General features: G+C 30.9%; 3 protein-coding genes across 4 annotated transcripts; all 3 read left to right on the top strand.

Annotated features, from left to right (window-relative positions):
* Positions 1–973: 973 nt before the first annotated feature.
* LOC148301988 (uncharacterized) lies at positions 974–3,232 on the top strand (the record flags this gene model as incomplete). The annotated part of the gene is made up of 3 exons (XM_088272351.1): positions 974–1,090; positions 2,080–2,137; positions 3,094–3,232. Coding segments are annotated over 3 exons (291 nt in total), but the record flags the coding sequence as incomplete, so codon positions are not given.
* Positions 3,233–14,192: 10,960 nt separating this feature from the next.
* On the top strand, positions 14,193–42,259 carry LOC148301987 (trypsin-1-like). Of its 2 annotated transcripts, XM_088272358.1 has the most exons (8): positions 14,193–14,760; positions 28,421–28,553; positions 31,483–31,548; positions 34,814–34,976; positions 36,058–36,266; positions 37,327–37,487; positions 38,986–39,076; positions 41,839–42,259. In XM_088272358.1, exons 1-8 carry the CDS (start codon positions 14,698–14,700, stop codon positions 41,958–41,960), a joined length of 1,008 nt encoding a protein of 335 aa, XP_088128484.1. In that variant the 5' UTR covers positions 14,193–14,697; the 3' UTR covers positions 41,961–42,259. The 2 variants fall into 2 exon arrangements, with proteins under 2 accessions (XP_088128484.1, XP_088128485.1); XM_088272359.1 differs by lacking the exon at positions 31,483–31,548.
* A 9,566-nt stretch (positions 42,260–51,825) lies between these two features.
* LOC148301986 (trypsin-1-like) lies at positions 51,826–67,787 on the top strand. The gene is made up of 7 exons (XM_088272366.1): positions 51,826–52,361; positions 57,489–57,624; positions 58,962–59,124; positions 59,908–60,113; positions 62,583–62,788; positions 66,046–66,103; positions 67,521–67,787. The coding sequence occupies exons 1-7, from the start codon at positions 52,215–52,217 to the stop codon at positions 67,640–67,642; spliced, it is 1,038 nt and encodes a 345-aa protein (XP_088128492.1). The 5' UTR covers positions 51,826–52,214; the 3' UTR covers positions 67,643–67,787.
* The last annotated feature ends 4,302 nt before the right edge of the window (positions 67,788–72,089 follow it).

Below are 72,089 nucleotides of genomic sequence, written 5' to 3'. Positions count from 1 at the left end.
TATAATTTAAAGAACAATTTTACATTTTATATTTTTAGTTATTATTCAGACCTGACGATGGAAGTTTAGCTTCCGATACTAGAAGTCTTTAATAAAACTCAAGTGGTATAAAAACAAGTGTTTCCTTAATCATTGTAACAAGACATTGTCTTACCACAAAGTTAATGCCGAAACAATAAATAAAATGGCAATACCATGTGTAATAGTATTTTTCTCGCCACAGGTCAGCTGTATTTTTAAACTTTAGTTGGAGAACTATAATTAATAATTGTGACACATTTAGACTTTAATCATCTCAACACACCTTTCTTAATTGGTTTGAACGTGTGAAACAACAACAAAGAACAACAAAAGAACAACAAAGCATATTTTTAAGGCGAATGAAAATTAACTTCCATTTAGTATGACTTCCAAAATTTTAGTAGTGTGGATGTCAATCATGGGTAGAATGGTACATGTTACACATTTGTAAAGTGATCACTTAACTAGCCTTTGACAGGTCGTAAGTCCTGTAAACACTTAGTTATCCACATTCTTCTTTATCTATGCTGATATGTTAAAAATAATCATTTAGAAATAACAAATAGTAAATAGTTCAGTAGGTCAGCTAGATCTGGTTAGCCAGTACACATTCGAACCCTCATCCGCACCCCAATGGTGCATAGGGCACTGCATCATATAAACGCAGTGTTATCTTGATCGTTAACACACGAAGGGAAGGTTATCAACCCTCCGCTTCAGGTACCAGTCATCTGGAATAAATATTAGAGTAAAAAAAATATTTATATTTATTAGACCCCTCTCTGGGAATCGAACCCGGGTCCTCCAGAACGGTAGCCGAGCATTACAATACGGAGGCGGATAAACACACGCCTCCACAACCCCGACCAGTACAGCAGGCAGACGCAGAGCAGTGCCAAGGCATTTGCAGAAAATTTTCAGTCAGTTGTATAGGTGATTTAATTTTTTACAGGCTTTGGTACAAGTTTGGGCGAGATCGAAGTGTAGGGGCGCTGGATACCCCGCTAAGAAAGTAGCCGGCGAGGTAATCTGCGCTGGACTGCCCAAAGGAGGTGTTGACGCTTGTCAGGTAAAACTATATTTTTTAAACTTAACTTTTCCGGGAGTACAAAAATTTATGTCCGAATTTCTCTGGGGAGTGGGTTCTTTTTACATGAAAAATATTTTTTTTCATTAAATTGATGAAGATAGAAATTATGTTAAAATAATTTCAATTATGACTAAATAACACACAAACACAGATATCATTGCTATAAAGTTACATCATACTAACTGACAGACGGACTTCGACGTTCATTAACGTCCATACTCCTTTAAGGAAATATCGCACCGACGCGACGTTCATTTACGTCCATACTCCCGGAAAGGTTAAGCCTTAGCATTCGTTAAGTCGCATCCATTCCACCGGAGACCACCGGAGAGGTCACATTTCTGCTCACGCCCGATTATTTTAAAGAATGTGTATGGGTTATTTTTTATTTTAGAATATAAGTAAGTATATGGAAAAAATAATTTTATAATTTTTTAAAATCCTTATCTTTCGATAACTGTTTTATTTTCAAAACTATATATTTATTTTGATGAAAAACTCATTTTTTCAATGCAAAAACGGTGTCTTTAGAAAAACAATCAATTACATAAAATGTAACCTGGATTTAGAGAAAATTAAGTTGCGACTAAAGACAGATTTCAACCAACCATAGATGGTTCCCGTGAACTCAAACATAAAGCGTATTTTTTCTCTATGGTATTCTCCTTCATAAAAATGAAGTTGTGTTGTCGAAATATAAAAATGTAAAAACAGCTCCTTAGTCGAAAAACCCAGAATTGTTAACAAGGATTTGGACACATCCAAAATATTGTGAAACACCAGTTTTCCTTAAGTACAAAAGTATGTTATGTACATCGTAATATACAATAAATAAATTTAAAAATCCTAAATTAAAATAGAATAGTAAAATACAAATAAAATACAATTACAGTCTTCGTAGTGTTTATAAAATTGTTATTTCATTTGGGATATTGTATGTATTTATGATTTATAATTTTTATTTGCAGGGTGACAGCGGTGGTCCTTTGGTTTTGGAAGGAGCTCATGGAACAATGCAAATAATTGGTAAGATATTAATATAACATGCATTTATATAGATCGTAAATAACAAAATATGGTGAATTTTATGAATTTTTTTTTAAATAAAAATATAAATACATTTGTAATATAATTGGATTAGAATCATTTTTTAAATAAACAAAATCATATAAACAGGGTTAATTTTTTTTCAGCATTATAGTTTTAAACTTTCGATCCTTTTCCTTATAAATTATCATAAAAACCAAAAACACAATTGTGCAGGACAGGAATTTTGTAAAATTGTTTCAAGTTAAAAAAAATGAAAATATTATTAAATATATTGAAAGAAAACTATAATTGGCGGTCCTCAAAACCTCCACCAAAACGTTATATTTCCATTACAAATGATTTTAAGTAAAAAGGAATTTTAGCTTGTAAAATTGTTACGTTTTGGTGCGATTTAATGATTTCACATTGGCTTAGCACAGGATTGGTCAGGTTGTTGAAACTTTAATTAAGATTTCGATAGAACACAGTAAACAGAACAGATTTGCATTGAAAGGAACTTTTTGTGCAATATTGGAAATGTGACTTTTTGGTGAGGAACAACCTCCACATATAAGAAATGTATGAATAATTGGAAAACTTATGAGGTTTACGCTTCTTTGAATTCACAATTTAATAAGTATTAGCTTGATGTTAATTCATTTTTAATTAATGTTTTACATAGTAAATACCACTATTTCTTAAAATCTACTATGACACGTGTTTCGATGCATTCCGATTCAAATAGTGCAATCCATTCGATGAAAATAGTGGAATTTACTATGTAAAACATTAATTAAAAATGGATAGATTTTACCACAAAGTGACTGCCGAATCAATTAATGATATTAGTTCCATGCATAATTTTTACAGGAAACTTTTCATGTGTAATATGTCTCAAGGACAAAAATAAATATTGTTAAAGCATTTTTATAAATTACTTTTTATTTTTTCAGGAGTTGTATCCTGGGGGAGGGGCTGTGCCAGGCCAAACCTTCCTGGAGTATACACAAGAGTAGCGAGTTACCTTCCGTTTGTACATAGCATTATCGATAGTTCCTGTACGTTATGATAGAAAAATTATTCCTTGTACAAATATATAATATGTATATGTTTTACAAAATACTTAATGTAAATATATATATATATATATATATATATATATATATATATATATATATATATATATTTATTTATATATATATATATATATATAACTATATATATATATATATATATATATATATATATATATAATATATTTATATATGTATATATATACATATATATATATATATATATATATATATATATATATATATATATATATATATATATATATATATATATATATAAATATATATAAATTTACCATATTAATAGTATTTTTACATGCATTATAACACATCAAAGGAAGTGTGCGTGTATTATGAACAACTACCCATATGGGGGAATATAAATATTATGTTAAATTAACACCAGTAAAATATAAAGTCCGTTATAATAAGTTATTTGGGTCAGTTAGTTAAATAGGACACTATTTATATTATTTATTATATCAGACACTGGATTCTTCACCCTACGGATGACATGTCAATATTATAGGCGTCTCAAATTGATATGAAACTTCTATCGTTTTTTTATATGAAAGAAGATAGAATTCTAAGACAACCCTGAGACACTTAAACTCCTATCTTCTTCAATTTAAAAAGATCGATAGGTGTTTTTTTTTATCAAGTTGGGACACCTATAAAATTAAATAATATATTAGTAACGTGTACTTTCAAATGATCAGTATTGACGATTATAAAAATAAAAGTATTTAATGTGGTTAGATATTTAACAAAACGGTCAGAATTTACAGTTAGAAAAACATTCATTATTCTATCATATTATAATTCAATATTTCTTTTTGTAATTCTTTTTGCATTCTTCTACACCCAATGGTGCACAGGGCACATCATCATATCGACTCTTTGTTTTGTTACTCAGATCGTTAACTACTGAAGACAAGACTAAAACCAGCCAATGATAGATCGGATGCCCTGTAAAAATTCCAACTTCCATATTCATCTTTGTAGAAATATTAATAAAAAATATTCATACTTTTTTATTATTTACGATTTTAAAATAGTAGTTAAACCATTTTAGAATTCAATTCCTGACCATTTATGAATAACTATTAAGCTACTAACCAAATGAACTTGTGTAAAACCGATAACAGAATATATAAAAATATTTAGTTTGATATTAATTACTTAATATATATATATAGATATATATATATATATATATATATATATATATATATATATATATATATATATATATATATATATATATATATATATATATATATATATATATATATATATATATATATATATATATATATATATATATATATATATATATTTATATATATAATTAAACCACCGATTACAATTCAAAGAATTGTTTGTTATGTATTGTACTTAAATAGGTTAGTCAGTATTTATTTATTACTAAAATTAAGTTTTAAAATGATTAAATTTAATTAATAAAATGATGCAATCGATGTCAGTGTGGTCAAAAAAGCTTTTTTTAAAGAAAAACTGTCCCAGGTAAAAAAAAACACCTGTCAAGAAGCATGCTACCCGTTATGAGTAATATTTAATATTGTGTGTGTTTCTGTTACGTTCAACCGATGGCGCTGACATTATAATCAAGTTAATTGTTTTTGTTGTCATTTGCTAATTCTTATTTATACAGATAAATAAAAACACGCCGCTATTCGCATGCAATATTGCGTCAAAATTTCAAAGCAATCGGTAAATTACTCGAGGAGACTTGAGTTTTTAACAATCTAACATCTACATTTTTATTTATTTGCAAGTATTGTATTTTTATTAGTTAGTATAATTTTAAATACTTTATCTTATATTAATGTTTTTATATGAAAAGATTGTAATTTTATATGTTATTGTTTAATGTAATATGCCAATATGTTGCCAGTAGACTTTGTTTGAATCCAAAGTACTAGTCATTTATATTAGATTTCTTATCAATTTATTTTATAAATTATGTTGTTTTAACTATGTTAGTGATAATAAAAAAAAGACAAAACTATCATTTTTATTTTCTCCAAAAAACAAAATATGGTTGATTAATGAAAGTGTAATATTTTTCGGGCGTTCCCGTTTCACTTACTTAATACATACGAGTTCGGGTATCAAACCCCGAGTGCCTTACCTGATGCTGATATTCTATGTTTTTCTATCTTTGTTCTTACATTCCTCCTCTATTTCTTTTTCTATAAAAAAATTAACGCAGACTGATCACTTCATATGATCACCTCTTAAGTTGACAGGCGATGTTGCGTAGTTGAGTAAACCCTCAACTGAGAAACGGCGTCGCAGGTTCGATTCCCGCCAATTGCAAAATAAATTCAAGAACATTTTTTTTATTAGTCTGGGTGTTTGTGATGTATTTCTCACATCTAACTTCCCTATCCTTACTACCCGCAGACAAACCCCTAAAAGTAGAGGCTTAGCAGTTTTTTTCAGGTCAAGGGATCTTGTATCCCTTATGTCATTGCGACCATACTAGGTCTATTGTGACCTTAGCGGGTTATTCTTTTAAAAAAATATTGTCGTTTAAATGCGGTGCCTTATAAACCACTTCGAAGAGGATTGGGCCAAAAGAAAAAGTTACATCCTACTGATAAGATAATTTTAAGATGGTACCTACTGAAATAAATCTTCTCTTAGTTATGTAAATATTTTTTATTTTAAATAAGCATTTGAACAGTTGGCAAAGGAGCAGAGGAAGACCGAGGAAAACATGGCATGATCGGGTGTGTCAAATACTTGAAAACCAAATAATCGGCGGGTGTGTATGTGGAGATGTAGAAATGTGGGATAGGCAAAGAATGTTTGCTAAGACAGAGTAGTGTGGCGTTCTATTCTCTCCACCTACTCCTGTAGGGAAGCGGTGGGGTGGTAAGGTAGTAAGTTAACATTTAAACAATTTAAACCGACTAATTTTGAAATAATTTTACTTAAATATATAAATATATTCAAATACTGACAGTATATTCATAAAAAAATATCTTGTATTTCTCAGAATGACAAAAATTGGTTCAAAAGCAGAAATATGAAATAACAAAATGTTAAAATGAAACAGTTTAAAATAAATAAACGTTAAGCTTACAATTTTGTAAAAGTCTTTGAATTTTGTTAAATTGTTTAAACGATCTCCCAATAGATGTCGCTAATTTTCAGAATAAGATAATAAAATAACAAATAAACAGTTCTTTGAAATTGAGAATAATCATATCACTTTTGATAGATAGGTATTTTAATTTTTTTAATAGAATGGCGTTGCACATGTAATACAATGCATTTGCCATATAGGTACTTTAATTAGAATATAAAAATGCTATAAAATATTAAGTCGTTTTAGAAAATAAATACAATTTTACAACAAAACGGAAAGCCTGAAATGTTACGATCGAATAATATTTACAATTATAAAAATATGTACAAAAGATAAATAGATGTTATAAATAATAATAGATTTTTAATTATTTGTGTCACCTACTTTCAAAATCCGCCAGATACTATTTTATGAGATTTTATAATAAATACTTTTTCGGAGTGTCAATTGTGGGTTTTATTGTTTAAAATATTTATATACTTGAAAACCTTGCCAAAAAATACATAAAAATAGCGTTGTATTTCAAATTCCGATATATTAATGGAACTTGCCTTTTCACCCATATCGGCTAATCAGAGAACGGGGATAGGTAAAAATTAAGTTGACGTCATTATCGGTTTGTGTCTCTTGTTTTTTTAAATACTGAAGAAAATTCCAAATATATGGGAAAATTCTCTATGTCATTATATTTTATCGAAAGATACCTTTTATCTTAAGTTACCCAGAGTGCATTTTTTGTAAAATCGACTCACATGGATTTGGCAGATTTTAAAAGTAGGCGACACATTTGTTTGATTAGATATTAACATCCATGGAGTCCTGATTCCAACCCTAAGACATGAAAGGGAAGCGTGGAATTGTAAATATAAGGATGAAAGTAGACTGAATGCAGTCGAAATGTGATCTCTCAGACGAATGTGGGGCAAAACAATGTGTGATAGATGTTTGAGATTGAACGCAATAAGAAATTAATGCAAGGCATTATGGAACATAATGAGAGTATGAATGTTTGTATGAATGCATGAACATATCGCTCACTCTTTTCAACAACGTCATAAAATTTAATTAAATTAATCATTTATAGAATTAAACAACTTTGTTTTAACCACTTTTTTATTATTAGTACACTTTAACCTACCGGTTTCGACAAGAACCTTGTCATCATCAGGGTTCATTAAATTCTAAAATATTAAAATACTCATAATTAATAAAATTCCCTTACCAAAAACTTCCACACACTCCGTAAAAAATCCTAAATTTTATTTAATGTTATTTAATGAAACCGGTAGTTTAAAGTATAAAAATAATAAAAAAGTGCTTAAAACAAAGTTGTTTAATTTTATAAAGTTTATAAAATGTGCTACAAAGTATTTGCGAAAAACATTCATTAATAAATTAAACAACTTACTAGCTTCACTTAAAAAAATATTATGCTTATATTTTGAGGTGAGATGAGCAAATCCAGATTCAGGAACATAGATTTAGTCACTCTCGAAATACTGTGAATATTGGCTAATATTAGCCGTGAATTTCTTGAGAGAAAGCGCTTAAATAACGCACCAAAATAGTACATTATTACTACCTCTTACCATTCCCTTGACCACAGTGCTTGGCATTTTCGTTTATGGTGTAGCTATGTATCATACGATTTAGCTCCGGTTTCGTTAATTTGATAATAATAATCGGGTATCCGACTTTCTCTTACTTATTTTGTTCTTATTTACAAACCGTAAACCCTCCACAAACTGGTAAACTGTAAAAGAGGCAAGCTTAATAAAGGCTCTCGGGAGGCATGCGAAGTATGATACATGACCAAGCCAATTACATCAATGTTCTGGCGACATTGCGTTCATGGGTGTATATTTTTGGCAAATTTACAATATTTGTCAATAAACACAAACTTGTTTTATTTACATCCATAAAGTTTTTAATTTTCCCTCAGATTTGGACCCATAATGTTGTAAATAAAGAACTGGAAAATTGAATTGATTTTTTATAGGCCTCCACCGTTTGCGAGTGGTTTTGGCTCGTACAAACGAACTACATTTTAATTAATGTTTCACTTAGTAAATACCACTATTTCTTAAAATCTATTGTGACACGTGTTTCGATGCATCCCGCATCATTTTCAAACACCGATGATGCGGAATGCATCGAAACACGTGTCACAGTAGATTTTAAGAAATAGTGGTATTTACTAAGTAAAACATTGATTAAAAATGGATAGATTTTACCACAAAGTGACTGCCGAATCAATTAATGAAAGAACTACATTTTAATAATAGAAAAGAATAAAAGAGGTAATTGTTGAGTATTCATCAATTGCTTTGAAATTTTGTCGCAACGTTGCATTTTATTTGTTATATATTTATGTTTTTATCCGCCTCCGTAGTGTAATGGTCAGCACGCTCGGCTACCGTTCTGGAGGTCCCGGGTTCGATTCTCAGGGGGGTTCAAATAAATAAAAGTGATTTTTTCACTCTAATATTTATTCAATATTACCCTGGACTGACACCTGAAGCGGAGGGCTGATCGCCTTTCCTTCGTGTTAACGATCATGATAACACTGTGTTTATATATTGCAGTGCCCTATGCACCATTGGGGTGCGGATAAGGGTTTGAATTGAATATATATGTTTTCATCTGTGACAGGCAAAATCATGCTTTTTTGAAATACTACAAAACTATGTATGATCGATGTTCGAATGGTGAAATAAGAAAAGAATGCAAGTGAAGACTATCTAGTGATATTAATTGGTGATATCAACATTAATTTGCTGGACTCTAAAGAAACCGCTGTTTTAACATATGAGAATATGATGGCATCACATGGTATGACAAGGTGCATAAATGATACAACTAGGGAAGCTGTCATACAACAGATCACGACTAGCTCGTGTTTGGACCATATTTATGTGCGTGATAGGGAGTGCGTACTACTGCAAGCTTGTGTTCTGGATTGCGCTATTGCTGACCACTATATGACTGCTCGGCTGTCCAAACTCAAAACACAGTAAAGCACATTTTTTGTAGTGCGTTATCTTTGCATTTTTGGACTAAGAAGATTCTACTTAGTCCAAAAATGCAAAAAAAACGTACTACAAAAAATGTCTTTTACTGTGTTTTAAGTTTGGACAGCCGTGCTGTCTCCATCGTTCCGTTGGAACAAATGCAAAATAAAGGAATGGGTGAATAATCAAGAGTTAATTTTATAAAAATTGTAAAATGTTTATATTCTTAATTTTTCTCTCTTTTTTGTGTGTATATTAGGTTAAAATGGTTAAAAACAATAAAAAATGTATTCGAAAAGGACTCCACCGACAAGACACACAAGCTGGCTTGGCGGGTCTCTGCAAAAAAATGTTTTAAATATGTTTAAAATTGTGATTTCAATAAATCTATAAAATTTAAAAAAAGAGAGGATTGTGAACGAGGCGAATATTGTGGACGAGGTGAAGATTGTTTGCGAAGACGCATTGGTGTGGCATTCGATTCTCTCTCCCTACCCCTGAGGAAGCGGCGTGAAGGTCATAAATTTAGTTGGTTACTTACGTCTTTTTCTTGCACTGCGTTTACTTTGGAAGTTAATTAGATATTTTAACTAAATAAACATGGTTCACTTTACACCATGGGTGGCCAACCTTTTCAGCAGCCGGGCCAGATTTTACAAAAATGAGATTTCCTACCGGGCCGTAAAAAAATCTTTTATTACTTAAAGCAAACAAGAAATACACCGTTTTTTTACTAAGATATGATAAACATGGGAATACATATTTATTAGATAAGAGTTAGGCGATACAAAGAAAAAAATAATAAAAGTAAACAAAATATGATGAATTTGAATGAAACGTCTGGTTTGTTTGTCAGAAGTAAGTGCGTCAAGTTGATAACGATTGATGTTGCTACACGCAAACAGTTTTACATACAAATGATCATCAGTGATTCTTGTTCACATTTGAAATTACATATGGTTTATTCGACTAATTACATATGCTTTGTCCGCCTCCGTAGTGTGATGGTCAGCACGCTAGGCTACCGTTCTGGAGGTCCCGGGTTCGATTCCCAAGGGGGGTAAAATAAATATAAGTGATTTTTTCACTGTAATATTTATTCAATATTACCATGGACTGGTACCTGAAGCGGAGGACTGATCACCTTTCCTTCATGTATAAACGATCAAGATAACACTGCGTTAATAATAATAATAATAATAATAATAATTGTGGATGATTTATATAGCGCCATTTTCAAAAAAAAAACTACCTCAAGGGCGCTTATACAGGTATGGATTATGATATGAAAATGATAATGAGAGAAAATTAAAAAAAATATATAAGTGACACAGTGCCCTATGCACTATTGGGGTGCGGATAAGGGCTTTATTATATTATTATTCGACTAAAAAGCGGTTCACACGTCTACTTACGTGGAAACACTTGTTTCCAAATAAGAAAATTATTGACAGACCATGTTTGTAAAATGCAGGATATTTCTCCTTGTCCAAATATATTTTGTAAAAACAAAAAAATTGTCAGAGATACTTCCATATATGGAATATGATACGAACTACGCACGATGGAATGTTCTTTTGGTGGTTTTGTGTACACTAAAAGAAAAAATGTTGCTCCACGGGCCGCACACGGGCTGCGGGTTGGCCACCCATGCATTACATGATTCAATATTTACCATATTTTCAACTGTCCATAGAGACTTCTCATTTACAATAGAAATAACGCATTTACATAATAAAAGGCGGAGTTTCTTTTTTTCTTCTTCGAGCTAATATTCATAATTTGACAATTTGTGCCATTATAAATGTGCCAAGCCTCTTTGGAGAATGATGTATACTTGTATTATTTTTAAATATTACTGCGTCGTACTATATCTGTCGTATATACTGATCTCACTCTACCATATCCTGATTTCTACTAATTCTACTAAAAATATATCTAACTAACTAACTAACCATCACGCCGCTTCCCCGCAGGGGTAGGCAGAGAGAATAGAGCGCCACACCACTCTGTCCTTGCAAACATTCTTCGCCTCTTCCACGTTCATGCATCTCCTCATGCATACCCGCCGATTGTTACGACTCCTAACCTGACCACTTTCAAGTATTTGGCATACCTGATCGTGCCATGTTTTTCTCGGTCTTCCTCTGCTTCTTTTCCCGCTAACATTCGCCTCATAAATTTGTTTTTAAAAATAAATCAATAAATAATTATAGTAACTCTAGATAACTAAACATTCGTCCACGCGACGACGCCCTTCTACGAACGCCGTCTGCACTTACTTGCCTGCACCCCTCACCCGCCAGGACTAGTGATTTATTGTTTAATGTCTCTTACATTCATTCCTAATAAAACAAAATTTTGTGTCGTGTAACTAGTTACTATTTTTAATAAATACTTTTGAGTATTTTCTCGTTTTTAATTGCGTAGTCCGCCTGACGAACGTTTAGTTACTATGTATCTACAGATATAGTTTAGTTATCTAGGGTTAAATGAATTATTAATACAAAGAAAGACCAAGCTAAACTGGCAGTACACAATGGAGTTCTGGTTCCAACCCTTATGTATGGAAGCGAAGCATGGAGTTGGCAAAAGAAGGATGAAAGCAGACTGAATGCAGTCGAAATGCGATCCCTCAGACGAATGTGTGGCAAAACGATGTTTGATAGATGTTCGAATGATGAAATAAGGAAAGAATGTAAGGCTGAGATAAGCATTATCGATAAAATTAAGAAAGGTGTGTTGAGATGGTTTGGACATGTGGAGCGTATGAGTGAAGAAAGAACGGTTAAATAAATTTATGAGGCGAATGTAGTTGGAAAAAGAAGCAGAGGACGACCGAGGAAAACTTGGCACAATCAGGTATGTCAAATACTTGAAAGCGGCCGGGTCAGGAGTCGTAATAATCGTCGGGTATGTATGAGGAGATGCATGAATGTAGAAGAGGCAAAGAATGTTTGCAAGGACAGAGTGGTGTGGCGTTCGATTCTCTCTGCCTACCCCTGCGGGGAAGCGGCGTGATGGTTAGTTAGTTAGTTAGTTAAAGAAAGACCGAGAAAAACATGATCAAGTATTGCGAATACTTGGGGTTCAATTCTCTCTGTCTATCTCTGTGAAAGCGGCGTGTTAATTACTTAGTTTTTTTACTAAGAAACCAAACGATTTTTTTTTCTTTCTAGAAAATAATAATTTTAATAATTTAGATTATATTCTATTCATTATTTTTTCATTGTACGCTTATATACAATTTAAATTTACAGTAATGTGTCCACATTGGGTATTCCCATGCCAAGGGCAGTAAAACAGTGTTTTTAAAAATATTTGGAATATGGCTATACATTCCATGAAAATTTTTACCGCATTTTTTTTAAATAATGGGGTCTCAAAAACCTAGCTTGGTTTGGAAATTATTATAACAATAGTCTTTTCATTGGTACGTAAGTAGGTCCACCTCCGTAGTGTAATGGTCAGCACGCTCGGCTACCATACTGGAGGTCCCGGGTTCGATTCCCAGGGGGGGTCAAATAAATATTAGTGATTTATTCACAGTAATATTTATTCAATATAACCCTGGACTGGTACCTGAAGCGGAGGGCTGATCACCTTTCTTTCATGTGTTAATGATCAAGATTACACTGCGTTTATATGATGCAGTGCCCTGTGCACCATAGGGTGCAGATAAGGGTTTTATTGACGTAAGTAGGTACAAGTTTTATAGTACAGTACCTATTTTAATTGTAATTTTAGAACGAACTCCATCGTATTTGATTTCAAATCGAAAACAAAATATTAAAAATGAAAAATGCTCACAATTGTCAAAGAGAATATCATTTCCTCGCAAAATTTTCTGTGAAGTGCATATATATTATTAAAAAATCGGAAAATGTCCAGCACCAACGAGGCTTCTTCAAAGGAAACTGTCAAAACTAAGAAAACACGTCGAGAAACAAAGGATAGGAATCTAAGGGGAACGAGAAGTCAAAGGGTTTCCAAAAAATCAGTTCGCAGAAAGGAAATGCCCAGGAAAAAGGAAAGCAGGGTGGAAAGAAGAAGTAGGAGAAAGGATCAAAGGAATAGTAACATGTCCGAAGTTTGCCCAATGCATGGCAGGAAGCACGAGAAGAAACAATGATGAAATGCAATCAAATACTTATCTTGTTTTGTTCTTTGATTTGTATATTGATACCTGTTTTCAGTGTGTTATTTTCTTTTTACAATTATATCATTTCTTAGTCTCAAATCTGTGTTTTATTTCTTTAAGTTATAGAGAATTTATCTAAATCTGCGCATGAATTGTATGATGCTCCTTGCATCTTTTTGGTGCTCTATGGGGTTGAAAGCTGGTCGATAGCTACTACAAACAAAATTAAAGCATTTCATTAATTGATTCGGCAGTCACTTTGTGGTAAAATCCATCCATTTTTAATTAATGTTTTACTTAGTAAATACCACTATTTCTTAAAATCTACTGTGACACGTGTTTCGATACATTCCGCATCATTTTCACATACGGTGTTTGAAAATGATGCGGAATGCATCGGGACGTCCATAATGGTAGCCGAGCGTGCTGACCATTACACTACGGAGGCGGACAATATATATGAATAGATAAATTGGTTTTTCACCGTAAACCCGTGGATTTGCAATAGTTAATCGGTTCGAATTAGTCTTATTTTCGCCGTGTTGGAATGCAGTGTTCAAAATGTGAAATTTGTGTATTTCGACTCTTACGAAACGATCCGATAGAACCGTCGGCGGTGGAGGGGCAATTGGGAAACACGAGAGGGGACCACACTTTCATTGCCACTCGTAGAAAGGTCCCCCTCAGTCAGCTGCTAGCCTTCGAACTTACTGAAAGTGAAAAGAGTGAAAGTGAAAGAGTCGCAGTGAAAGACAAACAATACAATTAACGTGCCAATATTTAAACAAAATCGGCCAAAACCACTTAACGGAAACATACTAAATAAACCGACAAAATTAACAAGAATTTCTTGTATATTTTAAAAGAAACATTCCCAAACACATTCGGTTAAAAAAAATACAAAATTTAAATTTCACTTACACTTGATTCAAATGATTGAGGTTCTGTCAACGTCAAAATTAAAATAATATTAAAATAGTGCAAGGATAACTTAATTAAACATTATTTAAACATGACTAGTTAAATTTTAATAATAAAAAAACGGTTCTAGATTTAAAAATATTTCCCAAATTAACACACTGAAATTTCATACTACAATTTTTTTATATAAATATATCTTTCGAGTTATATTGAAGTTCGTTCGATGATTTTGTTGAATTGAGTGATTATTTGACATTATCGAGTTTGGGGAAAAGACAATTTATTACATCATGAACCGATGGATATTTTTTTTGGCAACAGTTGCACTATTTCCATATTGCGCACATTCGTTGGTAAGTTATACCTGATTCTATTTTTTATTATTTGCCAAGGATTTTAAAATTTATTATATTTATTTATTTACTCTAAGAACACATATACATTTTTCTATAAATACACCGGACAAGGTGCTATTTAAAATTTATAGGGAAATACGAATGAAAATTAAAACGTAAATATGTATATCACATATTTAATGACAGAAAATGAAAATCAAAAAAATCTCCTCGAATCTCATAAACTTACACATAATTAAAAAATATTTACAACATTTTGAGTGTGTCCAAATACTTGTTCGCAAAATCTGGATTATCTCCAATTACAGGAGTTATTTTCATATTATTTTATGACATCTCGACTACGACATGGATTAGCTTTGTATTTGAAAAGTATTTGGTTTTTGTTTTTAGTATTTTAAATAACTAGTTACCTTATTTTTTGACATCTCATCAAAGATGAAGAAGAATATGGAAGTCTGGGCATTTACGGGGCTGACGACCGTCATAGGCTGGTTTAAGTGATCACTTTACACACGTGTAACATTCACTAATTCTACCCATTATTGACAACCAAACTACTAAAATTCTTGGAAGTTCTATATATATGAACCAATTTAGAAACCTTGTTCTTGAATCACTAGAACATCACTATAGATATCTTTTGGTGAGATGTAAAGAAGCTTTTTACTAAGCAGAAACTCTTATATTAGTAATAATAGGTAGAATTGGTGTATGTTACACGTGTGTAAAGTGATCACTTAAACCAGCCTATGACGATCGTCAACCCCGTAAATGCCCAGACTTCCATATTCTTCTTCATCTTTGATGAGATGTCAAAAATAATATGAAAAATATTTCATTACAAAAATATTAAAACGCAAAATTTATGTGTGTGTATTTATTATGTTTGTTTAAATGTGTTTATATCTACATAGTTCATTGGTATTTCTTTTAATTTTATGTCATGTTTGTTCATGTTTTAAAATGTATATGCCATATGATCCTACGAATCCTGTACACTTCACCTCAAGGCTTGGAATAAATAAAAAAATAAGTAATGATTAAAGAAAACACTTCGTTTTTTACCACTTGAGTTTTATTATAGACTACATGTTTCAGAAGTTAAACTTCCATCATTCAGGTTTGTATAGTAATGTATAAGTGGTAAAAAACGAAGTGTTTTCTTTAATCATTGTAACATGTCTTACCACAAAGTTAATGCCGAAACAATAAATAAAATAAATAAGTAAATTAATAACAAAAGTTGTAAGTTAATGCAATAAAAAAATAAAAAAATAAAAATAATAATAATAAACGTAAAATATAAACTTTGTCCGCCTCCGTAGTGGAATGATCAGCACGCTCGGCTACCGTTCTGGAGGTCCCGGGTTCGATTCACAAGGGGGGTAAAAATAAATATAAGTGATTTTTTCACTGTAATATTTATTCAATATTACCATGGACTGGTACCTGAAGCGGAGGGCTGATCACCTTTCCTTCATAAGTAAAACGATCATGATAACACCGCGTTTATAAGACACAGTGCCCTATGCACCATTGGGGTTATTATTATTATTATTATTATAAAATATAAACTAAGATGCTCAGTTAGTCCGAATAACTTATGGCCGGTGATTTTGCTTCTCTTGGCCTGAATGGCCTACCTCTATTGACCCAAAACACCCAAAAGGTTAAATTTAATTGATCCGAAAAGCTTTTCTGTTTAAAGAGACAGAGGTCCAACAGAAAAATAAACAAAGCTTAAAATGTTCCGATCAATATATATTGTTTTATAAAATAAAGAAACAATCCAATTCACGGGCGAAGCAGGGCATAGGAAAAAAAGAATTGTACAGTAAATATATTTTTGTATGATTTTTCATGTATAAGCTCCTTAAAAAATATAGAATCGTCAGTTGTATACATATTTAAATTTCTCTTTCCATTAAGCGTTTTATCATTAATGCTTTTAAAAAAATACTTCTTTAATACGACGCGCCTACGAAAATGTTCCTTAGTTGTATAAAAATTAGCATATATAAATAAAGAGAATAGGACGTTATTTTCTCTTCTCTTTAATTTATACAAAGTTGTAGAAGTAGTCTCTTGAAAATTGGGCCTAAATGAAGATGACACAGACAACAATCATTATAATACTACTATGAAATTAAATTACAAAGCTGTTTCTATAAAATAACAGTCATTGTTTATTTTGCTGTACAAATAAAAACATCTATTTCTTAAAGTCCGCCTCCGTAGTGTAACGGTCAGCGCGCTCGGCTACCGTTCTGGAGGTCCCGGGTTCGAATCCCGAGGAGGGTAAAATAAATATAAGTGATTTTTTTACTCGAATATTTATTCCATATTACCCTGGACTGGTACCTGAAGCGGAGGGCTGATCACCTTTCCTTCATGTGTAAACGATCAAGATAACACAGCGTTTATATGACGCAGTGCCCTATGCACCATTGGGGTGCGGATAAGGGTTTTATTATTTATTATTATTCTTAAATTAATTTTGGTATCCGATTGTTAAAAAAGGGAAATTCATATTCCTGTTTTATTGAAAATCGTAAATAAATTATTGTATAAGTAATATTTTAAAAGTATTGAAAATAATACCGTATTTTCACGTTGTTAAATATTTAGAAAAAACATTTGAAAAATCAAACAACTTATATAAAAGGGTTTTGTGACATATGTGGTTTCTATCCCAAAGTTTTTCAATGTCATTGATCAGTTATAAAGGAATTTTACCCAGCATAAGATAAATTGCATCATATTTTGTATTTTAAGCAGTATTAACATTTTGTTATGGTAATATAATATTCATTTTATCATTCATCGTTTACTTTTTGTGATACCACTTAAAAACTCGACTTTATGACTTCCGGTTTTAGAATAACCATTCCCCCATCAGGTAAACTATGGTCTACAATTCGTTTTAATAATAATAATAATAATAAAGAATATAATTCAAATATTACACTCCGCGGAAAAAAAGGAAACATTACTTGAAGGAAGAAGGTTTTGAATTTATAATTTAATATATTTTTTATTGTAAGGACTCCTACATACAACTTCCTAGAATTTAGACAGTATGAATGTTCAATTATGGACAGAATGATGAATGTCACAACGTACAAATCTACAACAGATTGAACCAAGTCAATAACACATCTTAACCCCTGTGAATATATTTAGATTTCCATATATTTTCATAAACAGATACTTTATCTCTGTTGGGATATATGATACATCTTGATTTATATCTCTCAGGAGTTAATTTCAGAAATTTAATTATTTGATTCGACAGTCACTTTGTGGTATTATCTATCTCTTTTTTTATTTACGTTTTAATTGGAAAATACTACTTTATCTTAAAATCCACACAATGAAACACAGTAATGGTAAATGATGCGGAATGGATCGAAATACATGTCACAATAGTGGTATTTGTTTAGCAAGTAAAACGTAAATTAAAAATGGATTAATTCAGTTTTTGAGAATAATGAAAAAAATAAAACATGTCAATAATTGTGTAATTTGATTACCTTCAGCTAATTTGCATCATTTCTCGATAAATTACATTTTATAAGTTTTCCTAAAAGCCATTAAAATTATGAGTAATGAGTTTTCTGACGTGGTTAGCGATCGGAGAAATTGCGCAATTACTTTCGACTTGCAACAGAAGTATCTAGTTACCAGTTTCACGATCAAGATCAACTTCGAGGTAAACACTTGAATGAACTTGAGGAAAATTACATTATTACAGTTATATAAAGACAGTTATATCTCGAGAGAGTGGTTCCACTGTAGCAACACGTTTAGAGCAGCTAAAGACAGTAAAAATTGGAATGAAAATTCTTAACCTTCAGTGTGGAGAAGCGTAATATCGTGAAGTTATAAAATTATATCGAAATATTTATGGTAATGGAATCGTTAAATGATTATACTAGATGATAAAGAAGCTAAGATTACACACACATACACTCCCACTCTTTTTTTATTATTTTTTTATTTTTGTTTTTATCTCTTAATGTTTTTAATAGTTATACATGTGGGATTGTTTAATTGGCTTAATTTTATTAATGTAACTATTTTTATAAATCTATTGTAATGTTTATTATTGTTACAATGATTAAAGAAATCACTTCGTTTTTTACCACTTGAGTTTTATTATAAACTACATGTTTCAGAAGTTAAACTTCCATCATTCATGTCTGTATAATAACTAAAATATAAAATATAAAATTGTTCTATAAATAAGGGGAATATATTGTAATTACTTACTTTCCCCTCTCCTTATTTATAGAACAATTTTATATTTTATATTTTAGTTATTATACAGACCTGAATGATGGAAGTTTAACTTCTGAAACATGTAGTTTATAATAAAACTCAAGTGGTAAAAAACGAAGTGTTTTCTTTAATCATTGTAACATGTCTTACCACAAAGTTAATGCCGAAACAATAAATAATTTATTATTGTTAATATAACTGTTTTTTATTATATACTTTTTTTAAATGCAAAGCTATACAATTCCCGAACAAATAAATAAAAAAGATAAATTGATTCGGCAGTCACTTTGGGGTAATATCTATCCATTGCTAATATTAATTTTACTTGGTAAAATAGCACAATTACCACAAAAGAGTAATTATTATCAAAAACAGATCATAAATCTTGGGGTTTCATTTAATTTAGTGATAATCTTAGGGTGAAGACTGACTGGAGCCATTTCGTCGTAACCTAACACGTTACGATGCGAGCATTCGTATATAATTATAGTCAGTACAGCGAGCCGAGCGCTACATCCATAGTTTCTGATGCTCGCTGATGCTCGCCGCGAGCGATGTTACGACGCTACGTTACGACGAAATGCTCCGGTCAGTCTTCACCCTTAAACATAACTTCAAACTATTGTGTATTGTTCATAAATACCCTCAGAATATGAAATCATAGTCCTCAAAAAATCAATTTGTTTAATTATTTCATTGATTGATTCGGCAGTCACATTGTGGTAATATAAATCCATTGTCAATATAAATTTTACATTTTACATTTGACGTAATTGATTTTTTTTCGTAAAACATTGTTTTTGAATTGAAAAAATATATTTTTCTTTATAATTATATGGTTTTTAAGAAGAAAAGAGATAACGAAAGGTAAGGAGTTAAATAAAACAATTTATTTTCTATAGGTTTTTTCTTTCAAAATAACGTATGATGTACCCGGCTACCGTACCCGTCACACGTCACAATCTTTATTCAGAGTACCTGTCCTTCGAACTAATTATACGCGGAGTTCACCTTTGTTTGGATTGGCTAGTGAGTACAACTCATGTTTTAGCCAATCTGACATTTTCAATTGCCGAAAATCTGTGTTGAAAAGTCGAATGGTGAGCATATTGTCCTCTCAGGATCTTTAAAAACTATGCTTCTCAGCATTGTATGTGTGTCCCTACTAGAATCAACATCACACACACACACACACACACACACACACATTCATTCATTTGCTAGATCTAAACTAAATATTTTGTAGTAATCTTTATGTTTCTGTGATTAACTATAATTGGCTTGTTTAATGTATAGCTTTTAACTGTTTTGTTTTACATATGTTGCTGTTGTTAACCCAAATAAAAAACAAATAAAAAATAAATTTGAAAAAATCCCATGTACATTATTTAAAAATATCAGGCTTGAACAGACAATTAACCTCTCTGGTGGTCACCGGTGGAATTAATTCTGTGTTTATTGCGAATATTTCCTTTAGTGGTTAACGAAATCAGAAAAATTATCATTTCTTTAACATAATTGATGTTCATCTCTTGATTCATCCACATATGTGTATAGATATCACTAAGCAATGATTAAAGAAAACACTTAGTTTTTTACCACTTGAGTTTTATTATAGACTACATGTTTCAGAAGTTAAACATCCATCATTCAGGTCTGTATAATAACTAGTTATTATACAGACCTGAATGATGGAAGTTTAACTTCTGAATCATGTAGTCTATAATAAAACTCAAGTGGTAAAAAACAAAGTGTTTTCTTTAATCATTGTAACATGTCTTACCACAAAGTTAATGCCGAAACAATAAATAAAATATCACTAAGCATCAATACTTCTTTGATTAGAATATCATGACCTTAACCGTGAAGCTCTGTTCAATATGATGTAAGAAGGAAACTGAGTAGTAAAAATCCCTTTCATTCCTACACTTGCCGACATTACCTTAAGGTTGCATCACACTCTGGTTCGGTTTTATAAGGTCCATTAGCACTTATGCAAGTGGAGGAGGTGCATCTTGAATACATAATCACACGAGTGAAAGTTCAACCGAAAGTTTTATTACAAACGTACGTCTTAACCCAAATCAGGGGTGGCCAAAGCGTCAACCGCGGTCGACTGGGTGACTGCCTGTGTGATTTATATATAAATATATATATATATATATATATATATATATATATATATATATATATATATATATATATATATATATATATGTGTATATATATATATATATATATATATATATATATATAAATATATATATATATATATATATATATATATATATATATATATATATATATATATATAAATATATATATATATATAAATATATATATGTATATATATATATATATATATATATATATATATATATATATATATATATATATATATATATATATATATATATATATATATATATATATAGAAAACAATCAAATCAAAATCTAGAAGGAGGCGAGGAGTGTTTGTCAGGACAGAAGAGTGTGGCGTTCCATCCTTTCTGCCTACCCTGCGGGGGCGTGATGGTAGTAGTAGAAGTAATATAAACGTAAAGTTCGTTGGTTAAAAAAGTAAATCTAATAAATGTTGACATAACGATTTATTCTAATACGCGTACCTGTTTACATATATGCTATTTTCTTTCTTTTCCATGTAACCTGACCTGAGTCACAGCAACTCGTAGTTGGGTACAACCATGAATAATAAATATAATTTTTTTTTAAATTTGATTTATAAACGATGTATTTTATTAAAAAGCGAATTAGTTTGTAAGAAATATTATTTTCTATTATAAAAATAACTTTAAATTATTTTTTGTTGATTTTGGATATGTTTTATTTTTATCAATGTTTGATTTAAATTCAGTTAAATTTTTACTTTATAAGTCTGTGATAACTAACTAACTAACTAACTAACCATCACGCCGCTTCTCCGCAGGGGTAGGCAGAGAAAATAGAGAGCCACACCACTCTGTCCTTGCAAACATTCTTCTCCTCATACATACCCGCCGATTGTTACGACTCCTAACCTGACCACTTTCAAGTATTTGGCATGCCTGATCGTGCCATGTTTTTCTCGGTCTTCCTCTGCTTCTTTTCCCACTAACATTCGCCACATAAATTTGTTTTACCATTCTTTCTTCACTCATTCGTTCTACATGTCCAAACCATCTCAACACACCTTTCTTAACTTTATCGATAATGCTTATCTCAGATTTGCATTCCTTCCTTATTTCACTATTCGTACATCTATCATACATCGTTTTGTCGCACAATCTTCTGAGAGATCGCATTTCGACTGCATTTAGTCTACTTCATCCTTCTTTTGCCAACTCCATGTTTCACTTCCATACATTAGAGTCGGAACCAGGACTCCGTTGTGCACTGCCAGTTTAGCTTCCGGTCATGAAGGTAGACCGCCGCATATTACTTTAAAACAATGTCGCCCGTAGTGATCGTAAGGTTGGTCATCCCTGACCCACACGATATGCACATAGCAACTCTTTAAATGGTTTAATCAGTTCCTTTCCAATGCATTTACATTATTAATAAAGTCATTTGTATTCTTACTGACTTCTCGGGCCATTAAAACGATCAAGATATTAATGGAGGCATACATTAATATCATTATTGGTGTTGTCACTAATAAGTAACTGTTACTTTTTCTTTTTTTGATATCTTAACAAAGATGAAGAAGAATATGGCTGTCTAGGTATTTATAGAGCTTATGACCAGTCATATGCTGGTGATCAATTTACATACGTGCATCATTCACCATTCTACCCATGATTGACAACCACACTACTCAAATTAGGAAGTTCTATATATATGAACCAATTTCAAAACGTTGTTCTTGAATTACTAGAACTTCACTAGAGACATCTATTGGTGAGATGAAAAGATTGTTGTTAGTAAAGTAGTTTTACATACCTACCTATCTATATATATATATATATATATATATATATACAAGATTTTGTCACTCACACTCACACTCCTAGATATATTGATCAATCTCGTGACACAGTACATATGAGTTCACAACAGCCATTTTTGTTGGATCGAGAAAGCTTTTATTTACCAGATACCCTTTTTATATTTGTATGCAAGATCCGAACCCCGGACTATTTTTACAATCTGGATAACACCCGAAAATATGATTTTCAATTTTTCGTGTGGCTTATAATTTCACGAGATATTTTTATTTTCATTTTGTGTTTTTCAACATGTCATTTTTTCAGTTACCCGATTAAGATATTTTTCTCTTTATATTTATTTTAAGTCATGCTATTTTTAAATATAAGAAACTTGCTGGATTACCACATTTTGAATTTATTAGGGCCTAGCATTCGTTAAGTCGCAAATTAATTTTCTCTAAATCCAGGTAACATTTTATGTAATTGATTTTTTTCTTAAAACACTGTTTTTTGCATTGAAAAAATAAGTTTCCAGGATTTTTTTTTTAAAGAAAATGGTTATTGAAAGGTTAGGAGTTAATATATAAAAATCTTTTTTCCATAAATGTAAATACGTATATTCTAAAAAACAAAAACAAATCATCCAACATTCATTATGTAAGAAAAAAATGCGGTGAAGAGACATGCGACTTCTCCGGTGGAATGAATGCGACTTAACGAATGCTGGATCTTAATGTAAACACGATTAGTTTTGAAAACTAGAGGTGTACTATCAACTGGTGAAAATACAAACTGACAAGCAATAAATAAATAAACTAGTTACTGATAGAAGTGAGTGTGGTATTGATTGGACGGTGTAAGTTATGGGGTGGAGTTTGGTTTAACGGGAATAAAGAAAGCAATGGTGAGGAATATCTGTAAAAAGTTTTTTTTTTGTAATTTCCAAATTTTCAAGGTTATTCATAACTAGACCTTTGAATGTGACTAGATGTAATAATTTAAGTGTGTGTGAGTCGTAAGAGTGATTAGCCTCTATACGACGATATATTTATGTACCAAATGATACATCAAAAATTATTTTCCTTACTTTTCAATTGTTTAACAACATCAAAAATACCTTTTTTTGCTATTCATCATATTGCGGACGATTTGCATAAAAGCAATAAAACTTTTATCTTATAATGTTCGTATAAAAATAAGCGAAAACTGATGAAAATAAATACAATTCCGTATTGATTACCGCAAAATTTATTGACTACGTATCGAATCCGATTTCCTGACTTTCGAAAGTTTTCACTAATTCCAGTATCGCGCATACCTTAAGGTGGGTATACTTCTTAAATATTTCAATAAGGTCATAAATATGATTGAATTTTGAATGCATTCCCCAAATTTTACATGCTTATTTTATAACATTTTTTTGACAATTATTTAAAAATAAATATTTATATATAAATACATACACTCACTCCAAATAAGTTTCTGACCATGTTTCGTACATGAATATTTTTTTAACTGAGTAAACATCACAATTTTAGTGTAAAAATAAAACATTTGTAATAAACCACTTTTTGAGTTTATTAATGCAAACGCGACTATTTTCGAGAACGACTGATGTCTCATCTCTTACCTTTCCATATACAATACTAGTAATAATCTAGGTAAAATCCTTTGTAACTCAAAATCACGAGTAGGCATATTAGAAAAAAAAGTAAGTATTTTTGAAATTTCTTGTGGAGTTTGTGATAAAAAAAAAACATTGGCCAAACTGCAAGAAATCTAAAAATTAGAATAAAAAAATCATCGTCATGGTCTTTTTAGTAATTATTTTTCAGTATTTACGAATCATATGAAGCAACACTTTGAAATTTTAACACAATAGAAGATACCTTAATTTATATACAAAATAGATTTATGTACCAAACGAAACTTCAAAATGAATATTTATCATTATTTTATTGAACAACAAAAAAAAACATTTTTTTGGTTAAATATCATATGTTGGACGATTTCCATAACAGCACTGTAACTTTTATATTATAATATTCGTATAAAAATAAATGGAAACTGATTAAAATACTTAAATTCAATTCCGTATTGATGACCGCAAAATTTAATGACTGAAATTTTCAAAGTGTTGCCTCAAGATATACTGCGTGCAGTCGTCGAAAGATTATTAATTTATGCTTATATAATTTGTGAGTTGTAACATTATTGTCTGAGTTATTGAATAAATTGACCTTCACACACTTTCTTCATCAAAATGCACATAATGACATGCACCACTAAGTACACTGAATAATGAAACACCTAGAGTCTAGCTAGATCCAAACAGAGGCGTATTAAAACTACGACATGTATTAAGTTTGTATTTCAATAGTATGGATTTGGTTTTTGTTTTTAGTATTTTAAATAACTAGTTACCTCGCTAAAAGAGTATACTGCTCGTGATTAGGGAAGACGTTCGTTTTACATTCCGTATTTATAACTAAATCGTAAATATAATTTATCATATTTATGTGTTAAGTTGGTATTTCAATAGTGTGTATTTGTTTTTTTTGTTTTTAGTATTTTAAATAACTAGTTATCTCGCTAAAAGAGTATACTGCTCGTGATTAGGGAAGACGTTCGTTTTACATTCCGTATTTATAACTAAATCGTGAATATAATTTATCATATTTATGTGTTAAGTTTGTATTTCAATAGTGTGTATTTGTTTTTTTTGTTTTTAGTATTTTAAATAACTAGTTATCTCGCTAAAAGAGTATACTGCTCGTGATTAGGGAAGACGTTCGTTTTACATTCCGTATTTATAACTAAATCGTGAATATAATTTATCAAGTAAAGTAGTTCGTGGATATATAATAAATATATTTTTAATTAAAGTTTTACTTCGTAAATACTAATATTTCTTAAATAAAAATAGTAGTATTTACTAAGTAAAATCAATAGATTTTACCATAAAGTGACTGCCGAATTAATAAATAAAAATTAATCCTTTGATATATTAAGGTACTAATAAAAGAGTAAGTTTCATAAAAATTAAAAGATTAAAAAAAAATCAAAGAGTAGTTATCTCGTTGCATCGATTATTCTTGTGATAGAATTTCCTTTTCCTTTTTTTTTAATTGATCATAATCACCACATTTAGAGTGTGTCCTAATAAATCCTCAAAACTCTAGGTTTTCTCCACCTTGGAGTTATTTTTACATTTTTGTCATCTCAACTTTTTGGATCGTGTGGTTGTAAACAAGATTTTGAACACACTCAAAATGTTGTTAAAATATTAATATTTACAGGAGTACATTTGAGTCCACCTACGTAGCGTACTGGTTAGATTTTTTTAAACGTGGGTCCTAGGATTCGATATCCAGGAGATCAAAATTAATATAAGCAAAATTAAAGTTTTCAAAAATCTCCTTAAGGCTGGATAATCAATATAATTTTATTTGAAACCAGGTAACATTTGGCTGCTTAAATTACACAAATAAATTCTTCGGTATAATGTTTTTAAAAATTGATATTTTTTCATTGGAAGTAAACAATCATACCGATGTCCGAAATATTTAACATAACTACATCTATTGCTTAAAACACCGTTTTTGTATGGAAAATTTAGTTTTTCTTCTAAATTAAGTAAGATTTAAATAAAAAGATAGAGTTATTGAAAGGAAACAAGATAAAGAATATATATTTTTTCCAAATTCCAAAATAAATTCTTTAAAAATTTGTGCGCAGAGTACACGTGCAGTTTCTGGTCGCGTACGGATTTTGTAAATTTGAGAGTACACACTTAAGTACAAATCATTGCTCAGAGTGAAGCGAATTCCATCATAAGTACCTCGAACACAAATTACATATTTCTTTGCATCATTTGCTATATACTCCAAGTCCGGTCTAAAACTTTCTCCACGATTGTCTGCCTCGTTAGAGTGGCAATGACCATCAAACAACTATTCACTCATTGCACGTTATACATAACACAATAAACTTGAAGTAATCGCGTTGCGTAAGATCAAAGACGTCTTTTTTCAGTATCTCGGCTATTTAAATGCTTTCGTTGTTATACAGGTTTTTTACTCCAAATTTAACGTTTAACAAACCAAATTGGGTATCTTTACCAATCAAATCAGACGTTTAACAAATCAAATTGGACTTCAACAAAACAAATTGAACGTTATATTGTATTTCATAAAATAGATAAATTAAAAAAAAATGTGTATATTAGTCCTGCATACCGTCAGGAATACGTGCCCATATATTTTATTCTAAAGACTAGCAAGTGCGTTGGTCTTCAAGTTGGCAGCCTGCGCGGCGAGCTGTCATAGTCTGTGCGCGCGATGTGTGATTGCAAAAAATTGTTTATATTAATCCTGCATACCGTCAGGAATACCTGCCCATAAATTTTATTCTAAAGACTAGCAAGTGCGTTGGTCGTCACGTTGGCGAGACTGCGCGGCGCGCTGTCATTATCTGTGCGCGCGATGTGTGATAGTTTTCAGACAAGATTTTCAACACTACATTCAATCATGAGTACTACTTTGAATATATTTTTTAAAGTTCTAACTTTTTTATAAAATATTTAAAATAACATTCAATTCCTATTTTATAACGTCCGATTTCATTTAATAAACGTCCAAATCGATTTATTAGGCATCTGATTTGATTTACAAATGTCCAATTTGAAGTATCTAACATGAAATAGAAAACTGGAGCCTTAAAAAATCGAGAGTCCGTTTAAGACTTGCTAGCACATCATTCAATATTATGAAGGCTGCAGTTCGGATTTGTACTCAGTGAAGACCAATAATGCTTACAACCATCCTAATCTCTTATACGCCTGTGAGTCATGGCACCTTACAAGGGCCCAGAGCAGCCATATACCCAATTTTGAGAATAGATGCCTGGTAGAAGAAACGCATATAAGAAAATTGGAGTCTTATAAAAAACTGAGAGTTCATTTAGAATTTGCACCACCGCATATTATGAAGACCGCAAATTATCTAGAGATCGGATTTGTAGTAGGTGAAGATCAAAATTGCCTGCATCGATCCTGTTCTCTTATACGGCTGTGAGTTATGGCACCTTACAAGGGTCCAGAGCAGCTGACAATGGGTTAACAGTTCTAGTTTTAACTTCTATTTTTGTTCGAATATCAAATATATAACAAATGTTTATAGTTTAATAATAAAAACTAAACATTTCAGTACTTCGCAAAAAATAATGTGTTTCAAAAAGGTTCCTTGCGTCAAAATGTTTGAGAGCTGCTGCGCTACACTATGAGGTGGAATTTATTGAACATCATTCCCTATCCTCACTATCCTACCTACAGACAAGCCTCTACAATAGAGGCTTTGCGGGTTATGCCTTTGAAAAATACGAGTACCTTTATTATAAAAAATCGTATTACATAATATATATTTTAAAAAGTTTTTCTTTTTTTTCAGTCAAACAGCATTGAATCTCCAGGAACGAACAGGTCTGAGAGATTTTTATTTGACAGCTTATTTGGGCTAGAGGTCCCTTCGTTAGATGATGAGGAGGAAGATTCTGGAACCAGATTGAAAAACTGCACCTGTGGTAAGAATTGTTAATATTATTTAAAAAATAAATCAATTTATTATTAAGAATGATAAAAAACGTGATGAAACGTTTTTTGGCGGCTGTAATAAATTATTTTATAATGCTAAATGCGCTGAAGAAAACATCGTAATATAAAAATAATAAATGCACATAAATGAATAGTAATAGCAAATACACTGTGTATTTGATCACCTCAAGAGAAATTATATCATGTGACTGAGTCAAACCAGTTTCATTCATTTTTACCTTTGTGGCCATTTATGCAATACAAATACATATAGCAAAATTGTTTATTTTTTTTTATTTCAATATATTATGATTTTTTTAAATGACGTCTTTTCCACATTATCAGGGCGTAGATTCCATACGGTAGCTAACGCGTCTAGTGCGGACACGTTATTTAAAAAAAATAATATTTCAGTTCGTTAATACCAATATGGGAATCGAACCCGGGTAAAATAAATATAAGTGAGTTTTTCAGCGTCATATTTATTCAATATTACCCTGGACTGGTACCTGAAGCAAAGGGCTGATCACCTTTCCTTTATGTGTAAACGATCAAGATAACACTGCGTTTATATGACGCAGTGCCCTATGCACCATTGGGGTGCGGATAAGGGTTTTATTATTTATTTTATTTAATACAATATTTCTTAAAATCTATTGTGACTCGTGTTTCGAAGCATTCCGCATCATTTTAAAACACCGTATGTGAACCTAAGTCTAAATTTTAGAGTTGTGTTTTTGGGACATTAAAGGTTATTTCTTATTTTTTATTATTATTTTTTTTTATTTTTTTTATTTATATTTTAGTGGAAACATGGACAAAATAATTAAATCTAGACTCAGCTTGCGAAATGCATCGAAATAAGTGTCACAATATATTTTAAGAAAAAATGCTATTTACTAAGTGAAGATAAATTTAAAATGTAAAGATATTACCATAGGGTGACTGTCAAATTGATTAATGGACAAACATAAATTATGCATGACTTTAAAAAAAAAAACAAATACAGTCGAACTCGGTTATTACGAGCACGGTTATAGCGAGATCTTGGATATAACAAGGAAACATTCGTTGAAATTTTGGTTTCTGGTTTTCTCCATACATTTATTTACGGTTATAAACTTCTCGGCTATAGCGAGCAAAAGGAGTTCGCCTTAAATGTTGTAAATTGTATTCATAAATTGTCTTTTTAGTATCATTAACTTCCTGACAAAACCGGTCGATAATCGGTTTTAAAATGCCAATTGATAGAAATAAAAGTTAATAAATAAAGTACGACGTTCATAAAACAAGAACTTCCGTATAGAATTGACGTTCCGGTGATCATATAAAGAGTCAATTCGTTAATTTTTATATGAAGCAAGGAAGACCCTTTTCATACTGAGTAGGATATACGAGAATAAGACATATAGGTAAGCTTCCTTGAAACATTTCTCGAAACATATTTGTGTCCGTTTTTACGCCGTTTATCTCACATACACTAGATCTTATGTATATCATTTTGAAGACTGAATATTAATAACACCAAACTTGGTAAATTTTTATGTGCTTTTTTTTAATGGTGTCAGCTGTTTTGGCTTTATAAAATATTTATTTGAAGCCAATATCAAAAAAAGCTATTTACAGATATTTAACTTTTATATTAAGCATTTTTTGGCTTTGAATTTAAAGATATTCTTACCTGCTTTTTACGTTGTAATTTTGTGACTAACTTATGTGTGAATTTTGCACTAAAATACTAAAAAATGCACAGTTATTAAAATTAAATTGATTAAAATGAGTGTTGAAGTATGCGTTTGACAACAATATATATTTTTTGTTTTTGGGGTGTATTTGGAAATTAAAAAAAAAAACGATGTATTGTCCGTTCTTTTCATACATTTTAAATCTAAGGTTTGAGAGAAAAAAATAGATAATAATAAATACATCAAACACTTCGTTTTAAATTACATAAAAAAATATGCTGATACTTTTCCAAACGCTTACGAATCTACGTTTCCAAACTTGGATATATTTTTTCAAAAGTTTTAATATAGTCAACTGCAAATATCTAGTCAATTTACAATTATGTTGCTGTTTGAAACTGGGATTGTGACATGGCATAAATGTATTCCTGTTCAAAACTGGGACAGTCACATGATGCAAATTAGTTGCTGTACAAATTTGTTTCTGTTTAAACTGGGAGAGTCACATAGTACAAATATGTTGCTGTTTAAAACTGGGATTGTGACATCGTACAAATTTGTTGCTGTTTAAAACTGGGATTGTGACATGGTTCAAATTTGTTGCTGTTTAAAACTGGGATTGTAACATGGTTCAAATTTGTTGCTGTTTAAAACTGGAATTGTGATATGGTACAAATTTGTTGCTGTTTAAAACTGGAATTGTGATATGGTACAAATTTGTTGCTGTTTAAAACTGGAATTGTGACATGGTACAAATTTGTTGCTGTTTAAAACTGAAAGAGTCACATGGTATAACTTTGTTGCTGATCAAACTGAGAGCGTGACATACTACAAATAAATTGATTTTTAAATCTGGGAGAGTAACATATTACAAAGCTATTGCCATTTAAAACTGGAAATGTGACATGATACAAATTTATTGATACTTAAATCTGGAATTCTGAGATAGTTATTATTTTTTTGTTTACTTAGAGATTGTGTAAGTATATTTTTGTTCTCCGACGCAAACTTCTAAAATAACATTATGACTTGTATATTTTTACACAAATTTGATGTGATTTTTTAGTGGACTTGACACATATTTTATAGAAATCGACAGGACTTTAATGTACAAAATCAAATACGTAGATATCAAGAATGTTCATTATTTTAATACTTTGTATTTAATCAAATTTATTTATTAATTCAATATTATTATATCAATATCCTAGATTTATTTTTATAATGATTTTAGACTGTGGAACCACAACAAATAACCATTTGGAGGTTGCATTAGATACGGATAAGTGTAACGGTACAGGTGGGTCCAGCTTACTAACTAATTGCTTATTCAAACCACAAACAGTTGTAAAAAGAGGTCTTTAACTTAAGACAAATAATAAAATAAAAAAATGGAGTAAAATGATGCATTGTGTCGATTTGTTTGTTTTTTGTTCTATGTTTTTCGATTGTATTTATTGCGACGATTCGATTCGATAGCAGAAAAAACTGGTAAAAACAAAATTGAAACGTGACGCAGAATTGCCAAAAACAGAGTAATAAAAATAAGTAAATGTTTGTTATTTGTGTCAAAAACAAAGCTTCGAGATGGGAACAAGAGTGGTCTATGTCAAATTATACATACACACAAACATTTATATATATATATATATATATATATATATATATATATATATATATATATATATATATATATATATATATATATATATATTTATATATAAATATATAGATGCATATATAATTTTGAACCCTACTTTGCATACCATAGTAACTGTTTCCCGACTGTTTAAAAACATTTTTTTGCTTAATTTAATGTTTTTATTAACAAATATTCATATTTATGAGTCTTTTTATATTCAAATCATCATTTTATTCAACATAGTTACTGCCAAATCAATTTGTAAGAAATAAATAATATTATGTAACACGATACCTCTTATTAACAACTGTGAAATTTAACACTTATGTATAATTTATTGTTTTATTAAAAACGCTTAATAGATAATGTTACTAAGCACTTAAAAAAACTGTTTGCACTAAAATAATACGTACCTACTTATTTGTATCTAGTAAATAATATTTGTGTTTAACGTGAATTGTAATTACTAAGATTTATTTGTTGGGTTATATACAATATATCCAAAATTAAACACGGTTATTGGATTGAATTCTACTTTTATTTACATATATATGACAATAAGTGACGCGTTTCGTCTTATTAAGACATTATCAAACACTCACGAATCGAAATAATAATAACGAAACGCGTCACATATTATCATATATATGTTAACAAAAGTAGAATTCAATCCAATAACCGTTTTTAATGTTGGATATATTACTCAACAATTCAATATGGAATTCTACTAACTGTCTGCGGTTACAATAAATAAACTAAGATTTATTATGACTATATGATGTTCTGTATTGTGTTTTTTATGACCTCATAACGTTAAGTATAAGCCGCTTAAAATTTACATTTACTAAAAAAGTGCAATAGGTAAGTAAGTATGTAAATTAATCAAGTAAAGAAATATTATTTTTTGACATCTCATCAAAGATGAAGAAGAATATGGAAGTCTGGGCATTTACGGGGCTGACGACCGTCATAGGCTGGTTTAAGTGATCACTTTACACACGTGTAGCATTCACCAATTCTACCCATTATTGACAACCACACTACTCAAATTCTTGGAAGTTCTATATATATGAACCAATTTAGAAACCATGTTCTTGAATCACTAGAACTTCACTAGAGACATCTATTGGTGAGATGTAAAGAAGCTTTTTTTTATTAAGCAGAAACTCTTATATTAGTATGTGACTTCCATATTCTTCTTCATCTTTGATGAGATGTCAAAAAATAATATGAAAATAACTTCTGTAATTGGAGATAATCCAGATTTTGTGAACAAGTATTTGGACACACTCAAAATGTTACAAGTAAAGAAATGTGATACACAGATTACTTGAATAACTCAGTACAATATTTTCAAAAATACTGTAATATTTTTCGACTAGTACGCTTTTGACTTTGATCTCACTCAACATTACTAATACTACTACTGACCCTTATCCGCATCCAATGGTGCATAGGGCACTGCATAAAATTGATGCACTGTGATTTTCCTGCGTCTTAGGTACAGTCCAGGGTAATATTTATCAAATATTAGAGTTTAAAAACACTTTTATAAATTTTGCCTCCCTCTGGGAATCGAACCCGGGGCCTCCAACATAGAAGCCAAATGTGAGGAAGCGGCATGACCATATAATATTATTTAGTTAAATACATATCGCTCACTCCTTTCAAGAACGTCATAAATCAAAAAACTTGATTTTTCAGGAGAACGTTTTTAAACTTTAAAAATATAATACAATGTATTAAAAATAAATATCAAGCCACTTACTGAACTTTTTACTGTGCAACAGATCTTTTTAGGTAAAACCTGAATGTTTTTTCTCCCTTTGAAAAATAACTAGTTTATTTGAAAAAATAATTAAACAATACCTTTTCTTCAAAATTCAAAAACAACACATTCTGCCCTGTAGTGGGTAAATATTAAGTTAAAAATATGCCGCTTTTGCTGGGATATAGTACATTTTCCGAGCATTCCGAAAACATGCACAACTGAAAATTTACGATTTTTGATTTATGACGTTCTTGAAAGGAGTGAGCGATATGTTTTATTTGTATATTTAAATCACAATAAAATTTAAATATTTGACCAATAAATCGTACAAAATTTCTGTATGAGGCAAAATAACAAAATACGAGTTTTTAAAAAATGTATTCTTAAATATGTGGTTTAATGCCATTGACCTTTTACCTCCCAATATGCTATTTTATTTATTTATCATTTTATTTCATTCCGGAATTTCACAAAACCGTCATATGAAGTCATTCACATAAACGTGTATTTCAAAATAAGTATAATACATACTTGTATTATTTCAATTACAAAAGATTACATTTGTTAATCAGCACGATATAGATACTGTTAATTAGCACTTAAAAACACTGTTTGTACTAAAATAATGTCAGAACGCTCGGCTACCGTTCTGGAGGTCCCGGGTTCGATTCCCAGGGGGGGTCAAATAAATATAAGTGATTTTTTCACTGTAATATTTATTCAATATTTCCCTGGACTGGTACCTGAAGCGAAGGGCTGATCACCTTTCCTTCATGTGTAAACGATCAAGATAACACTGCGTTTATATGAAGCAGTGCCCTATGCACCATTGGGGTTCGAATAAGGGTTTTTATTTTATTTTATTTTTTATTTTATTTTATTGGAAGGAAAAACAACAGTTACAATATATAATCCATATATAAGAACAGACCATATATAAGTCCATATATAAGAACAGACATGAGACAAGGATGGGATAAAGAGAAAAGGAGATGACAGTGATAGGAAAAGAAGAAAAGGAAAGGACAGGGAATAGAATTACCCTTTTAGGTTTATAAGATTTCGAACAATTTAGCTTTAAAGTTTGAAAGATCGGAGTAAAACATATCAAGGTGGACATGTCACATATTACAGGTTTACAAATTATTTCAGAGTGTGGAGTATCTAACCAGGAAAACAGAATAGTGGGAGGGCAGCCGACGGTACCCAACCGCTATCCCTGGGTGGCCAGACTCGTGTACGATGGGCAGTTCCACTGTGGAGCGTCTCTGCTGACGCAGAACTATGTTCTCACTGCAGCTCACTGCGTCAGAAGGTAGACAATTCCATAATTTTTCCAGAAGTTTTCAGATTAGATACTTAAAGACTCTTTAAATTTATTTTTTAAAATTTTACCCTTTTTATAAAATATAACGTTCAATTTGTTTTATTAAACGTAATTGGAGTAAAAATCTTTATTTAATAGAAAAAATATTGCTTGCAAACTAGAAAAACTCACTAGCTAACCATCAGCAGGGGTAGACAGAGAGAGTAGAATGCCACACCAATCTGCCTTTGCAAACAATCTGAACCTCTTCCACATGCATGCATCTCCTCATACATACCCGCCTATTATTCCGACTGCTGACCTGACCACGTCCAAGTATTTGAAATACTTGATCGAATCACTGCCTGAGAAGTTTCACTCTTAAAAAATGTGAACATCGGGGGTACGCATAAGCAGTTTTCTTCATTAAAATAATTTGCTACGAGCTTATTCTAAGCTCTTGAGGAGACTTTAAGAGAGGACTGTGCAACAAAAGCTGACGAAAAGCTCCCCTCTTTCCTCTTTCCTTGTTTTGTTATGACTTTTTTAATATATATTAAAAAAAATACTTTTTTCGCTCTAGTAAAGGTGAATTATTGTTAATAAATAATGTCAAATGCAAGCTAACTTAACGAAGCGTTTTCATGATATCATTCTAAGTAGGTACTAAGATATGTATTAATTTTAAATCAAACACAGATTTTTTGAGTCTACTAAGTTGTATTTTATTAACAAAAACACATAAAAAATTATACTGTGGCAATTGTTTCGCCTTGTTAGGGCATTATCAAACGAATGTGAAGATCAAATGGACTACGGTCCTTATGTAGCTATAAAACTGTCACTTAGAATTGTATAGCTACATAAGGACCGTAGTCCATTTGATCTTCACATTCGTTTGATAATGCCCTAACAAGGCGAAACAATTATCAAAATATAATTTTTTATGTGTTTTTGTTAATAAAATACAACTCAGTAGACTCAAAAAATCTGTGTTTGATTTAAAATTAATACATAAATTAAAATGGAGTTCTACAAATTGAACGCCAAATCAATAAATAGGTACTAAGATTTCATTAATTTCTCATAGGTTGAAGAGATCGAAGATAAGGGTCATTCTTGGTGACCACGACCAGTATGTCACGAGCGAGAGTCAGGCCATCATGAGGGCGGTCTCCGCCATAATCAGGCACAGGAACTTCGACGCGGAGTCATACAACCACGACATCGCCTTGCTCAGACTTCGAAAGCCAGTGGAATTCTCAAAGATAATAAAACCCATTTGCCTACCCAAAATTGGTACGATATTTATTATACCACATCTAATAATTTTCAAAATCTTAATTCCAAAAAACAGCTACTACTACTAACTACTAATACAACCATCACGCTGTTTCCACGCAGGGGTAGGGAGAGAGGATTGATCGCCACACTCTTCTAGCTTCTTTCACATCCATACATTTAATCATGCATGTCTTACGTATACTTTTAAAAACACCAGATTATAGGTTCTGATTTATCTATTTGACATCTCAACATAACATAGATGAAGAAGAATATGGATATTTACAGGGCTTATAACCAGAAAAATATAATAATAATATAAAATGTATAATATTTATATATATATAAATATAAATAAAAAAAAAATATATATATACATATATATATAAATATATATATATATATATATATATATATATATATATATATATATATATATATATATATATATATATATATATATATATATATATATATATATATATATATATATATATATATATATATATATATATATATATATATATATATATATATTTATAGAATATATAATATGCCTTGGGCACAGGAACAGCGAGGGCACACTACTGTAATTTGTTATTATCGTAGTCGTACAGGAGAAAGTGACCAACTAACAAAACGTAAAATGTTCAGGAGGGCCATTAAAGTCACTTTTGCTTGGCAAGAAAATAAACATCAATGCAGTTAGTCATTTTTAACAATTCAATATATTATACTTTCAAGTTCAAAGAGTTTTGGGATTTTTTCATGGCAATATTAAGCTAGTAAGATATTAAATAGTTAATGATCACGTTTTTGTAAAAAAAAATGCACTTGGTCACTGTCTCCTGTATGACTACGATAAAAATATAAAATATTGATTTTCAATAATGGGCAGTATTGTGATCGTATCACGAGTGTATAAAGTGATTACTCAAGCCGGCCATTGCAGGTTGTAAGCCCTGAGATGCGCAAACTTCCACCTTCTTTCATATAAAGAGGAACGAAAGATTTTTTATCTCAACTTGTGATACCTATATTTAAAAAATTCTGAATTTTATATGACCTATTTCAGGATTTGATCCATCTGGCAGGGAGGGCACGGTGGTAGGGTGGGGAAGAACGGCTGAAGGAGGGTCACTTCCGGCTATAATACAGGAAGTCAATGTCCCCATATTGACCCTGGGACAGTGCCGAGCTATGAAATATCGAGCGTCAAGAATCACATCAAATATGGTAAGAAAACTAAATATATTCTTACCGCGTTTTGAGTGATCCAATTACTTATTCACAAATCTAGGTATTCTAAAACATTTTAAAATTATTTTTTTTTCTAGTGTAAACGTTTTCCGCACCTGATGGTGCATAGGGCACTGAATCATATAAACGTAGTATTATCTTGATCTATTATTAGATTAAAACCAATATTTTTAGCTTTTCCACTTTTTTATTTGACCAGCGACCGGGTTTCGTCGTTACCGACATCATCAGACTGGTAAAAATATTGGTTTTAATCTAATAATAAATTAAAAATGCAATTCCATCACGAAGTGTCAGTGGATAATATAAAAAAAATTATCTTGATCGTTAACACATGAAGGAAAGGTGATCAGGTGATACCCGCTTCAGGTACCAGTCCAGGGTTATATTGTATAAATATTAGTTTGAAAAAATCACTTATATTTATTTAACCCCCCCTGGGAATCGAACCTGGGACCTCCAGAATGGTGGCCGAACGTGCTGACCATTACAATATGGAGGCAAACTTTACAGAAGTTATTTTTACATTTTCTTGACACGTTAAAAAAAATTGTGTATCTAATATTTATTCAATATTATCTTGGACTGGTGCCTCAAGCGGAGGGCTGATCACCTTTCCTTCGTGTCTTAAAATATCAAGATAATACTGCGTTTATATGATGCAGTGCCTTATGCACCAACGGGTGCGGATAAGGGTTTGAAGAAGATGATTTTGACACACTCAAAATGTTGTAAATAAAAATAACTAAAAATTATAAGCTGTATAAAATTGGAAATGTTCTCAGGTGTTTTTCAGCATGTGAAAGTAATCTGGGGTTCGGATATTTCATACATACAAATTGAAGGGTCTCTGCTAAATAAAAGCTTTCTTGATCCAACGTAGATGGTTCTTGTAAACTCATACGTAGGAACTGTGATGTGTTATTTTTTATATTTTTTTGGATCGCAACAAAGATGAAATAGAATTATGAAGTCTGGGCAAGTTTAACAAGGATTTTGACGTGTCATAAGCTGGTTAAGTGATCACTTTATGCACGTGCAACATTCACCATTCTACTCATGATTAACAACCATACTGTGGTTTTTAAAGTTTAAGAATATAATAAAATGCATTAAAAAATATATCAAGCCACTTTTTGAACTATTTACTGTGCAATAGATCGTTTTAGGTAAAACCTGAATGTTTTTTCTCCATTTGAAAAACATTTAGTATATTAGAAAAAATTTAAACAATACCTTTTCTTGCAAAAACAACGCTTTCTGCCCTGTAGCGGATAAATATTAAGTTAAAAATATGCCGCTTTTGCTGAGATATAGTACCTACATTTTCTGGGCATTCCGAAATGATGCACAACTGAAAATTGACATATGACGTTGTTAAAAGAGTGAGCGATATGTATCATCGGTTCTATTCCTTGTTATAATTTTTGTTACTTTCTTATAATTCAGCGTGTATTTTATTTTTAAATTTCAGTTATGCGCTGGGAAAGGTAAAACAGATTCCTGCCAGGGAGACAGCGGAGGGCCTTTACTCCTTCATAATGGGGACAGATATGAAATAGTCGGTACGTATAATAAATAGCAATTGATTTATACCACATAATTGACAATACACACTTTCTTGTATATCATCATCAAACCCTTATCCGCACCCCAATGGTGCATAGGGCACTGCATATAAACGCAGTGTTATCTTGATCGTTAACACAAGAAGGAAAGATGATCAGCCATCCGCTTCAGGTACCAGTCCAGGGTGATATCGAATAAATATTAGAGTGAAAAAATCACTTATATTTTATCTGACCCCCCTCCTGGGAATCGAACTCGGCACCTCCAGAATGATAGTCGAGCGTGCTGACCTATCTATGAAGTTAAACATAGATAGGGTCAAACAAAACAAATCTATCAGTTTTCAGACAAGAATTATAATTCACTGTCATCTCTTGTCTCCTTTCTCGTTCTTCGACCTATTTTTAATGTCTACTAATATTCAGTACACGATAATTTTAACCGTTTTTTCTTGATAAACTGATTAGCATGCTTCACAATATCACGCCAAAGGTTTTAATTACATGTTGTAAGAGGTAATGAACAATCAAGCTGTCGTGTCAGGCATTGTTCTAGAGTATTTTTCATTCACCCATAATACGTTATTTATGAAAAGAAGGCGTATAAAACAATTGGTTTATGATTTTTTATTAAATAAAACAATAAAATATCGTTTCAATAGTTCAAAAAGATACATTTGTATCTTGTTTTTCTCCAATAAACAGATAAGCATGCTTAATGCGTAAAAGGTAATAAGAATTTAAGGTGTCGTTTCAGGCATTGTTTTATTTTTGAGTATTTTTCATGCATCCATGATACACTTTTTATGAATATACATATTATGAATATATGAAGAGTATGAAATAATTAGCTTTATGATTTTTAATAAAATAATTTTTTAAATATCCAAATCATGTGTGTAATAAATAATAAACCCATAATTTAAAATATGACAACAATTAAAACCTCTCCTAAACTGTCCACATTCCCCTTGATAAAAAAATGACAAACAGCTTCTACCTCCTATTTATCCTTCAACGTCCCAAGGGCACAACTCTAGACAAAATTTAGACGAAACTAATCATACGGTGTTTGATAATGATGCTGAACGCATCGAAATACGTGTCACAATAGATTTAATGAAATAGTGGTATTTATCAAGTAAAAACTAATGCTGTATGTTACCAAAATATTGTTAAATAAATGGTTGCAAACCACTTATATAAAACATACGTAAGGCATTCAGTGAGAGTATAATAATTACATCTCCCATACGTTATGAAGATCGTTGACCATATTATTCACTTTTACATTACATATGCAGGCCCTCTTAAACGATATTGTATCTACAATACTACACCCATACCTCGCTTTACGGCCTAGATACGTTCCACGAAACTTAGCCGCAAAAGCGAAAAGCCGTATAAGGAATCAATTATTCTAATACAAGTTCATACAAATTCAATGGGATCGGTCCCAATTTTTTTAAATATGTAAGATGATTTATCATTTAAAATGCATTTTATCTTTTTATTTTAATTTAAATAAAAAATGCATACATAACAAGTACATACATTTGTACATAAAATACTAACAGACTCCAAAAACCAACAATAATCTATGAACAAAAATTAAACAACTTCCTGTTACATAAAATATGTTTATGTATACATTTTTTTTTTTAATGTATTTAATTTGAAGACGACGAAGAAATGGTAACCTGTAGATCACTGTCGTCATCATTTTCGGCTGGTAAGAATGGGCCTGGCTTAAAAAAATCCAACGTTGTTTGTTTTGCCTTCTTGTCTATTTCGTTCTTCAGTGATTGGCAACAAGTAGATATATCAAAAAAAAAAAATTGCCGTTATTGCGAAACATTTTAGGCCGTAAATCGAAAACCTTAACTGAAGAGGGCCGTTATAGCGAAATGCCTTATAAAGAGCGGCCGTATAGCGAGGTATGGGTGTACTTATAATACCAAAAATAATTATAACAAAATAAAAGAACGCATTGTTTTATTTTGAACTATTTAAATGAAAATAATAATTAAAAAAAAAAGAAATAAAATGTGAACTATGTTTTATTAAAATCGAACCTTATTTTTGACATTCAATTACTAATGTTAATAGCCCTTGATATGATTTTTAACAAATAGGGCTCACGAATATAAATTGTCTTTTATTTTAATCATGTTATCAATAAATCAAAATTGTGAATTACCTACTACATTTTATTAATAAAATATCCTATGAAAATGAAATACTATTATCACAATTAAAAAATCAACAATTATAAAAGTCCACTTCGCTTCCTTTTATACTTAAAACTTTTTTCAACTTTCCATACATCGCTCATTCAACAGCGTCATATATCGAAAATCGACAATTTTCAGTTGTACATGTTTTCGAAATACCCAGAAAATGTACTACATCCTAGCAAAAGCGACATATTTTTAACTCAATATTTTCCTGCTACAGGGCAGAAAGTGTTGTTTTTGCATTTTGAAGAAAAGGTATTTTTTAATTATTTTTTAAAATAAACTAAACATTTTTCAAATGGAGAAAAAACATTCAGGTTTTACTTAAAAAGATCTGTTGCACAGTGAAAAGTTCAATAAGTGGCTTGATATTTATTTTTAATACATTTTATTATATTCTCAAACTTTAAAAACTATCTCCTGAAAAATCAAGTTTTTTTTTATATATGACGTTGTTGAAAGGAGTGAGTGATATGTTCAACTAAAAATGAGTTACTAATTATTCTTTCATTTTTCTTTTAGGTATCGTGTCATGGGGGGTAGGATGTGGCCGTCCAGGTTATCCCGGTGTCTACACTAGAGTCCCGAGGTACCTATCCTGGCTGAAGGGGAATCTCAGAGACACGTGTCTATGCACCAATTGACCTCCTATTAGATAATATTGTGTTACCTACTCTTAATAAGAAAGTGAATACTCGTTAGCAGTTAAAAAATATGATTAGTAATCTTACAACATCTTGAGTGTGTCCAAATACTCGTTCACAAATCTGGATTATCTCCAATTATAGGAGTTATTTTTCATTATTTTTTGACATCTCAACATAGATGAGGAAGAATATGGAATATTCACATAAAATTGAAAGAGTTTCAGCTTAATAAAAAGCTTCTTTCATCTCACAATAGATGTCTCTAGTGAAGTTCAAGTGATTGAAGCATGATGTTTCGAAATAGGATCATATATATATATATATATATATATATATTTATTTATATATATATATATATATATATATATATATATATATATATATATATATATATATATATATATATATAAATATATATATATATTTATATATATATATATATCTATTTATATATATTTACATATAAATATTTATATATTTATATATATATATATATATATATATATATTTATATATATATATATATATATATATATATATATATATATATATATATATATATATATATATATATATATATATATAAATATATATATATATATATATATATATATATATATATATATATATATATATATATATATATATATATTTATATATATATATTTATAAATATATTTATATATATATTTGTATATATATATATATATATATATATATATATATATATATATATATATATATATATATATATATATATATAATATATATATATATATATATATTTATTTGTATATATTTATAAATATAAATATATATATATATATATATATATATATATATATATATATATATATATATATATATATATATATATATATATATATATATATATATATATATATATATATATATATATATATATATATATATATATAAATATATATATATATATATATATATATATATATATATATATATATATATATATATATGCAGGGTTTTTTTTCCATGTAACGTTCCAGCACCTTTTTTTCACGGATATATTTTTTTAAATGTAAAAAATAAACTAAAAGAAACAATGTTTGTACTTACCCATATGTATATAATTCGTCAAAATGATAAAATATGGTATGGTAATGAATATTTAAATGATATTTGAATATATATTTTTTTAGTAAAAAGCTTGGCATGAAGTGTGTGACACACATGTATGTATACAACAACCGTAACGTTGTCGAAGAGAATGAATCTCTTCTGACAGTATTATCTTATTAAAGGAATTTGGCCATACAAACGGCCAAGACAAAGCATTTTTTTATTATTACTGTTCACATTCCCTTATGAATCACGGCGAATTCGTAAGAAACCAAAACTAGTTTCTATAAATATTAAATAGATAAATAAAAATTAAGTGTAGGATTTAATAATTTATGAAATTGTAAAAGTATAATTTATAAGATTTCTCTTTTGTATCAAATAGTTATTTCAATGGCAGATATTTTTGTTCACCTATAATTTATTTAAATAACTCGCCATTACGGACAACAATTTTTTAGCTATGTGTTTATTTCTTAAATTCCGTTAATTATCTTATGGTATACATGATGCCTTAATTTAATGCATTTTTAATATAAACTACACAGAAAAACATGTGTATATATGCATATGCAAAATGATTAAAATTGTTTAAAATACCAGAATAAGAGTTTTGCACGCTTTTATTAGATGTTCTGAAATTTTGGGTGGAATTTTTTACTTTTGTTATAACGACATGGGTTAAACCTGAATTGTCCGTGGCGGCCAAATTTTTAACGTAATAATAATAAAACCCTTACCGCACCCCAATGGTGCATAGGGCACTGCCTCATATGAACACAGTGTTATCTTGATCGTTTACACATGAAGGAAAGGTGATCAGCCCTCCGCTTCAGGTACCAGTCCAGGGTAAAATTGAATACATATTACAGTGAAAAAATCACTTATTTATTTGACCCCCCTGGATATCGAGCCCGGGACCTCCAGAACGGTAGCCGAGCGTGCTGACCATTACACTACAGAGGCGGACAAAATATACACTACATAAGGCGGACATAATATAAACTACACAGGAAAAACATGTGCATATGCAAAATGATTAAAAAAAATTCTGTAAAATTACCCAGAATAAGAGTATTTGCACGCTTTTTATAACACATTCTGAAATTTTTGGTGGAATTTTTGATATTTGTTATAACGACTTGAATTGTCCGTGACGGCCAAATTTATGACGTAATAAAGTAAATTATAATATATTTCTTCCCATATGTTGTGATTTGTACCGTAAAATAATTAATATTGTGTAATTACTCTTACTGTCTGAAAGAAAACAATAAAAATATAAGAAATATACCATAAAATCGTTTAATTTCATTTGTATTAAAAATATGTTTTATTTACTTAATAAAATAAAACTCAAACTTTGTTTTTAACCACTTTTATTTCTGATCCGTTTTTCCAATCAGTTTCAACAAGCACATTGCCATCTTCAGCGATGGGTAGGTATGTAAATATTTATAAATATGACAAAGTTTGATTTTAATTTTATAAAGATTATATGTCCGCCTCCGTAGTGTAATGGTCAGCACGCTCGGCTACTGTTCTGGAGGTCCCGGGTTCGATTCCCAAGAGGGGTAAAATAAATATGAGTGATTTTTTCACTGTAATATTTATTCAATATTATCATGGACTGGTACCTGAAGCGGAGGGCTGACCACCACCTTTCCTTCATGTATCAACGATCAAGATAATAATGATTAAAGAAAACACTTGTTTTTTACCACTTGAGTTTTATTATTGACTTCATGTTTCAGAAGTTAAACTTCCATCATTCAGGTCTGAATAATAACTGTTATTATACAGACCTGAATGATGGAAGTTTAACTTCTGAAACATGTAGTCTATAATAAAACTCAAGTGGTAAAAAACAAGTGTTTTCTTTAATCATTGTAACATGTCTTACCACAAAATGAATGCCGAAATAATAAATATGACACAGTGCCCTATGCACCATTGGGGTGCGGATAAGGGTTTTATTATTAAAGATTATAAACGGTCGTAAGCCCTGAGACGTGACTTTTAATTTCTATCACTTAAAAATGTTCGATGCTTATTCTTAAGTTGGGACACCCATAATTAATATTAAATAAAGCATTTAAAACATAAAAAAACATGCTGACAAAGTATTATCAAATCGTTTTTGCTCCTTGATGGGTAAACATTCAGTTCTATTTGCATACTCATAATATGACATTTAAATTGTATTTTTCCTGACTGGGAGCAAGTGACCTTAGAAAAAGATTGAAGTGCAAATAGTTGATTGACTTTAAAAATAAAAGCAATCTGCCCAAATATAATTAATTTGATTTTAAATTGTTTTAAGTATAAATTACTTAAGGGTGAAGCTACATAACATTTTTAATCCTTTTTTTATCCTTCTTAAAATTTTGAGTGTGTCCATTATATATTTAAATTCTCTTTTTTTTTCATGTAGTTTTCTACTATTTTTTAACTTATTTAAACCATAGATGTTTTAATTTTCAATTCAACTTTGTTATATTATTCGAATATTCATTCGAATATAACTTCTAATATATGAATATTTCATAAATGGATTCGGCAGTCACTTGGTGGTAAAATCTATCCATTTTTAATAATTAAATTACTTAGTAAATACCACTATTAAATACCACTAGTAAATACCAATATCTAATAGTGGTATTTAATAAGTAAAACATTAATTATTTTTTTATTTATTTTTATTTTTAAACCCTTATCCGCACCCCAATGGTGCATAGGGCACTGCGTCATATAAACGCAGTGTTATCTTGATCGTTTACACATGAAGGAAAGGTGATCAGCCCTCCGCTTCAGGTACCAGTCCAGGGTAATATTGAATAAATATTACAGTGAAAAAATCACTCATATTTATTTTACCCCTCCTGGGAATCGAACCCGGATCCTCCAGAACGGTAGCCGAGCGTGCTGACCATTACCCTACGGAGGCGGACTAAAAATGAATATTTCAACCAAATAATATTTTGAAATATTTAGTTTAAATATTTTAAAAAATATTTATAAGTTATATTCGGATTTTCTAATTTATATTTAAAAAGGTTGAGTTGAAATATCATTTATTATTATAGAAATTTTAGTAAAGTGGTTGTCAATCATGGGTAGAGTGGTGAATGTTATACGTGCATGAAGACTTAATACAGCTTGACAGGCTTTAAGGCGTGTAGAGACTTACATTCTTCTTTCTATCAAATTTTTATTGATATCACACCAAAAAAAATTGTACAAATATGTTAAAAGTGGAGCAAATCCATCATTTATAAAAGGAAAAATTTAGACAGGATTAAAATATTGTTGTATTTTTTCCATCGTGAATAAGAAATAGTAGTAGCAAATTTGTTCGTAAAAACAGATTTCTTTAAAAATACAGTATATTTATATTTGAAAAATATATTACATTAAAACTGAGTAAATGTGTTTTTATTTTTTTTCTTATTTATTCTGTCAGATACTGGATTATTTATACTACGAATGATGTATTTTGTCCGCCTCCATAGTGTAATGGTCAGCACGCTCGGATGCCGTTCTGAAGGTCCCCGGTTCGATTCCAAGGGGGGGTCAAATAAATATAAGTGATTTTTTCATTCAAATATTTATTCAATACTACCCTGTACTGGTACTTGAAGCGGAGGGCTGATCACCTTTCCTTCGTGTGTTAACGATCAAGATAACACTGTGTTTGCATAATGCAGTGCCCTGTGCACCATTGGGGTGCAGATAAGGTTTGAATTGAAATGATGTATTAATATTATAGGGTGTCAACTTCAGATGAAGCGTATATCGTTTTTATAAGAAAGAAGATGGATGTCTATTAGAGTCTCTCTTATTGTACAACTTTATTTTTTTATTGCGTATTTTTTTCGTATTTCTATAAAAGTCTTGCACAGCAATTTTCAGATTATTTGAATACAGTAACCCTTGTTGACTTACATCGGTACATGTTCATACACAATGATAAAACGATGATGGAATGATAACACATTTTGAGCTACTGGATTTTGAACTAACTGGAAGAGGTCGAAAAATTTTGAGGTCTCGTCGGCGCTGGTACGAATTGTCGTACAGACCTGAAATTCTGTATCTGAATAGGCCATGGTATTTGAGTTTAAGTTTTTGAGGTATCTCTACATGAGAGAGTACGGCTATTATCCTTGGCTCTACCCGACCCAGTTTCTCCAGGGTATGCTTGGCTACAATAGTTTAGAGACTAGAAGGAATGTGTATTTGATTACGCATTTTTATCGATTGTTGCGCGGTATGATCGATAATCCTGAAATTATCCAGAGCATTGGTTTGTATGTTCCCGATAGTTACCTAAGACAGCGTCGGCATAGATTGTTTCACATTCCTGTACACAGGACCAACCTGCCTATGGTTATGCCTGTAGGAAGAGCTACCGCTATGTTGAACAATATCACATTGGATATTGATCTGTTCCATGTGTCCGAAGGAGTTTTCCGAAGCGAGATTCTTCTACACATTTAACAAGAGTCTTCTTGCGTAATTTTTAATTTGTTTTTTTAATGTATACGCCTTAAATGTTTGTTTGTAATGTATATATTACATATTGAATAAATTGAATTGAATTGAATTGAATTGAATTGAATGGTAGTTGTACAAATATAGAGGGTATGTATTTTAAAAATCGAAAGAAAAAATATTTGCCCTATCAGGGAGAGCCTAATGTATCATGTATGTTATAAGTTTCTCAACACAAAGCCATACATTTCAAATATATCAAATAACTACTCACATATCGCTCACTCCTTTCAAGAACGTCATAAATAAAAAATCATTAATTTTCAGTTGTACATGTTTTCGGAATGCCCAGAAAATGTACTATATCCCAGCAAAAGACGCATATTTTTAACTGAATAATTACCCGCTACAGGGCAGAATGTGTTGTTTTTGCATTTTTAAGAAAAGGTATTGTTTATTATTTTTTTTTAAATATAATAAATATTTTTCAAATTGAGAATAAACCTTCAGGTTTTACCTAAAAAGATCTGTTGCACAGTAAAAAGTTCAATAAGTGGCTTGATATTTATTTTTAATACATTACATTATATTTTTAAACTTTAAAAACGATCTCCTGAAAAATCAAGTATTTTGATTTATGACGTTGTTGAAAGGAGTGAGCGATATGAGTCCTTGGTGCAGTTTATATGAGAGGATAAAGTCCTGATACGAAATATTGAGAGCCGTGCTTCGGATGACGAAGATGAATGATATTCAGCTATTGGGAGACGAGCCCCTTAAAAACACAATAAAAATAAACCGTCAGGGATATAAAATGAGGTATTTGAATCGCAGGTATAATAATTTCAGCGGGATTAAATCAACAACTCGAAAAATAGAGAAGCGCCCGAAAAACCACTTAAATACGTTTTAATTTTTGCAAATAACCAGTTCAAATGGGATTTATATAAAAACTTGCCCCGATAGGATTTCTGTGTTTCCAAACTATAAACAATCATAAATAAGTGTGGTTTCCATAAACTTGGCGCAGTATTCTAATATACCGGTTTATCGGAGGGTCGATCGAATAGTCAACATAATATTATTTTTATCCGATAATGCACTACTGTTTTTTTTTATTGCGCGTGTAGTACCGTGCACGTGATAGAATAGAAACTTCTTAAAAAATAAAGGATAATTATATTTTGGTATGAAAGAGAGAGATATTGCATCGTAAAAGAAATACAACAATACAAAATTAACGAAAAAAAAATCTGTTTATTTTACATACTCAGAGGAAGCCTTGAAGAAAGGAAGATTATGAAGAAAAACATTTGTAGGAAAATATTTTTAAAAAAAAACACGCAAAGACCACATTTATTTTTACATGAAATTATTATAAAAAATTAAATTCTGTTTGAAAATTAGTTGGAACAGTAAAAATTTTGGTTATTATGTTTTTCGGCTAGTACGCTTTTGACTCAACTGAATTAACATAACATCTACTTCTGATTCGGCAATATATATATATATATATATATATATATATATATATATATATATATATATATATATATATATATATATATATGTATATATATTTTTTAAATATTTTTTTATTTATTGTTTCGGCATTAACATTGTGGTAAGACATGTTACAATGATTAAAGAAAACAGTTGTTTTATACCACTTGAGTTTTATTAAAGACTACATGTACAAAGTTACATATTATACAGACCTGAATGATGGAAGTTTAACTTCTGAAACATGTAGTCTTTAATACAATTTTGTATATATATATATATATATATATATATATATATATATATATATATATATATATATATATATATATATATATATATATATATATCGATAAAAAATATTATGAAATATATTCGAACGACCCTCCAAAACACATCGAAACGCATACATTGCTAGACCGCGACAATAATTATTATGTATATAAGGCAGGTACTGTTAATTAAGGGACTACACTAATTTAATTAACATTAATTTTAATTTTATTTCAAAATAATTATTTAATAATATAAATTATAAACTAACTTACTAACCTTAGCGCCATTTCACCATTTCCCCGCAGGGGTAGACAGAGGGAATAGAACGCCAAGCCATTTTGTCTTGTAACCAATCTTCACCTCTTCCACGTGCATTTCTCCATACATACTCACAGAATATTTCCTGATTTACGTTGCTTCACACTCATTTATTTTTATTTTATTATAAGTATATTTATTTATTTATATTTCATCATATACTAGGAACTACGCTTAGATGGCTTTACTTAGGTCAGTTCTTTGGACACGTTGCGCGTGGCAACGAGGATAGCCTGGAATGACTGGCTGTGATCGATAACCTGGAGAGGAAGAGAGGGAAAGGAAGATGAACCGATCATGTCAAGGCAGCAGCAGGTTGGAACGCTACGTGCAGCACAGTCAAGGGATAACTGAAGAAGAGTCGTTGCTTCCACAAGGATCACAACCCTCAGCAATGAGGAATAATACGGAGGAGAAGAAGACATCATATACATAACGTAGTCATACAGGAGAAAGTGACCAAGTGCATTGTTTTACAAAAACGTGATCATTGACTTTTTGATATCTTACTAGCTTAATATTGCCCTGAAAAAATCCCAAACGATTTTAAACTTGGAAGTATAATATATTGACTTTTTAAAAATTACTAACTGCATTGATGTTTACTTTTTTGCCAAGCAAAAGTGACTTTAATGGCCCTCCTGAACATTTTAAGTTTTGGTAGTTGGTCACATTCTCCTGTACGACTACGATAGTAACAAATTACAATAATGTGCCCTCACTGTTCCTGTGCCCAGGGCATATTATAGAAAGTAGCAAATTTCGTCCTTTACAGAAGTTGAGCGTCCCTGGACGACCGGTGTCGAGAGAGCGGTGACTCCAATACTCGACCGCGAAACGACTTCTTGTCACCTGGGAGGGCCGGCATAAGGTTTTAGTGACTTCTTCGTCTATTATTTTATGGTTCACTCAATATAACACTTAATATCAATATTCTACCGAGGATCTTTTGCTGGTTAATGATTAAATTTTTGTATCATATATCTTAGTCATACAGGAGAAAGTGACTTAGTGCTTTTTTTACAAAAACGTGATCATTGACTATTAGATATCTTACTAGCTTAATATTGCCCTGAAAAAAAACCAAATGATTTTAAACGTGAAAGTATGATATATTGACTTGTAAAAATGACAAACTGCATTGATGTTTATTTTCTTGCCAAGCAAAAGCGACTTAAATGGCCCTCCTGAACATTTTACGTTTAGAAAGTTGGTCATTTTCTCCTGTACGACTACGATATGTAGGTATATGGTAAAAAAAATATAAGATGGGTTTACAATCCTGTTCCCGGCAATTCACCTTAGAAACAATTCATGATTTTTAGTTTTAATTTCACATGGTATACACCGCTATTTCTGAAAACCTATTGTGATCCGTGTTTCGATGCGTTACACATTATTTTCAAACAACACTGTATGAGGATTAGTCTAAATTTCTTTTTCAATATGACAATGTCTAAAACCTGCTTGATTCTTAATGTCCATGTAACCAGTATTGAAAAAATATGGAACAGCTGTTACCCCCTCTTCATCCTTCAACGTTTCAAGGACACAACTCGTAGAATTGGTGAATGTTACACGTGTAAAAAGTGATCACTTAAACGAGCCTATGACGATCGTCAGTACCGTAAATGTCCAGACTTCCATATTCTTCCTCATCTTTGATGAGATGTCAAAAAAACTCCTATAATTGAAGATAATCCAGATTTGTGAACAAGTATTTGGATACACTCAAAATGTTGGAAAAAAATAATATGTTTGTTGTTTTATTATGTTTACAAAATGTTTGTATTTAAACCGGTCAGTGAGAACATTTTTAGTTAAAAAAACTAGTCATGTTTACATTAAAAATCACAATACTGGTCTAACACAAGTATTCAATTTATATTGGTTTTACTCCCCCCTACTTCATATAAAAAAATTCAAACCTATTTTTTAAAAATAATATAAAAAATAACTCCTATTATTGGAGATAATCCAGATTTGTGAACAAGTATTTAGGCACACAAAAATGCTGTTCATAATTTTAAGTCGTTTTCCTGGAATAGCCTCTTCCGGCCCTGCATTCATCAGAGAGGGGAGAAACAGGTACACATGAGTTATACGGAGTGGGAGACAACGGAGTCTCCGTTCCCCGCCCGCCCCCGCCCCCTCGCCCGCGCGGGGTCCTCGTGACATTCCGAGAGCCGCGGCCGCGACCTCAACATTCGCAACAGTCAGTCACCAGTCCTCGTGGGCCAAATATTTACACCGGAACGATCCGACTATGTCGTGAGCGGAGCGGCGCGAAAGTGCAACAACATCGCTACAGCGTAGCGGCAAAAGCAGCCACACCGGAACGACAAAAGAAGCAATCGCCTCAGCCGATGCAGAAAATCAATCTTCATGCTCTCTCAAACGTATTGAAAACGTCAATCAATCGATTGGAGAAGCGCAACGAGTTACCGATAAGAAATACCGAACCACACAAAAAAAATCAATTCAATCAGTCATATTTGTGAATTGGGCCAAATTAAGAATTTGTTTTTAAGCTGTCCGAATTGATGCTATAAATTGTGACTTATGATCTCAGCGTGTGGAACAGTTACCTGTTTAAAATTCAGGGGATCATCTTTCGGCTGTGCTGACAGGAAATTCAAACCCAAGATGGACAGGAATACGTTGGCTTTGTTCATTTTGACTGCTATTGTCTTGCAAACCTGCCACGGGGTGAGTAAAATATAAATTACTTCTTGGGACTACTGTCCGTACACGATGGTGCATAGGGCACTGCATCGGATAGACGCAAAATTAATTATATAAAGGCAAGGTGACTGGCACATGAAAGTCTTGCTCTTCAGGTATCAGCCTATGGTAATATTACATCAATATTACAGTGAAAAAAATAAAATAAGAAATGTGTGTAGAGATGGTTTGGACATGTAGAACGAATGAGTAAGGAAAAAACGGTAAAAAAAATGCGGATTATGATACAAATGTAGACAGGAGCAGAGGAAAGCCGAGGAAATTTGGGGATGATCAAGTTTGTCAAAGACGAGATTCACGAATGTGGAAAAGGCGAAGAATGTTTGCAAGTACAGCGGTGTGGCGTTCTATCCCCTCTGCCTACCCCTGCGGAAAATGGCGTTATGTTTGTTAGTGGAAATCATGTACAACGATTAGAGCATAATGTTATATTAATTATATTCGTATAGATATATTAATCTAAATATTTATTTTTTAAAGAATTCTATGTATAGATAATTGTAAAAGTTCGTTTTCTCAAAATATTAAATCTCCTAAAGTTATTCACCAATTGCTTTGACATTTTGATACAATGTTGCATTAAATACGCTCGTGTTTGTGTATGTAAATACTTATGACAGGTAAAAATATTTCGAGAATACATCATTTATTTGTGAGAATTTAAGCAAATTTGACAGGATTTAGCTAGTCGCCTTGTATCCCATGTGGTATAAATCAGTGTGAACCCAGCCCAGTTTCGTTACAATCAATGAATTTTACGAAGACATTAAAATTAACCCTATATTTCAAGTACTTTCTCCATGACACCTTACTTATCATTCATTCTTCACTTTTTGTAATACCACTTAATTATCATATATGTATGTCGTTCTTTAAAGTGGTTTTACACAAAGTGAACGATGAATGATAAGAAGAGTGTTATATTACCATAAGACAAAATGAACAGTGGTTTTAATTTACAAAATATTTTCTCCATACTTTACTGTGTTTAAAAAACAGTACCAGTTGACTTTGTATATACCATACATCATATGTTTATTTTACTCTTTTCGAATCTTGATCAATAGTATATATTTTTGAAAAACATAGTATAGTTGCTGAAATCGCTCACTCCTTTCAAGAACTTCATAAATCAAAAAACTTGATTTTTCAGGAGAACATTTTTAAAGTTTAAAAAGATAATACAATGTATTAAAAATAAATATCAAGCCACTTATTGAACTTTTTAATGTGCAACAGATCTTTTTAGGTAAAACCTGAAGGTTTTTTCTCCATTTGAAAAATATTTTATAAATTTCAAACAATAATTAAACAATAACTTTTCTTCAAAATGCAAAAACAACACTTTCTGCCCTGTAGCAGGTAAATATTAAGTTAAAAACATGCCTCTTTTGCTGGGATATAGTACATTTTCTGGGCATTCTGAAAACATGCACAACTGAAAATTGACGATTTTCGATTTATGACGTTCTTGGAAGGAATGAGCGATATGTTGATTTCACTCGTTTCGAATATTGATCATTATATTTTTTTTAAAACATAGTTTTAATAACTGAAATGTCAAACACTCATTAACCTTTGCTTAAAATTTAGAAAATTGAAGGTTAAACGATATCTCGAAGACGAGGAGTGACATACAAGGGTAACGATTGTTACTGTTTTCCGTCAAATTCAAATAATTATTATCAACTATTAGAGAATACACTTCATAAGTAAAATAAGCCGGCTGATTAGTATAAAAAGGAAACTTGTCTATTGCTTCTACTACACCCAAAAGTTTAAAGATATTCCTCGAATGCATCGAAATTTCATAGTCCGGCGAAGAGCTTTTACTACCATTGAATTCAAATTTTTGCGATTCAAAGACCAAATATTGTTATGTAGACTTTTGTGCAAATAATAATAATTCAAATCGTTTCAAACGTCAGATAAATGTGGTGTTAACATGATCGTTAATATCAAGATTTTTATAATGATTATCTTAAACATGGTAAATGCCACTATTTCTTAAAATCTATCGTAACACGTGTTTCGACGCATTTCGCATGATAATGATATCCGCATGGAATTGATAATGAAGCTCAAAGCATCGAATGTCACAGTAGATTTTATCCGTTAGAGCTGTGAGAATCGAATTATCGACTCTGGTATACTTTGCCAAAAGCGTAGCTGTCGATATACCGACGATGATGCAAATTTTTGGTGATTCTGCTGGAAGGTTCTATCCCAGCATGCTCGTTTCTTGAGTTCCGATCAAAAATCCGTCAAAAATATTCACAAATAATCCAATTAAACTAATTTTTATTGAAAAACCAGAAATATTTTTTTTGCCTTTTGACATCTCAGCATACGCGAAAAAGAAAATGGAAGTCTAGGTATTTACAGAGCTTCCGACCCTGCTGGTTTAAGTGATCATTTTATACACCTGTACCTGTGAATACCATGACTTCCATATTCTTCTTCATCTACGTTGAGACATAAAAATGTAAAAATTACCCTAAGTGGAGTAATTCAGATTTATGAACAAGGAGTTAGACACATCCAAAATGTTGTAAACACATTTTTTGGTTAAAAAAAATCACCGAATGGCCACTAAAAATATTTTTTAAATGGACCATTTTTGCATATTTGCAAAAAAGACAAATTTTAGCAAACATCGCTCACTCTTTTGAATAACGTCAATTATCACAAAACTTGATTTTTCAGGAGATCGTTTTTTATGTTTAAAAATAAAATAAAATGTATTAAAAATAAATACCAAGCCACTTATTGAATTTTTTACTGTGCAACAGATCTTTTTAGGTAAAACCTGAATGTTTTTTTCTCCATTTGAAAAATATTTAGTAGGTATATTTAAAAAAATAATAAACAATACCTTTTTTTCGAAATGCAAAAACAACACTTTCTGCCCTGTAGCAGGTAAATATTAAGTTAAAAAAATGCCCCTTTTGCTGGGATATAATACATTTTCCGGGCATTCTGAAAACATGCACAAAAAAAAATTAAGATTTTTTATATATGACGTTGTTGAAAGGAGTGAGCGACATATAAGAAAAAATCTCAGCACCAAAACGGTTAAGAAATAATGGTATTTACCAAGTAAAAACTAAATTGAAAATGAAGCAATAAGAATAAAAAAAATATGGGAATTAAGATTTGTGAGATTTTATGGGAATATCCCGAATTGAAGTATGTATTATTATTATATTCTTTTTTGATATCTCATCAAAGATGAAGAAGAATATGGAAGTCTGAGCATTTACGGGGCTTACGACCGTCAAAAAATTTACGTTTTATTTTAAATGCCCAGATTTCCATATTCTTCTTCATCTTTGATGAGATGATCAAAAAATAATATGAAAATAACTCCTGTAATTGGAGATAATCCAGATTTTGTGAACAAGTATTTGGACACACTCAAAATGTTGTATTATTATTATGTTTATTTGAAAATTAAATGAGCCCCGGGTTTAAGGTGACTGCTAAGGTCATTGTTTAGGATTTCTTTTCAGAACAGTGTTGTGAATACGACTTAAGTGCGACATTGTCACGTATTTCTGAGGTATTTACACGTGTCTCGAAGTACCAAGGAAGCACTTACAGTACTATGTACCTCAACCATTGTTATGTTTATTGATTTCTAAAGAGAAATGGAACCAATATGAGCGTAACAGTGAAAATAAAGCCCAACTGTACGGCTCACTATACGGGTGAAATTTTATTTTAAAAGAATCACTAATGGTCGCTGTCAGAATTTTATTTTTATTTTTTGAGAAGAAAGGCCCAATGTACGATAAATCACAACTTAAGTTTATTTTAAGACAGAAACACTTGGCGTAATTGATTTATTGTTTTTACTTAAAATACCGGTTTGTAATGAAAAAAAAATCGAAATAAATACATGATTTTGAAGAGAAAAGAGTTATTGAAAGGTGAGGAGTTAAAATAATATATTAAAAAAATCTTCCCATATTATATTTATTTTAAATGTATTTTTTTAAATTTAAACCAGCCCACGACAAACCCAAACCCAAAGTCCAAATGAGTAATACAAAACAAATTATTCTTCATCTATGTTATCAAAATAAAATTAAAATAAAAAAAAAAACAAATAAGACTCACCCCTACCTAGACTACATACCAAAGAATATATTTTAATTTTTAATTTACCTTGTTAATTTTTAATTTTAATTTTAATTTACTTTGTTTAAAAAAATATTGTTAAACGAACTCCCTAAACACAAGTCGCTCACTCCTTTCAAGAACGTCATAAATAAAAAATCGTCAATTTTCAATTGTGCATGTTTTTGGGATGCCCAGAAAATGTACTATATCCTTGCCAAAGAGAAATATTTTAAACTTAATATTTACCCGCTACAGGGCAGAAAGTGTTGTTTTTGCATTTTGAAGAAAAGGTATTGTTGAATTATTTTTTTAAATAAACTAAGAGAAAAAACCTTCAGGTTTTACCTAAAAAGATCTGTTGCACAGTAAAAAGTTCAATAAGAGGCTTGATATTAATTTTTAATACGTTGTATTATATTTTTAAACATTAAAAAGGTTCTCCTGAAAAATCAAGTTTTTTTTATTTATGACGTTCTTGAGCGAAGTATCTACTTTATTAGAGAGGTAGAAACGTTATATATGGAAATGTATTGTATATTTACCAACTATTTTGTTTTATTTAAATATGTTTTTGTAAAAAAAAAAATTTTTCAATAAAAATAAAATAATATAAGAGTTTCTGCTTAATAAAAAGCTTCTTTACATCTCACCAATAGATGTCTCTAGTGAAGTTCTAGTGATTCATGAACAAGGTTTCTAAATTGGTTCATATATATAGAACTTCCAAGAATTTGAGTAGTGTGGTTGTCAATAATGGGTAGAATTGGTGAATGTTACACGTGTGTAAAGTGATCACTTAAACCAGCCTATGACGGTCGTAAGCCCCGTAAATGCCCAGACTTCCATATTCTTCTTCATCTTTGATGAGATGTCAAAAAATAATATAAAAAAATAATATAAAAAAAAATAAAATAAAGAGATGTCGAAATGTAAACAATCTTATTTTTATTTATTTGATTATTTCAGATGGAGAGGCCATCTTCTAGGGGATTTAGTTTGTTTGGGGGCGGAACGCAAAGTAAACAACCGCTCAAACAAATTGGGGGATTTTGGGGAAATAGGCCGCCTGCTCACGACTCACCTCCTGCAGCGTGCTCGTGTGGTAAGAACAATTTTAACCTGGCCGGGAGTATGGACGTAAATAAACGTCAGTTCGAATTTTCCTCAAAGGAGTATCGACGTTAATGAACGTCGAAGTTCGTCTGTCAGTTAGTATGATGTAACTTGTATAGAAATGACATCTGTGGATATTTGTGTATAATTTTGTCATAATTGAAAAATATTTCGAATATGTGTTTAAATTTTTTTTAAACATAATACATCAATTTAATGAAGATTTTTTTTCATGTAAAAAGAACCCACTTCCCAGAGAAAGTCGGACATCAATTTTGGTACTTCCAAAAAGGTTAAACATCAAAATGGCTAACTTATAGTATTTTTTTTAAACATGTCAAATGTGCATCCGTTATTACTTGATAAAGTACCCTTTACCCTTTTACTCCCTTCCTCACACACACACTCCCACACTTTTTCATTTTATTTTTTATCTAGTGATGTTTTTGATCGTTATTATAACATAAATGTGGTATTGTGTAATTGGCTTTTTTTATTAATGTAACCATTTTTTATTATATTTCAATTCAAACCCTTATCCGCACCCCAATGGTGCATAGGACACTGCAGCATATAAACGCAGTGTTATCTTGATCGTTAACGCATGAAGGAAAGGTGATCAGCCCTCCGCTTCAGTAGTAAGAATAAATATATATTTTTAATTTATTGATTTGGCGTTGAATTTGTAGAACTCCATTTTAATTTATGAATTAATTTAAAATCAAACACAGATTTTTTGAGTCTACTAAGTTGTATTTTATTAACAAAAACACATAAAAAAAAATATATTCTGACACTTGTTTCGCCTTGTTAGGGCATTGTCAAACGAATGTGAAGATCAAACGGACTACGGTCCTTATGTAGCTATAAGCTAAGTGACAGTTTTAACACGTGCAGCAATAATTTATGGGAGACAACAGTAGGTAATGGGGGATGTAGGTACGTGCCCTTATATTTATTTTCTGGGAAAGGAAGAATTTATTGGTTTTCGTTAGTAAAATACAACTTAGTAGACTCAAAAAATCTGTGTTTGATTTAAAATTAATACATAAAATATATTTTTAATGCTTAAAATATCTCCTATCCAATTATCGACATATTATCGAAGCCTTTACAAATAATATATCATTATTTATACTATCAGACGCGGAATTATTCACCCTACGGACGATATATTAATATAGTAGATACCACAACTTGAGATGAAAAATGTGTATTTTTTTATATTATAAAATATAAGATGAGAGATTTTTCTATGACTTGCGATTACTTATTGCTTGTTTGCATGTGTTTTGCTTATTTATCACCAAAACGTTTAATTTTTAGTATGTGGGGAAAGAAATGACCCCGGTCGAGTGGTGGGTGGGCAGGCGGCGGCTCCTCAGGAGTTCCCCTGGATGGCCAAGCTGTCGTACTTCAAGAAGTTCTACTGCGGCGGGACCTTCATCAGCGACCGCTACGTCCTCACAGCTGCACATTGCGTCAAAGGGTAACTAAATACCACTTTACACACGTGTAACATTTACCAATTCTACCCATGATTGACAACCACGCTACTCAAATTCTTGGAAGTTCTATATACATGATCCAATTTCGAAACATTGTACTTGAACCACTAGTATTTTCACTAGAGGCATCTATTGGTGAGATGAAGAAGCTTTTTTATTGATTAAAAACTCTTTCATTTGTTTATGGCATTACTGCCTTTTACAAAAAAACATAGAAGTTAGAAATTAAAATAGATTACATAGGAAATAAAAAATAAAAATAAAATAATAATCATAATAATTATATCGCTCACTCCTTTCAATAACGTCATTTATCAAAAACCGTCAATTTTCAGTTGTGCATGTTTTCGGAATGCCCAAAAAATGTACTATATCCCTGCAAAAGCGACATATTTTTAATTTAATATTTACCCGCTACAGGGCAGAAAGTGTTGTTTTTGCATTTTAAAGAAAAGGTATTGTTTAATTATTTTTCTAATTATACTAAATATTTTCCAATGGAGAAAAAACATTCAGGTTTTACCGAAAAAGATCTGTTGTATAGTATAAAGTTCAATAAGTGGCTTGATATTTATTTTTAATACATTTTACTATATTTTTAAACTTTGAAAAATCAAGTTTTTGCGAATATGACGTTGTTGAAAGGAGTGATCGATATGTGAGGTTCATATTCTTACTTACTTCTACAATTGGAGATAATCCAGATTTGTGAACAAGTATTTGGGCACACTCAAAATGACGTTAATATTTTTTTCTGCTTTCAGATTCATGTTCTTCATGATCCGTGTTACGTTTGGAGAGTTGGACAGATGTGACGAGTCCAAAATGTACGAGTCCAGATTCGTGATCAGGGCTATCACTCACGACTTTAGTTTTAGCAACTTCGACAACGACATCGCGCTCCTGAGACTCAACGAAAGGGTTCCCATAAGCGCCAACATCCACCCAGTCTGCCTTCCTACAGATCAAAGTACGTGGAGCTTTCAAAGCTTTATTTAATACCCCTTTCGTACCTACGCATAGCGCATACTTTTATTTTATTTATATTAATAAATATGGCTGTAACGCCTTTTACAAACAATACATTAAAATATATATTGCTCACTCCTTTCAACAACATCATATATCAAAAAACCTGATTTTTCAGGAGATCGTTTTTTAAGTTAAAAAATATAATAGAATGTATTAAAAATAAAATCAAGCCACTTTTTGAACTTTTTACTGTGCAACAGATCTTTTTAGGTAAAACCTAAATTGTTTTTTCTCTTTTTGAAAAATATTTAGTGTATTTAAAAAAATAAATAAACAATACCTTTTCTTCAAATGCAAAAAACAACACTTTCTGCCCTGTAGCGGGTAAATGTTAAGTTAAAAATATGCCGTATTTGCTGGGATATAGTACATTTTCTGGGCATTCCGTAAACATGCAGAATTGAGCATTGACGATTTCTGATATATGACGTTGTTGAAAGGAGTGAGCGATATATTGTACATCGTTTTGACGCCTTTTTTTATTCTTCTGTTGCAAACTCAATGCCTCACTCCCAAACATTATAATTGGTACCAAGACTCCTTTGTGCATTGCCAGTTTAGTTTTCGCAGATAAGCTTTTATTTGCTATAACTGATTTCAGTGCAACATCACTCTAATCCCAGCATTCACTATTCTTTCTTTTTCTTTATTTTTGCCAACTCCATGCTTTGCTTTCATACATTCCATACATACCTTTTTCTCTTTTTTAAAAACATTTATTTGTTAACTATATAGTTACATACATATGTATAAATACACATTCTGCATATATTAATGAAAAAAATTATAATCATAATTAACTTATTATATTTTGACATCTCATCAAAGATGAAGAAGAATATGGAAGTCTGGGCATTTATGGGGCTGACGACCGTCATAGGCTGGTTTAAGTGATCACTTTACACACGAGTAACATTCACCAATTCTACCCCTTATTGACAACCACACTACTCAAATTCTTGGAAGTTCAATATATAAAGGGTCCGCCAAATAACTTTTTTTTTTTAAAACAGGGCGCAAAACATCGAGTGTAGCTTCGGCTGTGTGGCACGTAGCGCCGTCCTGTTGAAACCAAATGTTGCCAATATCCTCCTCTTCAATTTTTGTGAACAAAAATCCGTTCAACATGGCCCGATAACGATCGCCATTGACTGTAACGGCCACTCCTTGCTCATTTTCAAAGAAAAATGGCCCAATTATGCCTCTGGACCAAAATCCGCACCAAACAGTGACTCGTTTTGGGTGTACCGGCTTTTCAATGTATGCGTGCGGGTTTTCTGTGCCCCAAATACGACAATTTTGCTTGTTTACATACCCGCCAAGATCAAAATGAGCTTCATCCGAAAAGATGATTTTTTTGGCAAAATCGGCATCTTCTGTAAGTCGATCGCAGGCCCACTCAGCGAAGCGAAAACGCATTGGATGGTCAGTTGGCTTCAACTCCTGAACCAATTGGACTTTGTATGGCGTCATACCAAGGTCTTTATGCAAAATTCGTCTCAATGATGTCTCCGAAATGTTCAATTGTTGAGAACGACGGTGAATTGATGTTGATGGCGCTTCACGCACACTTTCTGCCACAACATCGATATTCTCGGGTGTACGCACTGTTTTTGGCTTTTCACGCTTTGGTTTATCGATGAGGATGCCAGTTTCTTTCACTTTTTTTACAAGATAACGAACATACGGAGCTGACGGTGCTTCTCTTCTTCCAAAAACCGTACGCAATTTTCGCACACATTCTGCAACATTACCATGATTTTCAAAGTAATGTCGCAATAATTCCCAGCGTTGTTCAAGCGTATACACAACCATATTCGCTCAGCGGAAGGATAAAACTAATTATCTGTCAAATCAGACATGAGCTAAATGTTACCATTCACGAAATAAGCACTAGTTGAAAAAAAAAACTTTAGATGGCGGACCCTATATATGAACCAATTTTTAATCACTAGAACTTCACTCGAGACATCTATTGGTGAGATGAAAATAAGCTTTTTATTGAGCAGAAACTCTTTTATTAGTATGTGAGGTCCGAATTCTGGATTATAATCACACACATCAGAAACGCCAGAAAATATCATTTTCATTTTTATTATTTAAGCTTATAATTTGACTAGATAATTTATTTACAACATTTTGATGAGATGTCAAAAAATAATATAAAAAATTACTCCTTTAATTGGAGATAATCCAAATTTGTACACACTCAGTATTTAGACACACTCAAAATGTTGTAAATAATTAACTTGTTTTTTGCAGAAACCCACCAAGCCACCTTGTGTGTCTTGTCGGTGGAGTTCTTTAACATACGTTTCTTTTATTGTTTTTATCTATTTCAACCTAATAAGTATATGTACATATATAAAGAAAAAGAAATATATGCATATGGCCTGTTTATTTTCAGAACAAACGTACGTGGGAACTGAGGGAATAGTAACCGGATGGGGAACGTTGAAGGAAGACGGCAAGCCTTCCTGCACGTTGCAAGAGGTCCAGTTGCCCGTGCTGAGCAACGCGGCGTGCAGGAACACTAGCTACAACCCCAAGATGATCTCCGACAACATGATGTGCGCCGGGTACCCGGATGTCGGTAAAAAGGACTCTTGCCAGGTAATTGGAAATAAAAGTTAAATATTCATGTGTAAATTGTATTAACAAAGTATAATGACACACATCAATCACACAAGTCACAATCAACACACTTTATGGCAAAGCACATGGAATTACGAAATAAAATAATATGGAAAAAATGAGAGAAGAACTAAACTGGTTATCTATAAAAAAGAGACTTAAATTTAATATGCTAATCGTTATACATAATGTTTTTAACGATAAATTACCAAAATATTTTAAGGATAAAATAGTTTAAAACAAAAATTGTCATGAACATATTACTAGAAATAAGGATAAAATAACACTGCCATTGTTGAAAAAAACACACAGTCGCAAAATTGTTTAATGTAAAAGGGCTTGAAAATATTTGATGAGATGCCTGAATGTATGAAGAATGATAAGAGTCTGAAAGAATTTTAAAATTAATGTTTTTTTTACTGTAAAGAGATGTAAATATATATACATGTATATATATATATATATATATATATATATATATATATATATATATATATATATATATATATATATATATATATATATATATATATATATATATATATATATATATATATATATATATATATATATATATATATATATATATATATATATATATATATATATATATATAGATGATGTAAATTAAGTGTCAATAATAGTTTATATTAATTGTAGTAGTAGGTATGAAAGTTATCAAATCAAATGATGGAAAAATATTGACGAATGAAAGTGAAGTGAAAGAAAGATGGAAAGAATACTTTATGGAAATTTATGAAAGTAACGGCAATGTCTCCACCGAGACACCCATAGAGGCAAGGGTGAGTGACGGTATGGTATGTGAGATAAGTATGTCAGAAATAACGAATGCCTTAAAATTAATGCGGAACGGTAAGGCTGTTGGGTATGATAATATTGCTATAGAGTTTGTAAAATGTGGTGGACTGACCACCCTCACATGGATTCACAGACTATTTAACCTGTGTCTTGAGGAAGGATACACACCTCTGGATTGGAGAAGGGCAGTAATCATGCCTCTATTCAAGGGAAAGGGATCTCGCGCAAAGTGTGGGAATTATAGGGCGATAAGCCTGCTAAGCTCTGTCGGTAAACTCTATAGTAAGATTATAATTGAAAAAGTTAGAATGGTGACGAAAGAACGGATTTGGGATGTGCAAGGTGCTTTTATGAGTGGAAGAGGTTGCACAGATCAAATTTTTGCACTACGAATACTGACGGAAAAGTTTTTGGCTAAAAATCAGAAACTCTTCTGTGCTTTCGTGGATTTGCAGAAAGCGTATGATAAGGTTGATAGGATAAAATTATGGAGCGTGCTGGAAAAATATGGAGTAGACAATAAACTTATACAAGCAGTTGCTTCCCTCTACGAGGGCAGCACAGCTAGTATAAGAGTGAATGGGGACATTACATCATGGTTTGCAATATCCAAAGGCGTAAAGCAGGGATGTGTAATGTCACCATGGTTGTTTAATCTCTATATGGACCATTGTATGAAAGAGATTGAAAGTATGGGAGTCGGAGCGAAAATGATGAATATAACTGTTAGTTGCTTGCTGTATGCGGATGACGCCGTACTGCTAGCGAGCAGCGCGGAGGACTTGCAACTAATAGTGTCAAGAATGTACGATGTATGTATGGAAAATGATCTGGCAATGAATGAAGGTAAGTCAAAGGTCATGGTGTTTGAAAGAGAGAAAGATTTGACAGAATGCAAGATTATCGTGCACAATGAATCCCTAGAACAGGTGCAAGAATTTTTATATCTAGGAAGCATGTTCACAAGGGATGGAAAAGTGGATAAGGATATTGAGAGAAGAGTGAATGCAGGGAATAGAATAAATGGTGCTTTTAACAGAGTGATTGGGAATAAGAGTATGTCCATGGAAGCCAAGCTAGCGGTTCACAACGGCGTGCTAGTACCGACACTAATGTATGGAAGCGAAACATGGAACTGGCAAAGGAAGGATGAAAGCAGAGTGAATGCTGTTGAAATGCGCTCCCTCAGACGAATGTGTGGAAAATCATTGTATGACAGAATTAAAAACGACGATATAAGAAAGGAATGTAAGGCTGAACGAGGAATAATTGAAAAGATTAGAAAGAGCTCTTTGCGGTGGTATGGACATGTGGAGCGAATGGATAGCGAGAGAATGACTAAGAAAATATATGTGGCGAATGTGAGAGGGAAAACAGAACGTGGACGACCGAAAAAGACTTGGCACGATCAGATTAATCAGAACCTAAAATCTGGCGGTGTCGAAAGTCTGCGTAATCGGAGGGCATGTATGACTAGATGTATGGATGTGAAGGAGGCTAGGAGTGTATGTCAGGACAGAAGAGTGTGGCGTTCCATCCTCTCTGCCTACCCCTGCGGGGAAACGGCGTGATGGTAGTAGTAGTAGTAGTAGTTAATTGTAATATAAGCTAACTTATTAAAAAAAACACGGAAACACATCAAACAAAACCTAACATATGTCTCTTTTGGTCAAAAGAATTATGATTATTATGCTAGAAATACTAGATATTGTATAAAACAGCTATTCATAAATGGATAATAGAAATGGGTACATTTAAAATAGTGTATATCAAATATTTTTTTTTTTTTTTAATCAATTTAAACAATATGTGTCTCAACAGACATAAACATCTTTCATATTTTTACAAAATAATATCGATGATTCCGGTCATTCCAGGGCTCACGACCTGGCATTTGGCTGGCCTAAGTGATCACTTAAACGCTTAACACTAATGGCATTCACCATTCTGGCCATTACTGAATTCATATTGCAATAATTTTTTAAAGATATAGATATATGCATTATTGTTGGGTTATTTTCATACTTTTAGGAATGTGGGTATGTTGGTGACACATTGGTGACAACAACATAGCCGCAATCGTGTGAATAGCCACTTAGTCTGGCAAGCGCATTCTAGATTTGTCTCCCCTAGAAACCAGTCACTCGCTTAGAGATACCTAGTAATACTCATTTATAAGAAACCAAAGTACTAGCGAGTTTTTACTAATCATCGCTCATAACCTAAATACATAACACACACGTTAGTTGTTATTTGGTAGATTTGAAATGTATGGCTGACAGTAGCGCCTTCACTTGATAAATTACGGAAATTTGTACCTTAACTAAATATTTACACACCATCCGTTAAGTGTAAACTCCATTATAATAGGAAAAACAAAATGAAAATGTTCTTTAAATATTTTTATGTACTTTCAGGGAGACAGCGGCGGTCCCATGATTGCAGAAAGAAAGGATCATAAATATGAAATAATCGGTAAGGAATAAAATATATTATGAATATGAGGTCTTAAAATAACTTCTCTTCACTTACAACCCGTATTCGGATATCCTGTTTATATTTGACCTCGTAACGAAATGTACATAGTTTAGGGCAATTCTCATAAATTCAATTTTCATAGACCCATCATCTAATTCAAACTATCATTTGACCAGTAAATTACCTTTGCTCTGAATCCAGTGTCCTTAAAATCATTTTTGATTAAAGTTTTACTCGGTAAATACCACTATTCCTTAAAATCTATTGTGACACGCGTTTCGATGCATATTAAATTATTGGAAGAGGTTTTAGCAATTTATTTTCTAGCTTGGTTTATGGTACCAATGTCTTTCTTTTCCCTTGGTAACGTACATGATTAAAATAGTAAAGGTGTAATTATTCGTAAAATTACATCAGCAATAAGAAGAAACCCTTATCCGCACCCCAATGGTGCATAGGGCACTGTGTCATATAAACGCAGTGTTATCTTGATTTTTTTTTTTACACATGAAGGAAAGGTGATCAGCCCTCCGCTTCAGGTACCAGTCCATGGTAATATTGAATAAATATTACAGTGAAAAAATCACTTATATTTCTTTTACCCCACTTGGGAATCGAACCCGGGACCTCCAGAACGGTAGCCGAGCGTGCTGACCATTACACTACGGAGGCGGACACATCACCAATTGCCACATCAGCAATAACTCAAATAAAATAATAATTTCTGAAAAATTGATATTATCAATATTCGGCATTAACTTTGTGGAATAAAATGTTAATTAAAATTATTATCTATGTTTCCTTTTACAAAAAGACCGGTTCGTTCACCCTCCCCCCTTTATTTATTACCCTACCAACCTCCATTATACACCAGATTTTTTTTGTTCGTTAGTTTTGCTGACCACCTGTTGATGAAAACAACTGTAGTTTTCAAAACTAGTTGCGTGTAATGAAATAAAAGTCAAATGGTATTATACAAGTCGCTCACTCCTTTCAAGAACGTCAAAAATAAAAAAAAAATTGATTTTTCAGGAGAACGTTTTTATAGTTTAAAAATATAATACAATTTATAAAAAACCAATATCAAGCAACTTTTAAACTTTTTACTGTGCAACAGATCTCTTTAGGTAAAACCTGAAGGTTTTTGCTCAATTTGAAAAATATTAACTATATTTAAAAAAAATATTAAACAATACATTTTCTTCAAAATGTAAAAACAACACTTTCTGCCCTGTAGCGGGTAAATATTAAGTTAAAAATGTGCCTCTTTTGCTGGGACATGGTACATTTTCTGGACATTCCGAAAACATGCACAACTGAAAATTGATGAATTTCGATTTATGACGTTCTTGAAAGGAGTGAGCGAAGTGTTTAATTTTTCAAAAATAATATGAAAATTTTACTTATTTTTTAGGTGTGGTTTCATGGGGTAACGGTTGTGCCAGAAAAGGTTATCCCGGAGTGTATTCCAGAATAACAAGATACCTCCCCTGGATATTAGAACACACAAAAGACAGCTGTTTTTGTAATGAATAACCCAAAATGTTTAAGTAAAAAATACCATTAAAATTATTTAACCTACCAGTTTAAATTAATTGAGAAAAATGTGCAATGATGTCGTAGAATCATAACTTATATATATTTTTTTTTGTGTTATTCGGCCATTGACGTAGTCATTATTATTAATGAAAAAGTTGAAGGAGAGTGCTATAAAGGACTATGTATAATATTGAAATCGTATTTTATTAGAGTATATTTATTAATTTCTGACTACATTCTCAGATCTGATATTCATTTCATGAACATTTTGAGATATAAACAGCATATATATATATATATATATATATATATATATATATATATATATATATATATATATATATATATATATATATATATATATATATATATATATATATATATATATATATATATATATATATATATATATATATATATATATATATATATATATATATATATGTATTATAATGCTTTATAATTCATTAAAGACCAGAAACTGGATTTTTTACCCTACGGATGATCCTTTAGGTGGAATTATCCAGTGTTATATAAAAAAAAAACAATAAAAAATGATTATTGATTGGAAAATATAACTACTTATATAAAATTTAAATGTTATTGTTAGATAAAATAAATAAAAATGAATAAAAAAAAAAAAATATATATATATATATATATATATATATATATATATATATAAATATATATATATATATATATATATATATATATATATATATATATATGTATATATATATATATATATATAAATATATATATATATATATATATATATATATATATATATATATATATATATATATATATATATATATATATATATATATATATTGTATATATATATATATATATATATATATATATATATATATATATATATACAATATATATATATATATATATATATATATATATATATTTTTATACATTTATACATTTTATACATTTTATTTACTATACATTTAAAACCTTTACGTACCCAAAATGACAGAGACATAGTGTTTATTATATCCAAATATATAAAAGTATGTAAAAATTAATTTATGTAAACATTATGTGTATATAATATGCAACATATGAGTCTGCTTTTTTAAAAATATATATTATCTGTAATAAAATTTAAGCTATATATTTATATACTCAAGAAATTTATTTATAGGAAAATAAATTATAAGATTTACACACCAAATAGTTGTTTTAATTTATGACCTGACGAACATAAATAAATTTATAATTAAAATCTAACTTTGTTTTAAAATCACTATACACAATAAAGTGATTTTAAAACAAAGTTACATTTTAATTATAAAACGGAAAATCACAAAGTTAGTGCTTCAAATATAAAACATAGTTTTAACTACGCAGCATAGAAAACTTTTCGGTAAATAAAAACAATATTCATTAATTTCTTTTCAGGTTTCGTTAATTTCCTTGGAATACTAAGCAATAACTTATAAGATATAAGTAATATATAATATTATTATAAGGGAATAATTGATAAGTTAGCTTCCGTATTATAAATTAAATAAATTATTGAAATAATAAAAGAAAATAATGAATTCAATAAGATGAAATTACTATATTTTCTGAGGTTCAGAAGAAAGCGGAAATATTAAAATTTTTATACCTCGTTGAAAAGAACGCTCGAAGCTTGTCTTTCTCAAACAAAGATGTCTCTATGTTTAGTGTACTACCAGCAGTATGTAAAACAAACTAGTATGTAAACCTAGTATGTAAACCCAGTGTGTAAAACAATTCGGGAATAATGTTACATACATAAAATGAACGTTCTGTAAAATAAAAAAAACCTCCTCAATTCAACCATAAATGTTTCTGACAAATCGCATGTGAAAGAACGTAGAATTTAAATATATAAGTACATATCGCTCACTTCTTTCAAGAACGTCATAAATCAAAAATCGTCAATTTTCAGTTGTGCATGTTTCCGGAATGCCCGAAAAATGTACTATATCCCAGCAAAAGAGGCATATTTTTAACTTAATATTTACCCGCTACAGGGCAGAAAGTGATGTTTTCGCATTTCAAAAAAAAGTCGTTGTTAAATTATTTTTTTTAAATATACTTACTAAATATTTTTCAAATGGAGAAAAAAACTTCAGGTTTTACCTAAAAAGATCTGTTGCAGACTAAAAAGTTCAATAAGTGGCTTGATATTTATTTTTAATGTATAGTATTATATTTTTAAACTATAAAAACGTTCTCCTGAAAAATCAAGTTTTTTGATTTATGACGTTCTTGAAAGGAGTGAGCGATATGTAGTATATATTCCTAAATTTCAATACCCATGGGTAGAATTATGAATGTTACAGTTAAATACAGTGACTACTTAAACCAGCCTATGACAGGTTGTAATCCCTGTAAATGACCCAGACTTCCACATTCTTCCTTACCTATGTTAAGATGGAGATATAAATTTCCTTTACTGTTTAGTATTCATTCATCTATTGCCTTTTTTCTGGTATACACGATATTTTACTTTTAATTTATAATTAAAATGTAACTTTGTTTTAAAATCACTATAATCATTTATTATAACTTAATTATAATGTCTACCGGTTTCGAAGCTAACCGCTTCTTTATCTAGTCTTGAGAAAGAAGCGGTTAGCTTCGAAACCGGTAGACATTATAATTAAGTTATAATAAATGATTATAGTGATTTTAAACAAAGTTACATTTTAATTTTAAAATGGAAAATCACAAAGTTAGAGCTTCATATATAATAAATTACAAAAATTATACTTTTGATTTAGTTTCATTCACAGGAAATGATTTTAAATTATAAGTTCCTTTATTATTTTGAAGTGACCGCGAATTTATGTAGATCTCTACCGACGAACCAAACCAGTTGGGCGATGTACCATGTACGAGTATAATGTATCTCGTATGAGAGTTAGTTGTGGTATTATATTTAAATATAGAGGTTCGTATACATATATTTATATCATTAATTTGGAACCAGTTCTGATGTTATTGAACTCTCTACCATACTGTTTTTATTTTTTTGCAAATTTTAACACTTTGAGGACCAACAGTAAAAAACAAAGCTAGATTTACATCATGTTTTAAAGATGTAAATTTTTACTAAAAAAATACATCTTTAAACATCATACATACATCGGTATGATAAATGTTCGAATGGTGAAATAAGGAAGGAATACAAAGCTGAGATAAGCATTATCGATCAAATTAAGAAAGGTGTGTTGAGATGGTTTGGACATATGGAACGAATGTGTGAGGAAAGAACGGTAAAACAAAATTATGAGCTGAATGTAGTTAGTTGAAAAAGGAGCAGAGTACGATTGAGAAAAACTTGGCACGATCAGGTATGCCAAATACTGGAAAGCGGTCATATTAGGAGTCACAATAATCAGCGGGAATGTATGAGGAGATGCATGAACGTGGAAGAGGCGAAGAATGTTTGCATACACATGGTGTGGCGTTCTGTTCTCTCTGTCTACCCCTGTGGAGAAGCGGCGTGATGGTTAGTTAGTTAGTTAGTTAGTTAATATTAAGCTTGTAAGATATTAAATAGTCAATAATCACGTTTTTGTAAAGAATGCACTAGGTCACTTTCTCTTGTATGACTACGATATATATTTACATCTTCTTACAGTAAACGAAACATTTATTTTTAAATTCTTGCAGACTCTTTTCATTCTTCATACATTCAGGCATCTCATCATACATTTTCAAACTTTTATACATTAAACAATTTTGTGACTCGGTTTTTTTCAACAATGGCAGTCTTATTCTGGAGCCAGGAGATCTGTCTTCTGCCCACATCTCGTAAACCCTCCATTTTGATTAGGTGCAATAGCTCGTACTTCTCTCCTCTCAGCACATGCCCCAGACAGGACATCTTCAGGACCTTGATATCAGTCAGCAACTGTCTCTTGTTCTTGCTCTTTGGAGCACATTTGCGTTGCTGACCATATCGGTCCATGGAGTGCTTAGCATTCTACGATGTATCCACATTTGGAATGCTTTTAATCGGTTTATAGTGCTGATGTTTTTGTTTGGTTTCTGTAACGTCTAATGGTACTGGAACACTTATGATGAGGAAAACGGAAACGCGCAAAGGAAGACAATAATTTATTTATCGAAAATTACAAATTGTTAGGGCGAGAAGAACAAAGCGACACCAATAAACAAAAAGCGAGCGCAACGTACATACGTTTGAATTTTAATCTTATCTGAGCACACAAAATTTTGTTCTCCACCCTTAATATACGATTTTAAAGGAGTTACATGTGGTGGGGACAATATTATAAACAAGTAAAGTCGATGAACTGCGTCTCTTTGTTCTTCTCGCATACATTTATGAAACTTTCAAACTTTCAAACTTTAAAGTAAAATTATGCGAAATATTATTAACCGAAAAGGGTAATTATATTCTCAGTCCTCTCTTTTTCTTCTT

The sequence above is a fragment of the Brachycentrus maculatus genome, unplaced genomic scaffold, assembly GCF_059751285.1.
Source record: "Brachycentrus maculatus isolate JH-2025_06_01 unplaced genomic scaffold, ASM5975128v1 h1tg000495l, whole genome shotgun sequence".
Lineage (NCBI taxonomy): Eukaryota > Metazoa > Arthropoda > Insecta > Trichoptera > Brachycentridae > Brachycentrus > Brachycentrus maculatus.
Note: the sequence above shows the minus strand (reverse complement) of the source record. Positions and strands in the feature narration are given on the sequence as shown.

What these genes read in the sequence shown, in the direction of transcription:
- LOC148301987 (XM_088272358.1), top strand. Translation starts at nt 14,698, where the DNA reads ATGAACCGATGGATATTTTTTTTGGCAACAGTTGCACTATTTCCATAT. An exon ending in CAAGAATCACATCAAATATG is followed by an intron (nt 37,488 to 38,985) that starts GTAAGAAAACTA and finishes TTTAAATTTCAG; the next exon opens with TTATGCGCTGGGAAAGGTAA. An exon ending in GGACAGATATGAAATAGTCG is followed by an intron (nt 39,077 to 41,838) that starts GTACGTATAATA and finishes TTTTTCTTTTAG; the next exon opens with GTATCGTGTCATGGGGGGTA.
- LOC148301986 (XM_088272366.1), top strand. Translation starts at nt 52,215, where the DNA reads ATGATCTCAGCGTGTGGAACAGTTACCTGTTTAAAATTCAGGGGATCA. An exon ending in TCCTGCAGCGTGCTCGTGTG is followed by an intron (nt 57,625 to 58,961) that starts GTAAGAACAATT and finishes TTTAATTTTTAG; the next exon opens with TATGTGGGGAAAGAAATGAC. An exon ending in GCTGCACATTGCGTCAAAGG is followed by an intron (nt 59,125 to 59,907) that starts GTAACTAAATAC and finishes TTCTGCTTTCAG; the next exon opens with ATTCATGTTCTTCATGATCC.